Below are 72,089 nucleotides of genomic sequence, written 5' to 3'. Positions count from 1 at the left end.
ATTTAGTCGTTTTCAGCCAATATTTTGGATTTTTGAAAATTTCACTTTTTTGTGAAAATATCCACTAAATGAGGGAATAATATGTGTGAGGGTACCCCAGGAGAGTTCCAAATGTGTGTGGGTAGAATATATATCCCACGGGGGTAAAATTGAAAAAAGTTGAAAAAAAATTTTTTTTCGACTTAGTCATTTTTCCGGCGTTTATCAGACTTTCAGATAGGTGAAATGTCAGTGAGCGTTCCGATTTCAGTTCCAGAGCGATTCGCCCAATGAGTCCTTGATAATTTGTGGTTTTCAGCCAATTTTCTGGATTTTTAAAAATTTCACTTTTTTGCGAAAATATCCACTAAATGAGGGAATAATATGTGAGAGGGTACCCCAGGAGAGTTCCACATGTGTGTGGGTAGAATATATATCCCACGGGGGTAAAATTGAAAAAAGTTGAAAATTCTTTTTTTTCGACTTAGTCATTTTTCCGGCGTTTATCAGACTTTCAGATAGGGGAAATGTCAGTGAGCGTTCCGATTTCAGTTCCAGAGCGATTCGCTCAATGAGTCTTTGATATTTAGTCGTTTTCAGCCAATATTTTGGATTTTTGAAAATTTCACTTTTTTGTGAAAATATCCACTAAATGAGGGAATAATATGTATGAGGGTACCCCAGGAGAGTTCCAAATGTGTGTGGGTAGAATATATATACCACGGGGGTAAAATTGAAAAAAGTTGAAAAAATTTTTTTTTCGACTTAGTCATTTTTCTGGCGTTTATCAGACTTTCAGATAGGGGAAATGTCAGTGAGCGTTCCGATTTCAGTTCCAGAGCGATTCGACCAATGAGTCCTTGATAATTTGTGGTTTTCAGCCAATTATCTGAATTTTTAAAAATTTCACTTTTTTTGCAAAAATATCCACTAAATGAGGGAATAATATGTGTGAGGGTACCCCAGGAGAGTTCCAAATGTGTGTGGGTAGAATATATATCCCACGGTGGTAAAATTGAAAAAAGTTGAAAAAAAAAATTTTTTCGACTTAGTCATTTTTCCGGCGTTTATCAGACTTTCAGATAGGTGAAATGTCAGTGAGCGTTCCGATTTCAGTTCCAGAGCGATTCGCCCAATGAGTCCTTGATATTTTATCGTTTTCAGCCAAATTTATGGATTTTTAAAAATTTCACTTTTTTGTGAAAATATCCACTAAATGAGGGAATAATATGTGTGAGGGTACCCCAGGAGAGTTCCAAATGTGTGTGGGTAGAATATATATCCCACGGGGGTAAAATTGAAAAAAGTTGAAAAAATTTTTTTTTTCGACTTAGTCATTTTTCCGGCGTTTATCAGACTTTCAGATAGGGGAAATGTCAGTGAGCGTTCCGATTTCAGTTCCAGAGCGATTCGCTCAATGAGTCTTTGATATTTAGTCGTTTTCAGCCAATATTTTGGATTTTTGAAAATTTCACTTTTTTGTGAAAATATCCACTAAATGAGGGAATAATATGTGTGAGGGTACCCCAGGAGAGTTCCAAATGTGTGTGGGTAGAATATATATCCCACGGGGGTAAAATTGAAAAAAGTTGAAAAAATTTTTTTTTTCGACTTAGTCATTTTTCCGGCGTTTATCAGACTTTCAGATAGGGGAAATGTCAGTGAGCGTTCCGATTTCAGTTCCAGAGCGATTCGCTCAATGAGTCTTTGATATTTAGTCGTTTTCAGCCAATATTTTGGATTTTTGAAAATTTCACCTTTTTGTGAAAATATCCACTAAATGAGGGAATAATATGTGTGAGGGTACCCCAGGAGAGTTCCAAATGTGTGTGGGTAGAATATATATCCCACGGGGGTAAAATTGAAAAAAGTTGAAAAATTTTTTTTTTGACTTACTCATTTTTCCGGCGTTTATCAGACTTTCAGACAGGGGAAATGTCAGTGAGCGTTCCGATTTCAGTTCCAGAGCGATTCGCCCAATGAGTCCTTGATAATTTGTGGTTTTCAGCCAATTTTCTGGATTTTTAAAAATTTCACTTTTTTGCGAAAATATCCACTAAATGAGGAAATAATATGTGTGAGGGTACCCCAGGAGAGTTCCAAATGTGTGTGGGTAGAATATATATCCCACGGGGGTAAAATTGAAAAAAGTTGAAAATTCTTTTTTTTCGACTTAGTCATTTTTCCGGCGTTTATCAGACTTTCAGATAGGGGAAATGTCAGTGAGTGTTCCGATTTCAGTTCCAGAGCGATTCGCCCAATGAGTCCTTGATAATTTGTGGTTTTCAGCCAATTTTCTGGATTTTTAAAAATTTCACTTTTTTGCGAAAATATCCACTAAATGAGGGAATAATATGTGTGAGGGTACCCCAGGAGAGTTCCAAATGTGTGTGGGTAGAATATATATCCCACGGGGGTAAAATTGAAAAAAGTTGAAAAAATTTTTTTTTTGGACTTAGTCATTTTTCCGGCGTTTATCAGACTTTCAGATAGGGGAAATGTCAGTGACCGTTCCGATTTCAGTTCCAGAGCGATTCGCTCAATGGGTCTTTGATATTTAGTCGTTTTCAGCCAATATTTTGGATTTTTGAAAATTTCACTTTTTTGTGAAAATATCCACTAAATGAGGGAATAATATGTGTGAGGGTACCCCAGGAGAGTTCCAAATGTGTGTGGGTAGAATATATATCCCACGGGGGTAAAATTGAAAAAAGTTGAAAAAAATTTTTTTTTCGACTTAGTCATTTTTCCGGCGTTTATCAGACTTTCAGATAGGGGAAATGTCAGTGAGCATTCCGATTTAAGTTCCAGAGCGATTCGCTCAATGAGTCTTTGATATTTAGTCGTTTTCAGCCAATATTTTGGATTTTTGAAAATTTCACTTTTTTGTGAAAATATCCACTAAATGAGGGAATAATATGTGTGAGGGTACCCCAGGAGAGTTCCAAATGTGTGTGGGTAGAATATATATCCCACGGGGGTAAAATTGAAAAAAGTTGAAAAAAAAAATTTTTTCGACTTAGTCATTTTTCCGGCGTTTATCAGACTTTCAGATAGGTGAAATGTCAGTGAGCGTTCCGATTTCAGTTCCAGAGCGATTCGCCCAATGAGTCCTTGATAATTTGTGGTTTTCAGCCAATTTTCTGGATTTTTAAAAATTTCACTTTTTTGCGAAAATATCCACTAAATGAGGGAATAATATGTGAGAGGGTACCCCAGGAGAGTTCCACATGTGTGTGGGTAGAATATATATCCCACGGGGGTAAAATTGAAAAAAGTTGAAAATTCTTTTTTTTCGACTTAGTCATTTTTCCGGCGTTTATCAGACTTTCAGATAGGGGAAATGTCAGTGAGCGTTCCGATTTCAGTTCCAGAACGATTCGCTCAATGAGTCTTTGATATTTAGTCGTTTTCAGCCAATATTTTGGATTTTTGAAAATTTCACTTTTTTGTGAAAATATCCACTAAATGAGGGAATAATATGTATGAGGGTACCCCAGGAGAGTTCCAAATGTGTGTGGGTAGAATATATATACCACGGGGGTAAAATTGAAAAAAGTTGAAAAAATTTTTTTTTCGACTTAGTCATTTTTCTGGCGTTTATCAGACTTTCAGATAGGGGAAATGTCAGTGAGCGTTCCGATTTCAGTTCCAGAGCGATTCGACCAATGAGTCCTTGATAATTTGTGGTTTTCAGCCAATTATCTGAATTTTTAAAAATTTCACTTTTTTTGCAAAAATATCCACTAAATGAGGGAATAATATGTGTGAGGGTACCCCAGGAGAGTTCCAAATGTGTGTGGGTAGAATATATATCCCACGGTGGTAAAATTGAAAAAAGTTGAAAAAAAAAATTTTTTCGACTTAGTCATTTTTCCGGCGTTTATCAGACTTTCAGATAGGTGAAATGTCAGTGAGCGTTCCGATTTCAGTTCCAGAGCGATTCGCCCAATGAGTCCTTGATATTTAATCGTTTTCAGCCAAATTTCTGGATTTTTGAGAATTTCACTTTTTTTGTGAAAATATCCACTAAATGAGGGAATAATATGTGTGAGGGTACCCCAGGAGAGTTCCAAATGTGTGTGGGTAGAATATATATCCCACGGGGGTAAAATTGAAAAAAGTTGAAAAAAATTTTTTTTTGGACTTAGTCATTTTTCCGCCGTTTATCAGACTTTCAGATAGGGGAAATGTCAGTGAGCGTTCCGATTTCAGTTCCAGAGCGATTCGCCCTATGAGTCCTTGATAATTTGTGGTTTTCAGCCAATTTTCTTGATTTTTAAAAATTTCACTTTTTTGCGAAAATATCCACTAAATGAGGGAATAATATGTGTGAGGGTACCCCAGGAGAGTTCCAAATGTGTGTGGGTAGAATATATATCCCACGGGGGTAAAATTGAAAAAAGTTGAAAAAATTTTTTTTTCGACTTAGTCATTTTTCCGGCGTTTATCAGACTTTCAGATAGGGGAATTGTCAGTGAGCGTTCCGATTTCAGTTCCAGAGCGATTCGCCCAATGAGTCCTTGATATTTTATCGTTTTCAGCCAAATTTCTGGATTTTTAAAAATTTCACTTTTTTGTGAAAATATCCACTAAATGAGGGAATAATATGTGTGAGGGTACCCCAGGAGAGTTCCAAATGTGTGTGGGTAGAATATATATCCCACGGGGGTAAAATTGAAAAAAGTTGAAAAAATTTTTTTTTTCGACTTAGTCATTTTTCCGGCGTTTATCAGACTTTCAGATAGGGGAAATGTCAGTGAGCGTTCCGATTTCAGTTCCAGAGCGATTCGCTCAATGAGTCTTTGATATTTAGTCGTTTTCAGCCAATATTTTGGATTTTTGAAAATTTCACTTTTTTGTGAAAATATCCACTAAATGAGGGAATAATATGTGTGAGGGTACCCCAGGAGAGTTCCAAATGTGTGTGGGTAGAATATATATCCCACGGGGGTAAAATTGAAAAAAGTTGAAAAAATTTTTTTTTTCGACTTAGTCATTTTTCCGGCGTTTATCAGACTTTCAGATAGGGGAAATGTCAGTGAGCGTTCCGATTTCAGTTCCAGAGCGATTCGCTCAATGAGTCTTTGATATTTAGTCGTTTTCAGCCAATATTTTGGATTTTTGAAAATTTCACCTTTTTGTGAAAATATCCACTAAATGAGGGAATAATATGTGTGAGGGTACCCCAGGAGAGTTCCAAATGTGTGTGGGTAGAATATATATCCCACGGGGGTAAAATTGAAAAAAGTTGAAAAATTTTTTTTTTGACTTACTCATTTTTCCGGCGTTTATCAGACTTTCAGACAGGGGAAATGTCAGTGAGCGTTCCGATTTCAGTTCCAGAGCGATTCGCCCAATGAGTCCTTGATAATTTGTGGTTTTCAGCCAATTTTCTGGATTTTTAAAAATTTCACTTTTTTGCGAAAATATCCACTAAATGAGGAAATAATATGTGTGAGGGTACCCCAGGAGAGTTCCAAATGTGTGTGGGTAGAATATATATCCCACGGGGGTAAAATTGAAAAAAGTTGAAAATTCTTTTTTTTCGACTTAGTCATTTTTCCGGCGTTTATCAGACTTTCAGATAGGGGAAATGTCAGTGAGCGTTCCGATTTCAGTTCCAGAGCGATTCGCTCAATGAGTCTTTGATATTTAGTCGTTTTCAGCCAATATTTTGGATTTTTGAAAATTTCACTTTTTTGTGAAAATATCCACTAAATGAGGGAATAATATGTATGAGGGTACCCCAGGAGAGTTCCAAATGTGTGTGGGTAGAATATATATCCCACGGGGGTAAAATTGAAAAAAGTTGAAAATTCTTTTTTTTCGACTTAGTCATTTTTCCGGCGTTTATCAGACTTTCAGATAGGGGAAATGTCAGTGAGCGTTCCGATTTCAGTTCCAGAGCGATTCGACCAATGAGTCCATGATAATTTGTGGTTTTCAGCCAATTATCTGGATTTTTAAAAATGTCACTTTTTTTCCAAAAATATCCACTAAATGAGGGAATAATATGTGTGAGGGTACCCCAGGAGAGTTCCAAATGTGTGTGGGTAGAATATATATCCCACGGGGGTAAAATTGAAAAAAGTTGAAAAAAATTTTTTTTTGGACTTAGTCATTTTTCCGGCGTTTATCAGACTTTCAGATAGGGGAAATGTCAGTGAGCGTTCCGATTTCAGTTCCAGAGCGATTCGCCCAATAAGCCTTGATAATTTGTGGTTTTCAGCCAATTTTCTGGATTTTTAAAAATTTCACTTTTTTGCGAAAATATCCACTAAATGAGGGAATAATATGTGTGAGGGTACCCCAGGAGAGTTCCAAATGTGTGTGGGTAGAATATATATCCCACGGGGGTAAAATTGAAAAAAGTTGAAAAAAATTTTTTTTTGGACTTAGTCATTTTTCCGGCGTTTATCAGACTTTCAGATAGGTGAAATGTCAGTGAGCGTTCCGATTTCAGTTCCAGAGCGATTCGCCCAATGAGTCCTTGATAATTTGTGGTTTTCAGCCAATTTTCTGGATTTTTAAAAATTTCACTTTTTTGCGAAAATATCCACTAAATGAGGGAATAATATGTGTGAGGGTACCCCAGGAGAGTTCCACATGTGTGTGGGTAGAATATATATCCCACGGGGGTAAAATTGAAAAAAGTTGAAAATTCTTTTTTTTCGACTTAGTCATTTTTCCGGCGTTTATCAGACTTTCAGATAGGGGAAATGTCAGTGAGCGTTCCGATTTCAGTTCCAGAGCGATTCGACCAATGAGTCCATGATAATTTGTGGTTTTCAGCCAATTATCTGGATTTTTAAAAATGTCACTTTTTTTCCAAAAATATCCACTAAATGAGGGAATAATATGTGTGAGGGTACCCCAGGAGAGTTCCAAATGTGTGTGGGTAGAATATATATCCCACGGGGGTAAAATTGAAAAAAGTTGAAAAAAATTTTTTTTTGGACTTAGTCATTTTTCCGGCGTTTATCAGACTTTCAGATAGGGGAAATGTCAGTGAGCGTTCCGATTTCAGTTCCAGAGCGATTCGCCCAATAAGCCTTGATAATTTGTGGTTTTCAGCCAATTTTCTGGATTTTTAAAAATTTCACTTTTTTGCGAAAATATCCACTAAATGAGGGAATAATATGTGTGAGGGTACCCCAGGAGAGTTCCAAATGTGTGTGGGTAGAATATATATCCCACGGGGGTAAAATTGAAAAAAGTTGAAAAAAATTTTTTTTTGGACTTAGTCATTTTTCCGGCGTTTATCAGACTTTCAGATAGGTGAAATGTCAGTGAGCGTTCCGATTTCAGTTCCAGAGCGATTCGCCCAATGAGTCCTTGATAATTTGTGGTTTTCAGCCAATTTTCTGGATTTTTAAAAATTTCACTTTTTTGCGAAAATATCCACTAAATGAGGGAATAATATGTGTGAGGGTACCCCAGGAGAGTTCCACATGTGTGTGGGTAGAATATATATCCCACGGGGGTAAAATTGAAAAAAGTTGAAAATTCTTTTTTTTCGACTTAGTCATTTTTCCGGCGTTTATCAGACTTTCAGATAGGGGAAATGTCAGTGAGCATTCCGATTTCAGTTCCAGAGCGATTCGACCAATGAGTCCATGATAATTTGTGGTTTTCAGCCAATTATCTGGATTTTTAAAAATGTCACTTTTTTTGCAAAAATATCCACTAAATGAGGGAATAATATGTGTGAGGGTACCCCAGGAGAGTTCCAAATGTGTGTGGGTAGAATATATATCCCACGGGGGTAAAATTGAAAAAAGTTGAAAAAAATTTTTTTTTCGACTTAGTCATTTTTCCGGCGTTTATCAGACTTTCAGATAGGGGAAATGTCAGTGAGCGTTCCGATTTCAGTTCCAGAGCGATTCGCCCAATGAGTCCTTGATATTTAATCGTTTTCAGCCAAATTTCTGGATTTTTGACAATTTCACTTTTTTGTGAAAATATCCACTAAATGAGGGAATAATATGTGTGAGGGTACACCAGGAGAGTTCCAAATGTGTGTGGGTAGAATATATATCCCACGGGGGTAAAATTGAAAAAAGTTGAAAAAAATTTTTTTTTGGACTTAGTCATTTTTCCGGCGTTTATCAGACTTTCAGATAGGGGAAATGTCAGTGAGCGTTCCGATTTCAGTTCCAGAGCGATTCGCCCAATAAGCCTTGATAATTTGTGGTTTTCAGCCAATTTTCTGGATTTTTAAAAATTTCACTTTTTTGCGAAAATATCCACTAAATGAGGGAATAATATGTGTGAGGGTACCCCAGGAGAGTTCCACATGTGTGTGGGTAGAATATATATCCCACGGGGGTAAAATTGAAAAAAGTTGAAAATTCTTTTTTTTCGACTTAGTCATTTTTCCGGCGTTTATCAGACTTTCAGATAGGGGAAATGTCAGTGAGCGTTCCAATTTCAGTTCCAGAGCGATTCGCTCAATGAGTGTTTGATATTTAGTCGTTTTCAGCCAATATTTTGGATTTTTGAAAATTTCACTTTTTTGTGAAAATATCCACTAAATGAGGGAATAATATGTATGAGGGTACCCCAGGAGAGTTCCAAATGTGTGTGGGTAGAATATATATCCCACGGGGGTAAAATTGAAAAAAGTTGAAAATTCTTTTTTTTCGACTTAGTCATTTTTCCGGCGTTTATCAGACTTTCAGATAGGGGAAATGTCAGTGAGCGTTCCGATTTCAGTTCCAGAGCGATTCGACCAATGAGTCCATGATAATTTGTGGTTTTCAGCCAATTATCTGGATTTTTAAAAATGTCACTTTTTTTCCAAAAATATCCACTAAATGAGGGAATAATATGTGTGAGGGTACCCCAGGAGAGTTCCAAATGTGTGTGGGTAGAATATATATCCCACGGGGGTAAAATTGAAAAAAGTTGAAAAAAATTTTTTTTTGGACTTAGTCATTTTTCCGCCGTTTATCAGACTTTCAGATAGGGGAAATGTCAGTGAGCGTTCCGATTTCAGTTCCAGAGCGATTCGCCCAATAAGCCTTGATAATTTGTGGTTTTCAGCCAATTTTCTGGATTTTTTAAAATTTCACTTTTTTGCGAAAATATCCACTAAATGAGGGAATAATATGTGTGAGGGTACCCCAGGAGAGTTCCAAATGTGTGTGGGTAGAATATATATCCCACGGGGGTAAAATTGAAAAAAGTTGAAAAAAATTTTTTTTTGGACTTAGTCATTTTTCCGGCGTTTATCAGACTTTCAGATAGGTGAAATGTCAGTGAGCGTTCCGATTTCAGTTCCAGAGCGATTCGCCCAATGAGTCCTTGATAATTTGTGGTTTTCAGCCAATTTTCTGGATTTTTAAAAATTTCACTTTTTTGCGAAAATATCCACTAAATGAGGGAATAATATGTGTGAGGGTACCCCAGGAGAGTTCCACATGTGTGTGGGTAGAATATATATCCCACGGGGGTAAAATTGAAAAAAGTTGAAAATTCTTTTTTTTCGACTTAGTCATTTTTCCGGCGTTTATCAGACTTTCAGATAGGGGAAATGTCAGTGAGCGTTCCGATTTCAGTTGCAGAGCGATTCGACCAATGAGTCCATGATAATTTGTGGTTTTCAGCCAATTATCTGGATTTTTAAAAATGTCACTTTTTTTCCAAAAATATCCACTAAATGAGGGAATAATATGTGTGAGGGTACCCCAGGAGAGTTCCAAATGTGTGTGGGTAGAATATATATCCCACGGGGGTAAAATTGAAAAAAGTTGAAAAAAATTTTTTTTTGGACTTAGTCATTTTTCCGGCGTTTATCAGACTTTCAGATAGGGGAAATGTCAGTGAGCGTTCCGATTTCAGTTCCAGAGCGATTCGCCCAATAAGCCTTGATAATTTGTGGTTTTCAGCCAATTTTCTGGATTTTTAAAAATTTCACTTTTTTGCGAAAATATCCACTAAATGAGGGAATAATATGTGTGAGGGTACCCCAGGAGAGTTCCAAATGTGTGTGGGTAGAATATATATCCCACGGGGGTAAAATTGAAAAAAGTTGAAAAAAATTTTTTTTTGGACTTAGTCATTTTTCCGGCGTTTATCAGACTTTCAGATAGGTGAAATGTCAGTGAGCGTTCCGATTTCAGTTCCAGAGCGATTCGCCCAATGAGTCCTTGATAATTTGTGGTTTTCAGCCAATTTTCTGGATTTTTAAAAATTTCACTTTTTTGCGAAAATATCCACTAAATGAGGGAATAATATGTGTGAGGGTACCCCAGGAGAGTTCCACATGTGTGTGGGTAGAATATATATCCCACGGGGGTAAAATTGAAAAAAGTTGAAAATTCTTTTTTTTCGACTTAGTCATTTTTCCGGCGTTTATCAGACTTTCAGATAGGGGAAATGTCAGTGAGCGTTCCGATTTCAGTTCCAGAGCGATTCGACCAATGAGTCCATGATAATTTGTGGTTTTCAGCCAATTATCTGGATTTTTAAAAATGTCACTTTTTTTCCAAAAATATCCACTAAATGAGGGAATAATATGTGTGAGGGTACCCCAGGAGAGTTCCAAATGTGTGTGGGTAGAATATATATCCCACGGGGGTAAAATTGAAAAAAGTTGAAAAAAATTTTTTTTTGGACTTAGTCATTTTTCCGGCGTTTATCAGACTTTCAGATAGGGGAAATGTCAGTGAGCGTTCCGATTTCAGTTCCAGAGCGATTCGCCCAATAAGCCTTGATAATTTGTGGTTTTCAGCCAATTTTCTGGATTTTTAAAAATTTCACTTTTTTGCGAAAATATCCACTAAATGAGGGAATAATATGTGTGAGGGTACCCCAGGAGAGTTCCAAATGTGTGTGGGTAGAATATATATCCCACGGGGGTAAAATTGAAAAAAGTTGAAAAAAATTTTTTTTTGGACTTAGTCATTTTTCCGGCGTTTATCAGACTTTCAGATAGGTGAAATGTCAGTGAGCGTTCCGATTTCAGTTCCAGAGCGATTCGCCCAATGAGTCCTTGATAATTTGTGGTTTTCAGCCAATTTTCTGGATTTTTAAAAATTTCACTTTTTTGCGAAAATATCCACTAAATGAGGGAATAATATGTGTGAGGGTACCCCAGGAGAGTTCCACATGTGTGTGGGTAGAATATATATCCCACGGGGGTAAAATTGAAAAAAGTTGAAAATTCTTTTTTTTCGACTTAGTCATTTTTCCGGCGTTTATCAGACTTTCAGATAGGGGAAATGTCAGTTAGCATTCCGATTTCAGTTCCAGAGCGATTCGACCAATGAGTCCATGATAATTTGTGGTTTTCAGCCAATTATCTGGATTTTTAAAAATGTCACTTTTTTTGCAAAAATATCCACTAAATGAGGGAATAATATGTGTGAGGGTACCCCAGGAGAGTTCCAAATGTGTGTGGGTAGAATATATATCCCACGGGGGTAAAATTGAAAAAAGTTGAAAAAAATTTTTTTTTCGACTTAGTCATTTTTCCGGCGTTTATCAGACTTTCAGATAGGGGAAATGTCAGTGAGCGTTCCGATTTCAGTTCCAGAGCGATTCGCCCAATGAGTCCTTGATATTTAATCGTTTTCAGCCAAATTTCTGGATTTTTGACAATTTCACTTTTTTGTGAAAATATCCACTAAATGAGGGAATAATATGTGTGAGGGTACACCAGGAGAGTTCCAAATGTGTGTGGGTAGAATATATATCCCACGGGGGTAAAATTGAAAAAAGTTGAAAAAAATTTTTTTTTGGACTTAGTCATTTTTCCGGCGTTTATCAGACTTTCAGATAGGGGAAATGTCAGTGAGCGTTCCGATTTCAGTTCCAGAGCGATTCGCCCAATAAGCCTTGATAATTTGTGGTTTTCAGCCAATTTTCTGGATTTTTAAAAATTTCACTTTTTTGCGAAAATATCCACTAAATGAGGGAATAATATGTGTGAGGGTACCCCAGGAGAGTTCCACATGTGTGTGGGTAGAATATATATCCCACGGGGGTAAAATTGAAAAAAGTTGAAAATTCTTTTTTTTCGACTTAGTCATTTTTCCGGCGTTTATCAGACTTTCAGATAGGGGAAATGTCAGTGAGCGTTCCAATTTCAGTTCCAGAGCGATTCGCTCAATGAGTCTTTGATATTTAGTCGTTTTCAGCCAATATTTTGGATTTTTGAAAATTTCACTTTTTTGTGAAAATATCCACTAAATGAGGGAATAATATGTATGAGGGTACCCCAGGAGAGTTCCAAATGTGTGTGGGTAGAATATATATACCACGGGGGTAAAATTGAAAAAAGTTGAAAAATTTTTTTTTTCGACTTAGTCATTTTTCCGGCGTTTATCAGACTTTCAGATAGGGGAAATGTCAGTGAGCGCTCCGATTTCAGTTCCATAGTGATTCGCCCAATGAGTCCTTGATATTTAATCGTTTTCAGCCAAATTTCTGGATTTTTAAGAATTTCACTTTTTTTGTGAAAATATCCACTAAATGAGGGAATAATATGTGTGAGGGTACCCCAGGAGAGTTCCAAATGTGTGTGGGTAGAATATATATCCCACGGGGGTAAAATTGAAAAAAGTTGAAAAAAAATTTTTTTTCGACTTAGTCATTTTTCCGGCGTTTATCAGACTTTCAGATAGGGGAAATGTTAGTGAGCGTTCCGATTTCAGTTCCAGAGCGATTCGCTCAATGAGTCTTTGATATTTAGTCGTTTTCAGCCAATATTTTGGATTTTTGAAAATTTCACTTTTTTGTGAAAATATCCACTAAATGAGGGAATAATATGTGTGAGGGTACCCCAGGAGAGTTCCAAATGTGTGTGGGTAGAATATATATCCCACGGGGGTAAAATTGAAAAAAGTTGAAAAAATTTTTTTTTGACTTACTCATTTTTCCGGCGTTTATCAGACTTTCAGACAGGGGAAATGTCAGTGAGCGTTCCGATTTCAGTTCCAGAGCGATTCGCCCAATGAGTCCTTGATAATTTGTGGTTTTCAGCCAATTTTCTGGATTTTTAAAAATTTCACTTTTTTGCGAAAATATCCACTACATGAGGAAATAATATGTGTTAGGGTACCCCAGGAGAGTTCCAAATGTGTGTGGGTAGAATATATATCCCACGGGGGTAAAATTGAAAAAAGTTGAAAATTCTTTTTTTTCGACTTAGTCATTTTTCCGGCGTTTATCAGACTTTCAGATAGGGGAAATGTCAGTGAGCATTCCGATTTCAGTTCCAGAGCGATTCGCCCAATGAGTCCTTGATATTTAATCGTTTTCAGCCAAATTTCTGGATTTTTGACAATTTCACTTTTTTGTGAAAATATCCACTAAATGAGGGAATAATATGTGTGAGGGTACCCCAGGAGAGTTCCAAATGTGTGTGGGTAGAATATATATCCCACGGGGGTAAAATTGAAAAAAGTTGAAAAAAATTTTTTTTTGGACTTAGTCATTTTTCCGGCGTTTATCAGACTTTCAGATAGGGTAAATGTCAGTGAGCGTTCCGATTTCAGTTCCAGAGCGATTCGCTCAATGAGTCTTTGATATTTAGTCGTTTTCAGCCAATATTTTGGATTTTTGAAAATTTCACTTTTTTGTGAAAATATCCACTAAATGAGGGAATAATATGTATGAGGGTACCCCAGGAGAGTTCCAAATGTGTGTGGGTAGAATATATATCCCACGGGGGTAAAATTGAAAAAAGTTGAAAATTCTTTTTTTTCGACTTAGTCATTTTTCCGGCGTTTATCAGACTTTCAGATAGGGGAAATGTCAGTGAGCGTTCCGATTTCAGTTCCAGAGCGATTCGACCAATGAGTCCATGATAATTTGTGGTTTTCAGCCAATTATCTGGATTTTTAAAAATGTCACTTTTTTTCCAAAAATATCCACTAAATGAGGGAATAATATGTGTGAGGGTACCCCAGGAGAGTTCCAAATGTGTGTGGGTAGAATATATATCCCACGGGGGTAAAATTGAAAAAAGTTGAAAAAAATTTTTTTTTCGACTTAGTCATTTTTCCGGCGTTTATCAGACTTTCAGATAGGGGAATTGTCAGTGAGCGTACCGATTTCAGTTCCAGAGCGATTCGCCCAATGAGTCCTTGATATTTTATCGTTTTCAGCCAAATTTCTGGATTTTTAAAAATTTCACTTTTTTGTGAAAATATCCACTAAATGAGGGAATAATATGTGTGAGGGTACCCCAGGAGAGTTCCAAATGTGTGTGGGTAGAATATATATCCCACGGGGGTAAAATTGAAAAAAGTTGAAAAAATTTTTTTTTTCGACTTAGTCATTTTTCCGGCGTTTATCAGACTTTCAGATAGGGGAAATGTCAGTGAGCGTTCCGATTTCAGTTCCAGAGCGATTCGCTCAATGAGTCTTTGATATTTAGTCGTTTTCAGCCAATATTTTGGATTTTTGAAAATTTCACTTTTTTGTGAAAATATCCACTAAATGAGGGAATAATATGTGTGAGGGTACCCCAGGAGAGTTCCAAATGTGTGTGGGTAGAATATATATCCCACGGGGGTAAAATTGAAAAAAGTTGAAAAAATTTTTTTTTTCGACTTAGTCATTTTTCCGGCGTTTATCAGACTTTCAGATAGGGGAAATGTCAGTGAGCGTTCCGATTTCAGTTCCAGAGCGATTCGCTCAATGAGTCTTTGATATTTAGTCGTTTTCAGCCAATATTTTGGATTTTTGAAAATTTCACCTTTTTGTGAAAATATCCACTAAATGAGGGAATAATATGTGTGAGGGTACCCCAGGAGAGTTCCAAATGTGTGTGGGTAGAATATATATCCCACGGGGGTAAAATTGAAAAAAGTTGAAAAATTTTTTTTTTGACTTACTCATTTTTCCGGCGTTTATCAGACTTTCAGACAGGGGAAATGTCAGTGAGCGTTCCGATTTCAGTTCCAGAGCGATTCGCCCAATGAGTCCTTGATAATTTGTGGTTTTCAGCCAATTATCTGGATTTTTAAAAATGTCACTTTTTTTCCAAAAATATCCACTAAATGAGGGAATAATATGTGTGAGGGTACCCCAGGAGAGTTCCAAATGTGTGTGGGTAGAATATATATCCCACGGGGGTAAAATTGAAAAAAGTTGAAAAAAATTTTTTTTTGGACTTAGTCATTTTTCCGGCGTTTATCAGACTTTCAGATAGGGGAAATGTCAGTGAGCGTTCCGATTTCAGTTCCAGAGCGATTCGCCCAATAAGCCTTGATAATTTGTGGTTTTCAGCCAATTTTCTGGATTTTTAAAAATTTCACTTTTTTGCGAAAATATCCACTAAATGAGGGAATAATATGTGTGAGGGTACCCCAGGAGAGTTCCACATGTGTGTGGGTAGAATATATATCCCACGGGGGTAAAATTGAAAAAAGTTGAAAATTCTTTTTTTTCGACTTAGTCATTTTTCCGGCGTTTATCAGACTTTCAGATAGGGGAAATGTCAGTGAGCGTTCCAATTTCAGTTCCAGAGCGATTCGCTCAATGAGTCTTTGATATTTAGTCGTTTTCAGCCAATATTTTGGATTTTTGAAAATTTCACTTTTTTGTGAAAATATCCACTAAATGAGGGAATAATATGTATGAGGGTACCCCAGGAGAGTTCCAAATGTGTGTGGGTAGAATATATATACCACGGGGGTAAAATTGAAAAAAGTTGAAAAATTTTTTTTTTCGACTTAGTCATTTTTCCGGCGTTTATCAGACTTTCAGATAGGGGAAATGTCAGTGAGCGTTCCGATTTCAGTTCCATAGTGATTCGCCCAATGAGTCCTTGATATTTAATCGTTTTCAGCCAAATTTCTGGATTTTTGAGAATTTCACTTTTTTTGTGAAAATATCCACTAAATGAGGGAATAATATGTGTGAGGGTACCCCAGGAGAGTTCCAAATGTGTGTGGGTAGAATATATATCCCACGGGGGTAAAATTGAAAAAAGTTGAAAAAAAATTTTTTTTCGACTTAGTCATTTTTCCGGCGTTTATCAGACTTTCAGATAGGGGAAATGTTAGTGAGCGTTCCGATTTCAGTTCCAGAGCGATTCGCTCAATGAGTCTTTGATATTTAGTCGTTTTCAGCCAATATTTTGGATTTTTGAAAATTTCACTTTTTTGTGAAAATATCCACTAAATGAGGGAATAATATGTGTGAGGGTACCCCAGGAGAGTTCCAAATGTGTGTGGGTAGAATATATATCCCACGGGGGTAAAATTGAAAAAAGTTGAAAAAATTTTTTTTTGACTTACTCATTTTTCCGGCGTTTATCAGACTTTCAGACAGGGGAAATGTCAGTGAGCGTTCCGATTTCAGTTCCAGAGCGATTCGCCCAATGAGTCCTTGATAATTTGTGGTTTTCAGCCAATTTTCTGGATTTTTAAAAATTTCACTTTTTTGCGAAAATATCCACTACATGAGGAAATAATATGTGTTAGGGTACCCCAGGAGAGTTCCAAATGTGTGTGGGTAGAATATATATCCCACGGGGGTAAAATTGAAAAAAGTTGAAAATTCTTTTTTTTCGACTTAGTCATTTTTCCGGCGTTTATCAGACTTTCAGATAGGGGAAATGTCAGTGAGCGTTCCGATTTCAGTTCCAGAGCGATTCGCCCAATGAGTCCTTGATATTTAATCGTTTTCAGCCAAATTTCTGGATTTTTGACAATTTCACTTTTTTGTGAAAATATCCACTAAATGAGGGAATAATATGTGTGAGGGTACCCCAGGAGAGTTCCAAATGTGTGTGGGTAGAATATATATCCCACGGGGGTAAAATTGAAAAAAGTTGAAAAAAATTTTTTTTTGGACTTAGTCATTTTTCCGGCGTTTATCAGACTTTCAGATAGGGTAAATGTCAGTGAGCGTTCCGATTTCAGTTCCAGAGCGATTCGCTCAATGAGTCTTTGATATTTAGTCGTTTTCAGCCAATATTTTGGATTTTTGAAAATTTCACTTTTTTGTGAAAATATCCACTAAATGAGGGAATAATATGTATGAGGGTACCCCAGGAGAGTTCCAAATGTGTGTGGGTAGAATATATATCCCACGGGGGTAAAATTGAAAAAAGTTGAAAATTCTTTTTTTTCGACTTAGTTATTTTTCCGGCGTTTATCAGACTTTCAGATAGGGGAAATGTCAGTGAGCGTTCCGATTTCAGTTCCAGAGCGATTCGACCAATGAGTCCATGATAATTTGTGGTTTTCAGCCAATTATCTGGATTTTTAAAAATGTCACTTTTTTTCCAAAAATATCCACTAAATGAGGGAATAATATGTGTGAGGGTACCCCAGGAGAGTTCCAAATGTGTGTGGGTAGAATATATATCCCACGGGGGTAAAATTGAAAAAAGTTGAAAAAAATTTTTTTTTCGACTTAGTCATTTTTCCGGCGTTTATCAGACTTTCAGATAGGGGAATTGTCAGTGAGCGTACCGATTTCAGTTCCAGAGCGATTCGCCCAATGAGTCCTTGATATTTTATCGTTTTCAGCCAAATTTCTGGATTTTTAAAAATTTCACTTTTTTGTGAAAATATCCACTAAATGAGGGAATAATATGTGTGAGGGTACCCCAGGAGAGTTCCAAATGTGTGTGGGTAGAATATATATCCCACGGGGGTAAAATTGAAAAAAGTTGAAAAAATTTTTTTTTTCGACTTAGTCATTTTTCCGGCGTTTATCAGACTTTCAGATAGGGGAAATGTCAGTGAGCGTTCCGATTTCAGTTCCAGAGCGATTCGCTCAATGAGTCTTTGATATTTAGTCGTTTTCAGCCAATATTTTGGATTTTTGAAAATTTCACTTTTTTGTGAAAATATCCACTAAATGAGGGAATAATATGTGTGAGGGTACCCCAGGAGAGTTCCAAATGTGTGTGGGTAGAATATATATCCCACGGGGGTAAAATTGAAAAAAGTTGAAAAAATTTTTTTTTTCGACTTAGTCATTTTTCCGGCGTTTATCAGACTTTCAGATAGGGGAAATGTCAGTGAGCGTTCCGATTTCAGTTCCAGAGCGATTCGCTCAATGAGTCTTTGATATTTAGTCGTTTTCAGCCAATATTTTGGATTTTTGAAAATTTCACTTTTTTGTGAAAATATCCACTAAATGAGGGAATAATATGTATGAGGGTACCCCAGGAGAGTTCCAAATGTGTGTGGGTAGAATATATATCCCACGGGGGTAAAATTGAAAAAAGTTGAAAATTCTTTTTTTTCGACTTAGTCATTTTTCCGGCGTTTATCAGACTTTCAGATAGGGGAAATGTCAGTGAGCGTTCCGATTTCAGTTCCAGAGCGATTCGACCAATGAGTCCATGATAATTTGTGGTTTTCAGCCAATTATCTGGATTTTTAAAAATGTCACTTTTTTTCCAAAAATATCCACTAAATGAGGGAATAATATGTGTGAGGGTACCCCAGGAGAGTTCCAAATGTGTGTGGGTAGAATATATATCCCACGGGGGTAAAATTGAAAAAAGTTGAAAAAAATTTTTTTTTGGACTTAGTCATTTTTCCGGCGTTTATCAGACTTTCAGATAGGGGAAATGTCAGTGAGCGTTCCGATTTCAGTTCCAGAGCGATTCGCCCAATAAGCCTTGATAATTTGTGGTTTTCAGCCAATTTTCTGGATTTTTAAAAATTTCACTTTTTTGCGAAAATATCCACTAAATGAGGGAATAATATGTGTGAGGGTACCCCAGGAGAGTTCCACATGTGTGTGGGTAGAATATATATCCCACGGGGGTAAAATTGAAAAAAGTTGAAAATTCTTTTTTTTCGACTTAGTCATTTTTCCGGCGTTTATCAGACTTTCAGATAGGGGAAATGTCAGTGAGCGTTCCGATTTCAGTTCCAGAGCGATTCGCTCAATGAGTCTTTGATATTTAGTCGTTTTCAGCCAATATTTTGGATTTTTGAAAATTTCACTTTTTTGTGAAAATATCCACTAAATGAGGGAATAATATGTATGAGGGTACCCCAGGAGAGTTCCAAATGTGTGTGGGTAGAATATATATCCCACGGGGGTAAAATTGAAAAAAGTTGAAAATTCTTTTTTTTCGACTTAGTCATTTTTCCGGCGTTTATCAGACTTTCAGATAGGGGAAATGTCAGTGAGCGTTCCGATTTCAGTTCCAGAGCGATTCGACCAATGAGTCCATGATAATTTGTGGTTTTCAGCCAATTATCTGGATTTTTAAAAATGTCACTTTTTTTCCAAAAATATCCACTAAATGAGGGAATAATATGTGTGAGGGTACCCCAGGAGAGTTCCAAATGTGTGTGGGTAGAATATATATCCCACGGGGGTAAAATTGAAAAAAGTTGAAAAAAATTTTTTTTTGGACTTAGTCATTTTTCCGGCGTTTATCAGACTTTCAGATAGGGGAAATGTCAGTGAGCGTTCCGATTTCAGTTCCAGAGCGATTCGCCCAATAAGCCTTGATAATTTGTGGTTTTCAGCCAATTTTCTGGATTTTTAAAAATTTCACTTTTTTGCGAAAATATCCACTAAATGAGGGAATAATATGTGTGAGGGTACCCCAGGAGAGTTCCACATGTGTGTGGGTAGAATATATATCCCACGGGGGTAAAATTGAAAAAAGTTGAAAATTCTTTTTTTTCGACTTAGTCATTTTTCCGGCGTTTATCAGACTTTCAGATAGGGGAAATGTCAGTGAGCGTTCCAATTTCAGTTCCAGAGCGGTTCGCTCAATGAGTCTTTGATATTTAGTCGTTTTCAGCCAATATTTTGGATTTTTGAAAATTTCACTTTTTTGTGAAAATATCCACTAAATGAGGGAATAATATGTATGAGGGTACCCCAGGAGAGTTCCAAATGTGTGTGGGTAGAATATATATCCCACGGGGGTAAAATTGAAAAAAGTTGAAAAAATTTTTTTTTCGCCTTAGTCATTTTTCCGGCGTTTATCAGACTTTCAGATAGGGGAATTGTCAGTGAGCGTTCCGATTTCAGTTCCAGAGCGATTCGCCCAATGAGTCCTTGATATTTAATCGTTTTCAGCCAAATTTCTGGATTTTTAAAAATTTCACTTTTTTGTGAAAATATCCACTAAATGAGGGAATAATATGTGTGAGGGTACCCCAGGAGAGTTCCAAATGTGTGTGGGTAGAATATATATCCCACGGGGGTAAAATTGAAAAAAGTTGAAAAAAATTTTTTTTTCGACTTAGTCATTTTTCCGGCGTTTATCAGACTTTCAGATAGGGGAAATGTCAGTGAGCGTTCCGATTTCAGTTCCAGAGCGATTCGCTCAATGAGTCTTTGATATTTAGTCGTTTTCAGCCAATATTTTGGATTTTTGAAAATTTCACTTTTTTGTGAAAATATCCACTAAATGAGGGAATAATATGTGTGAGGGTACCCCAGGAGAGTTCCAAATGTGTGTGGGTAGAATATATATCCCACGGGGGTAAAATTGAAAAAAGTTGAAAAAATTTTTTTTTTACTTACTCATTTTTCCGGCGTTTATCAGACTTTCAGACAGGGGAAATGTCAGTGAGCGTTCCGATTTCAGTTCCAGAGCGATTCGCCCAATGAGTCCTTGATAATTTGTGGTTTTCAGCCAATTTTCTGGATTTTTAAAAATTTCACTTTTTTGCGAAAATATCCACTACATGAGGAAATAATATGTGTGAGGGTACCCCAGGAGAGTTCCAAATGTGTGTGGGTAGAATATATATCCCACGGGGGTAAAATTGAAAAAAGTTGAAAATTCTTTTTTTTCGACTTAGTCATTTTTCCGGCGTTTATCAGACTTTCAGATAGGGGAAATGTCAGTGAGCGTTCCGATTTCAGTTCCAGAGCGATTCGACCAATGAGTCCATGATAATTTGTGGTTTTCAGCCAATTATCTGGATTTTTAAAAATGTCACTTTTTTTGCAAAAATATCCACTAAATGAGGGAATAATATGTGTGAGGGTACCCCAGGAGAGTTCCAAATGTGTGTGGGTAGAATATATATCCCACGGGGGTAAAATTGAAAAAAGTTGAAAAAAATTTTTTTTTCGACTTAGTCATTTTTCCGGCGTTTATCAGACTTTCAGATAGGGGAAATGTCAGTGAGCGTTCCGATTTCAGTTCCAGAGCGATTCGCCCAATGAGTCCTTGATATTTAATCGTTTTCAGCCAAATTTCTGGATTTTTGACAATTTCACTTTTTTGTGAAAATATCCACTAAATGAGGGAATAATATGTGTGAGGGTACCCCAGGAGAGTTCCAAATGTGTGTGGGTAGAATATATATCCCACGGGGGTAAAATTGAAAAAAGTTGAAAAAAATTTTTTTTTCACTTAGTCATTTTTCCGGCGTTTATCAGACTTTCAGATAGGGGAAATGTCAGTGAGCGTTCCGATTTCAGTTCCAGAGCGATTCGCCCAATAAGCCTTGATAATTTGTGGTTTTCAGCCAATTTTCTGGATTTTTAAAAATTTCACTTTTTTGCGAAAATATCCACTAAATGAGGGAATAATATGTGTGAGGGTACCCCAGGAGAGTTCCAAATGTGTGTGGGTAGAATATATATCCCACGGGGGTAAAATTGAAAAAAGTTGAAAAAAATTTTTTTTTGGACTTAGTCATTTTTCCGGCGTTTATCAGACTTTCAGATAGGTGAAATGTCAGTGAGCGTTCCGATTTCAGTTCCAGAGCGATTCGCCCAATGATTCCTTGATAATTTGTGGTTTTCAGCTTATTTTCTGGATTTTTAAAAATTTCACTTTTTTGCGAAAATATCCACTAAATGAGGGAATAATATGTGTGAGGGTACCCCAGGAGAGTTCCACATGTGTGTGGGTAGAATATATATCCCACGGGGGTAAAATTGAAAAAAGTTGAAAATTCTTTTTTTTCGACTTAGTCATTTTTCCGGCGTTTATCAAACTTTCAGATACGGGAAATGTCAGTGAGCGTTCCGATTTCAGTTCCAGAGCGATTCGCTCAATGAGTCTTTGATATTTAGTCGTTTTCAGACAATATTTTGGATTTTTGAAAATTTCACTTTTTTGTGAAAATATCCACTAAATGAGGGAATAATATGTATGAGGGTACCCCAGGAGAGTTCCAAATGTGTGTGGGTAGAATATATATACCACGGGGGTAAAATTGAAAAAAGTTGAAAAATTTTTTTTTTCGACTTAGTCATTTTTCCGGCGTTTATCAGACTTTCAGATAGGGGAAATGTCAGTGAGCGTTCCGATTTCAGTTCCAGAGCGATTCGCCCAATGAGTCCTTGATATTTAATCGTTTTCAGCCAAATTTCTGGATTTTTAAAAATTTCACTTTTTTGTGAAAATATCCACTAAATGAGGGAATAATAGGTGTGAGGGTACCCCAGGAGAGTTCCAAATGTGTGTGGGTAGAATATATATCCCACGGGGGTAAAATTGAAAAAAGTTGAAAAATTTTTTTTTTTCGACTTAGTCATTTTTCCGGCGTTTATCAGACTTTCAGATAGGGGAAATGTCAGTGAGCGTTCCGATTTCAGTTCCAGAGCGATTCGCCCAATGAGTCCTTGATATTTAATCGTTTTCAGCCAAATTTCTGGATTTTTGACAATTTCACTTTTTTGTGAAAATATCCGCTAAATGAGGGAATAATATGTGTGAGGGTACCCCAGGAGAGTTCCAAATGTGTGTGGGAAGAATATATATCCCACGGGGGTAAAATTGAAAAAAGTTGAAAAAAATTTTTTTTTGGGCTTAGTCATTTTTCCGGCGTTTATCAGACTTTCAGATAGGGGAAATGTCAGTGAGCGTTCCGATTTCAGTTCCAGAGCGATTCGCCCAATGAGTCCTTGATATTTAATCGTTTTCAGCCAAATTTCTGGATTTTTAAAAATTTCACTTTTTTGTGAAAATATCCACTAAATGAGGGAATAATATGTGTGAGGGTACCCCAGGAGAGTTCCAAATGTGTGTGGGTAGAATATATATCCCACGGGGGTAAAATTGAAAAAAGTTGAAAAAAATTTTTTTTTCGACTTAGTCATTTTTCCGGCGTTTATCAGATTTTCAGATAGGGGAAATGTCAGTGAGCGTTCCGATTTCAGTTCCAGTGCGATTCGCTCAATGAGTCTTTGATATTTAGTCGTTTTCAGCCAATATTTTGGATTTTTGAAAATTTCACTTTTTTGTGAAAATATCCACTAAATGAGGGAATAATATGTGTGAGGGTACCCCAGGAGAGTTCCAAATGTGTGTGGGTAGAATATATATCCCACGGGGGTAAAATTGAAAAAAGTTGAAAAAATTTTTTTTTTCGACTTAGTCATTTTTCTGGCGTTTATCAGACTTTCAGATAGGGGAAATGTCAGTGAGTGTTCCGATTTCAGTTCCAGAGCGATTCGCTCAATCAGTCTTTGATATTTAGTCGTTTTCAGCCAATATTTTGGATTTTTGAAAATTTCACTTTTTTGTGAAAATATCCACTAAATGAGGGAATAATATGTATGAGGGTACCCCAGGAGAGTTCCAAATGTGTGTGGGTAGAATATATATCCCACGGGGGTAAAATTGAAAAAAGTTGAAAATTCTTTTTTTTCGACTTAGTCATTTTTCCGGCGTTTATCAGACTTTCAGATAGGGGAAATGTCAGTGAGCGTTCCGATTTCAGTTCCAGAGCGATTCGACCAATGAGTCCATGATAATTTGTGGTTTTCAGCCAATTATCTGGATTTTTAAAAATGTCACTTTTTTTGCAAAAATATCCACTAAATGAGGGAATAATATGTGTGAGGGTACCCCAGGAGAGTTCCAAATGTGTGTGGGTAGAATATATATCCCACGGGGGTAAAATTGAAAAAAGTTGAAAATTCTTTTTTTTCGACTTAGTCATTTTTCCGGCGTTTATCAGACTTTCAGATAGGGGAAATGTCATTGAGCGTTCCGATTTCAGTTCCAGAGCGATTCGCTCAATGAGTCTTTGATATTTAGTCGTTTTCAGCCAATATTTTGGATTTTTGAAAATTTCACTTTTTTGTGAAAATATCCACTAAATGAGGGAATAATATGTATGAGGGTACCCTAGGATAGTTCCAAATGTGTGTGGGTAGAATATATATCCCACGGGGGTAAAATTGAAAAAAGTTGAAAATTCTTTTTTTTCGACTTAGTCATTTTTCCGGCGTTTATCAGACTTTCAGATAGGGGAAATGTCAGTGAGCGTTCCGATTTCAGTTCCAGAGCGATTCGACCAATGAGTCCATGATAATTTGTGGTTTTCAGCCAATTATCTGGATTTTTAAAAATGTCACTTTTTTTGCAAAAATATCCACTAAATGAGGGAATAATATGTGTGAGGGTACCCCAGGAGAGTTCCAAATGTGTGTGGGTAGAATATATATCCCACGGGGGTAAAATTGAAAAAAGTTGAAAAATTTTTTTTTTTCGACTTAGTCATTTTTCCGGCGTTTATCAGACTTTCAGATAGGGGAAATGTCAGTGAGCGTTCCGATTTCAGTTCCAGAGCGATTCGCCCTATGAGTCCTTGATAATTTGTGGTTTTCAGCCAATTTTCTGGATTTTTAAAAATTTCACTTTTTTGTGAAAATATCCACTAAATGAGGGAATAATATGTGTGAGGGTACCCCAGGAGAGTTCCAAATGTGTGTGGGTAGAATATATATCCCACGGGGGTAAAATTGAAAAAAGTTGAAAAAAATTTTTTTTTCGACTTAGTCATTTTTCCGGCGTTTATCAGACTTTCAGATAGGGGAAATGTCAGTGAGCGTTCCGATTTCAGTTCCAGAGCGATTCGCTCAATGAGTCTTTGATATTTAGTCGTTTTCAGCCAATATTTTGGATTTTTGAAAATTTCACTTTTTTGTGAAAATATCCACTAAATGAGGGAATAATATGTATGAGGGTACCCCAGGAGAGTTCCAAATGTGTGTGGGTAGAATATATATCCCACGGGGGTAAAATTGAAAAAAGTTGAAAATTCTTTTTTTTCGACTTAGTCATTTTTCCGGCGTTTATCAGACTTTCAGATAGGGGAAATGTCAGTGAGCGTTCCGATTTCAGTTCCAGAGCGATTCGACCAATGAGTCCATGATAATTTGTGGTTTTCAGCCAATTATCTGGATTTTTAAAAATGTCACTTTTTTTGCAAAAATATCCACTAAATGAGGGAATAATATGTGTGAGGGTACCCCAGGAGAGTTCCAAATGTGTGTGGGTAGAATATATATCCCACGGGGGTAAAATTGAAAAAAGTTGAAAATTCTTTTTTTTCGACTTAGTCATTTTTCCGGCGTTTATCAGACTTTCAGATAGGGGAAATGTCATTGAGCGTTCCGATTTCAGTTCCAGAGCGATTCGCTCAATGAGTCTTTGATATTTAGTCGTTTTCAGCCAATATTTTGGATTTTTGAAAATTTCACTTTTTTGTGAAAATATCCACTAAATGAGGGAATAATATGTATGAGGGTACCCTAGGATAGTTCCAAATGTGTGTGGGTAGAATATATATCCCACGGGGGTAAAATTGAAAAAAGTTGAAAATTCTTTTTTTTCGACTTAGTCATTTTTCCGGCGTTTATCAGACTTTCAGATAGGGGAAATGTCAGTGAGCGTTCCGATTTCAGTTCCAGAGCGATTCGACCAATGAGTCCATGATAATTTGTGGTTTTCAGCCAATTATCTGGATTTTTAAAAATGTCACTTTTTTTGCAAAAATATCCACTAAATGAGGGAATAATATGTGTGAGGGTACCCCAGGAGAGTTCCAAATGTGTGTGGGTAGAATATATATCCCACGGGGGTAAAATTGAAAAAAGTTGAAAAATTTTTTTTTTTCGACTTAGTCATTTTTCCGGCGTTTATCAGACTTTCAGATAGGGGAAATGTCAGTGAGCGTTCCGATTTCAGTTCCAGAGCGATTCGCCCTATGAGTCCTTGATAATTTGTGGTTTTCAGCCAATTTTCTGGATTTTTAAAAATTTCACTTTTTTGTGAAAATATCCACTAAATGAGGGAATAATATGTGTGAGGGTACCCCAGGAGAGTTCCAAATGTGTGTGGGTAGAATATATATCCCACGGGGGTAAAATTGAAAAAAGTTGAAAAAAATTTTTTTTTCGACTTAGTCATTTTTCCGGCGTTTATCAGACTTTCAGATAGGGGAAATGTCAGTGAGCGTTCCGATTTCAGTTCCAGAGCGATTCGCTCAATGAGTCTTTGATATTTTGTCGTTTTCAGCCAATATTTTGGATTTTTGAAAATTTCACTTTTTTGTGAAAATATCCACTAAATGAGGGAATAATATGTGTGAGGGTACCCCAGGAGAGTTCCAAATGTGTGTGGGTAGAATATATATCCCACGGGGGTAAAATTGAAAAAAGTTGAAAATTCTTTTTTTTCGACTTAGTCATTTTTCCGGCGTTTATCAGACTTTCAGATAGGGGAAATGTCAGTGAGCGTTCCGATTTCAGTTCCAGTGCGATTCGCTCAATGAGTCTTTGATATTTAGTCGTTTTCAGCCAATATTTTGGATTTTTGAAAATTTCACTTTTTTGTGAAAATATCCACTAAATGAGGGAATAATATGTGTGAGGGTACCCCAGGAGAGTTCCAAATGTGTGTGGGTAGAATATATATCCCACGGGGGTAAAATTGAAAAAAGTTGAAAAAAATTTTTTTTTCGACTTAGTCATTTTTCCGGCGTTTATCAGACTTTCAGATAGGGGAAATGTCAGTGAGCATTCCGATTTCAGTTCCACAGCGATTCGCTCAATGAGTCTTTGATATTTAGTCGTTTTCAGCCAATATTTTGGATTTTTGAAAATTTCACTTTTTTGTGAAAATATCCACTAAATGAGGGAATAATATGTGTGAGGGTACCCCAGGAGAGTTCCAAATGTGTGTGGGTAGAATATATATCCCACGGGGGTAAAATTGAAAAAAGTTGAAAAATTTTTTTTTTTGACTTACTCATTTTTCCGGCGTTTATCAGACTTTCAGACAGGGGAAATGTCAGTGAGCGTTCCGATTTCAGTTCCAGAGCGATTCGCCCAATGAGTCCTTGATAATTTGTGGTTTTCAGCCAATTTTCTGGATTTTTAAAAATTTCACTTTTTTGCGAAAATATCCACTAAATGAGGGAATAATATGTGTGAGGGTACCCCAGGAGAGTTCCAAATGTGTGTGGGTAGAATATATATCCCACGGGGGTAAAATTAAAAAAGTTGAAAAATTTTTTTTTTTCGACTTAGTCATTTTTCCGGCGTTTATCAGACTTTCAGATAGGGGAAATGTCAGTGAGCGTTCCGATTTCAGTTCCAGAGCGATTCGCTCAATGAGTCTTTGATATTTAGTCGTTTTCAGCCAATATTTTGGATTTTTGAAAATTTCACTTTTTTGTGAAAATATCCACTAAATGAGGGAATAATATGTGTGAGGGTACCCCAGGAGAGTTCCAAATGTGTGTGGGTAGAATATATATCCCACGGGGGTAAAATTGAAAAAAGTTGAAAAATTTTTTTTTTTGACTTACTCATTTTTCCGGCGTTTATCAGACTTTCAGACAGGGGAAATGTCAGTGAGCGTTCCGATTTCAGTTCCAGAGCGATTCGCCCAATGAGTCCTTGATAATTTGTGGTTTTCAGCCAATTTTCTGGATTTTTAAAAATTTCACTTTTTTGCGAAAATATCCACTAAATGAGGGAACAATATGTGTGAGGGTACCCCAGGAGAGTTCCAAATGTGTGTGGGTAGAATTTATATCCCACGGGGGTAAAATTGAAAAAAGTTGAAAATTCTTTTTTTTCGACTTAGTCATTTTTCCGGCGTTTATCAGACTTTCAGATAGGGGAAATGTCAGTGAGCGTTCCGATATCAGTTCCAGAGCGATTCGCTCAATGAGTCTTTGATATTTAGTCGTTTTCAGCCAATATTTTGGATTTTTGAAAATTTCACTTTTTTGTGAAAATATCAACTAAATGAGGGAATAATATGTATGAGGGTACCCCAGGAGAGTTCCAAATGTGTGTGGGTAGAATATATATCCCACGGGGGTAAAATTGAAAAAAGTTGAAAATTCTTTTTTTTCGACTTAGTCATTTTTCCGGCGTTTATCAGACTTTCAGATAGGGGAAATGTCAGTGAGCGTTCCGATTTCAGTTCCAGAGCGATTCGACCAATGAGTCCATGATAATTTGTGGTTTTCAGCCAATTATCTGGATTTTTAAAAATGTCACTTTTTTTGCAAAAATATCCACTAAATGAGGGAAAAATATGTGTGAGGGTACCCCAGGAGAGTTCCAAATGTGTGTGGGTAGAATATATATCCCACGGGGGTAAAATTGAAAAAAGTTGAAAAAAAATTTTTTTTCGACTTAGTCATTTTTCCGGCGTTTATCAGACTTTCAGATAGGGGAAATGTCAGTGAGCGTTCCGATTTCAGTTCCAGAGTGATTCGCCCAATGAGTCCTTGATATTTAATCGTTTTCAGCCAAATTTCTGGATTTTTGACAATTTCACTTTTTTGTGAAAATATCCACTAAATGAGGGAATAATATGTGTGAGGGTACCCCAGGAGAGTTCCAAATGTGTGTGGGTAGAATATATATCCCACGGGGGTAAAATTGAAAAAAGTTGAAAAAAATTTTTTTTTGGACTTAGTCATTTTTCCGGCGTTTATCAGACTTTCAGATAGGGGAAATGTCAGTGAGCGTTCCGATTTCAGTTCCAGAGCGATTCGCCCAATAAGCCTTGATAATTTGTGGTTTTCAGCCAATTTTCTGGATTTTTAAAAATTTCACTTTTTTGTGAAAATATCCACTAAATGAGGGAATAATATGTGTGAGGGTACCCCAGGAGAGTTCCAAATGTGTGTGGGTAGAATATATATCCCACGGTGGTAAAATTGAAAAAAGTTGAAAAAATTTTTTTTTTCGACTTAGTCATTTTTCCGGCGTTTATCAGACTTTCAGATAGGTGAAATGTCAGTGAGCGTTCCGATTTCAGTTCCAGAGCGATTCGCCCAATGAGTCCTTGATATTTAATCGTTTTCAGCCAAATTTCTGGATTTTGAGAATTTCACTTTTTTTGTGAAAATATCCACTAAATGAGGGAATAATATGTGTGAGGGTACCCCAGGAGAGTTCCAAATGTGTGTGGGTAGAATATATATCCCAAGGGGGTAAAATTGAAAAAAGTTGAAAAAAATTTTTTTTTCGACTTAGTCATTTTTCCGGCGTTTATCAGACTTTCAGATAGGGGAAATGTCAGTGAGCGTTCCGATTTCAGTTCCAGAGCGATTCGCTCAATGAGTCTTTGATATTTTGTCGTTTTCAGCCAATATTTTGGATTTTTGAAAATTTCACTTTTTTGTGAAAATATCCACTAAATGAGGGAATAATATGTGTGAGGGTACCCCAGGAGAGTTCCAAATGTGTGTGGGTAGAATATATATCCCACGGGGGTAAAATTGAAAAAAGTTGAAAATTCTTTTTTTTCGACTTAGTCATTTTTCCGGCGTTTATCAGACTTTCAGATAGGGGAAATGTCAGTGAGCGTTCCGATTTCAGTTCCAGTGCGATTCGCTCAATGAGTCTTTGATATTTAGTCGTTTTCAGCCAATATTTTGGATTTTTGAAAATTTCACTTTTTTGTGAAAATATCCACTAAATGAGGGAATAATATGTGTGAGGGTACCCCAGGAGAGTTCCAAATGTGTGTGGGTAGAATATATATCCCACGGGGGTAAAATTGAAAAAAGTTGAAAAATTTTTTTTTTTGACTTACTCATTTTTCCGGCGTTTATCAGACTTTCAGACAGGGGAAATGTCAGTGAGCGTTCCGATTTCAGTTCCAGAGCGATTCGCCCAATGAGTCCTTGATAATTTGTGATTTTCAGCCAATTTTCTGGATTTTTAAAAATTTCACTTTTTTGCGAAAATATCCACTAAATGAGGGAATAATATGTGTGAGGGTACCCCAGGAGAGTTCCAAATGTGTGTGGGTAGAATATATATCCCACGGGGGTAAAATTAAAAAAGTTGAAAAATTTTTTTTTTTCGACTTAGTCATTTTTCCGGCGTTTATCAGACTTTCAGATAGGGGAAATGTCAGTGAGCGTTCCGATTTCAGTTCCAGAGCGATTCGCTCAATGAGTCTTTGATATTTAGTCGTTTTCAGCCAATATTTTGGATTTTTGAAAATTTCACTTTTTTGTGAAAATATCCACTAAATGAGGGAATAATATGTGTGAGGGTACCCCAGGAGAGTTCCAAATGTGTGTGGGTAGAATATATATCCCACGGTGGTAAAATTGAAAAAAGTTGAAAAAAATTTTTTTTTCGACTTAGTCATTTTTCCGGCGTTTATCAGACTTTCAGATAGGGGAAATGTCAGTTAGCGTTCCGATTTCAGTTCCAGAGCGATTCGACCAATGAGTCCATGATAATTTGTGGTTTTCAGCCAATTATCTGGATTTTTAAAAATGTCACTTTTTTTGCAAAAATATCCACTAAATGAGGGAAAAATATGTGTGAGGGTACCCCAGGAGAGTTCCAAATGTGTGTGGGTAGAATATATATCCCACGGGGGTAAAATTGAAAAAAGTTGAAAAAAATTTTTTTTTCGACTTAGTCATTTTTCCGGCGTTTATCAGACTTTCAGATAGGGGAAATGTCAGTGAGCGTTCCGATTTCAGTTCCAGAGTGATTCGCCCAATGAGTCCTTGATATTTAATCGTTTTCAGCCAAATTTCTGGATTTTTGACAATTTCACTTTTTTGTGAAAATATCCACTAAATGAGGGAATAATATGTGTGAGGGTACCCCAGGAGAGTTCCAAATGTGTGTGGGTAGAATATATATCCCACGGGGGTAAAATTGAAAAAAGTTGAAAAAAATTTTTTTTTGGACTTAGTCATTTTTCCGGCGTTTATCAGACTTTCAGATAGGGGAAATGTCAGTGAGCGTTCCGATTTCAGTTCCAGAGCGATTCGCCCTATGAGTCCTTGATAATTTGTGGTTTTCAGCCAATTTTCTGGATTTTTAAAAATTTCACTTTTTTGCGAAAATATCCACTAAATGAGGGAATAATATGTGTGAGGGTACCCCAGGAGAGTTCCACATGTGTGTGGGTAGAATATATATCCCACGGGGGTAAAATTGAAAAAAGTTGAAAATTCTTTTTTTTCGACTTAGTCATTTTTCCGGCGTTTATCAGACTTTCAGATAGGGGAAATGTCAGTGAGCGTTCCGATTTCAGTTCCAGAGCGAGTCGCTCAATGAGTCTTTGATATTTAGTCGTTTTCAGCCAATATTTTGGATTTTTGAAAATTTCACTTTTTTGTGAAAATATCCACTAAATGAGGGAATAATATGTATGAGGGTACCCCAGGAGAGTTCCAAATGTGTGTGGGTAGAATATATATACCACGGGGGTAAAATTGAAAAAAGTTGAAAAATTTTTTTTTTCGACTTAGTCATTTTTCCGGCGTTTATCAGACTTTCAGATAGGGGAAATGTCAGTGAGCGTTCCGATTTCAGTTCCAGAGCGATTCGACCAATGAGTCCTTGATAATTTGTGGTTTTCAGCCAATTATCTGAATTTTTAAAAATTTCACTTTTTTTGCAAAAATATCCACTAAATGAGGGAATAATATGTGTGAGGGTACCCCAGGAGAGTTCCAAATGTGTGTGGGTAGAATATATATCCCACGGGGGTAAAATTGAACAAAGTTGAAAAAAATTTTTTTTTGGACTTAGTCATTTTTCCGCCGTTTATCAGACTTTCAGATAGGGGAAATGTCAGTGAGCGTTCCGATTTCAGTTCCAGAGCGATTCGCCCTATGAGTCCTTGATAATTTGTGGTTTTCAGCCAATTTTCTGGATTTTTAAAAATTTCACTTTTTTGCGAAAATATCCACTAAATGAGGGAATAATATGTGTGAGGGTACCCCAGGAGAGTTCCAAATGTGTGTGGGTAGAATATATATCCCACGGGGGTAAAATTGAAAAAAGTTGAAAATTCTTTTTTTTCGACTTAGTCATTTTTCCGGCGTTTATCAGACTTTCAGATAGGGGAAATGTCAGTGAGCGTTCCGATTTCAGTTCCAGAGCGATTCGACCAATGAGTCCATGATAATTTGTGGTTTTCAGCCAATTATCTGGATTTTTAAAAATGTCACTTTTTTTGCAAAAATATCCACTAAATGAGGGAATAATATGTGTGAGGGTACCCCAGGAGAGTTCCAAATGTGTGTGGGTAGAATATATATCCCACGGTGGTAAAATTGAAAAAAGTTGAAAAAAATTTTTTTTTCGACTTAGTCATTTTTCCGGCGTTTATCAGACTTTCAGATAGGGGAAATGTCAGTGAGCGTTCCGATTTCAGTTCCAGAGCGATTCGCCCAATGAGTCCTTGATATTTAATCGTTTTCAGCCAAATTTCTGGATTTTTGACAATTTCACTTTTTTGTGAAAATATCCACTAAATGAGGGAATAATATGTGTGAGGGTACCCCAGGAGAGTTCCAAATGTGTGTGGGTAGAATATATATCCCACGGGGGTAAAATTGAAAAAAGTTGAAAAAAATTTTTTTTTGGACTTAGTCATTTTTCCGGCGTTTATCAGACTTTCAGATAGGGGAAATGTCAGTGAGCGTTCCGATTTCAGTTCCAGAGCGATTCGCCCTATGAGTCCTTGATAATTTGTGGTTTTCAGCCAATTTTCTGGATTTTTAAAAATTTCACTTTTTTGCGAAAATATCCACTAAATGAGGGAATAATATGTGTGAGGGTACCCCAGGAGAGTTCCACATGTGTGTGGGTAGAATATATATCCCACGGGGGTAAAATTGAAAAAAGTTGAAAATTCTTTTTTTTCGACTTAGTCATTTTTCCGGCGTTTATCAGACTTTCAGATAGGGGAAATGTCAGTGAGCGTTCCGATTTCAGTTCCAGAGCGAGTCGCTCAATGAGTCTTTGATATTTAGTCGTTTTCAGCCAATATTTTGGATTTTTGAAAATTTCACTTTTTTGTGAAAATATCCACTAAATGAGGGAATAATATGTATGAGGGTACCCCAGGAGAGTTCCAAATGTGTGTGGGTAGAATATATATACCACGGGGGTAAAATTGAAAAAAGTTGAAAAATTTTTTTTTTCGACTTAGTCATTTTTCCGGCGTTTATCAGACTTTCAGATAGGGGAAATGTCAGTGAGCGTTCCGATTTCAGTTCCAGAGCGATTCGACCAATGAGTCCTTGATAATTTGTGGTTTTCAGCCAATTATCTGAATTTTTAAAAATTTCACTTTTTTTGCAAAAATATCCACTAAATGAGGGAATAATATGTGTGAGGGTACCCCAGGAGAGTTCCAAATGTGTGTGGGTAGAATATATATCCCACGGGGGTAAAATTGAACAAAGTTGAAAAAAATTTTTTTTTGGACTTAGTCATTTTTCCGCCGTTTATCAGACTTTCAGATAGGGGAAATGTCAGTGAGCGTTCCGATTTCAGTTCCAGAGCGATTCGCCCTATGAGTCCTTGATAATTTGTGGTTTTCAGCCAATTTTCTGGATTTTTTAAAATTTCACTTTTTTGCGAAAATATCCACTAAATGAGGGAATAATATGTGTGAGGGTACCCCAGGAGAGTTCCAAATGTGTGTGGGTAGAATATATATCCCACGGGGGTAAAATTGAAAAAAGTTGAAAAAATTTTTTTTTCGACTTAGTCATTTTTCCGGCGTTTATCAGACTTTCAGATAGGGGAAATGTCAGTGAGCGTTCCGATTTCAGTTCCAGAGCGATTCGCCCAATCAGTCCTTGATATTTAATGGTTTTCAGCCAAATTTCTGGATTTTTGACAATTTCACTTTTTTGTGAAAATATCCACTAAATGAGGGAATAATATGTGTGAGGGTACCCCAGGAGAGTTCCAAATGTGTGTGGGTAGAATATATATCCCACGGGGGTAAAATTGAAAAAAGTTGAAAAAAAATTTTTTTTGGACTTAGTCATTTTTCCGCCGTTTATCAGACTTTCAGATAGGGGAAATGTCAGTGAGCGTTCCGATTTCAGTTCCAGAGCGATTCGCCCTATGAGTCCTTGATAATTTGTGGTTTTCAGCCAATTTTCTGGATTTTTAAAAATTTCACTTTTTTGCGAAAATATCCACTAAATGAGGGAATAATATGTGTGAGGGTACCCCAGGAGAGTTCCAAATGTGTGTGGGTAGAATATATATCCCACGGGGGTAAAATTGAAAAAAGTTGAAAAAATTTTTTTTTTGACTTACTCATTTTTCTGGCGTTTATCAGACTTTCAGATAGGGGAAATGTCAGTGAGCATTCCGATTTCAGTTCCAGAGCGATTCGACCAATGAGTCCTTGATAATTTGTGGTTTTCAGCCAATTATCTGGATTTTTAAAAATTTCACTTTTTTTGCAAAAATATCCACTAAATGAGGGAATAATATGTGTGAGGGTACCCCAGGAGAGTTCCAAATGTGTGTGGGTAGAATATATATCCCAGGGGGTAAAATTGAAAAAAGTTGAAAAAAAAATTTTTTTTTGGACTGTCATTTTTCCGGCGTTTATCAGACTTTCAGATAGGGGAAATGTCAGTGAGTGTTCCGATTTCAGTTCCAGAGCGATTCGCCCAATGAGTCCTTGATAATTTGTGGTTTTCAGCCAATTTTCTGGATTTTTAAAAATTTCACTTTTTTGCGAAAATATCCACTAAATGAGGGAATAATATGTGTGAGGGTACCCCAGGAGAGATCCAAATGTGTGTGGGTAGAATATATATATCACGGGGGTAAAATTGAAAAAAGTTGAAAAAAATTTTTTTTTGGACTTAGTCATTTTTCCGCCGTTTATCAGACTTTCAGATAGAGGAAATGTCAGTGAGCGTTCCGATTTCAGTTCCAGAGTGATTCAATCAATGATTCTTTGATATTTAGTCGTTTTCAGCCAGTATTTTGGATTTTTGAAAATTTCACTTTTTTGGGAAAATATCCATTAAATGAGGGAATAATATGTGTGATGGTACCCCAGGAGAGTTCCAAATGTGTGTGGGTAGAATATATATCCCACGGGGGTAAAATTGAAAAAAGTTTAAAAAATTTTTTTTTCGACTTAGTCATTTTTCCGGCGTTTATCAGACTTTCAGATAGGGGAAATGTCAGTGAGCGTTCCGATTTCAGTTCCAGAGTGATTCGCCCAATGAGTCCTTGATAATTTGTGGTTTTCAGCCAATTTTCTGGATTTTTAAAAATTTCACTTTTTTGGGAAAATATCCACTAAATGAGGGAATAATATGTGTGAGGGTACCCCAGGAGAGTTCCAAATGTTTGTGGGTAGAATATATATCACACAGGGTAAAATTGTAAAAAGTTGAAAAAAAATTTTTTTTGGACTTAGTCATTTTTCCGGCGTTTATCAGACTTTCAGATAGGGGAAATGTCAGTGAGCGTTCCGATTTCAGTTCCAGAGCAATTCGCTCAATGAGTCTTTGATATTTAGTCGTTTTCAGCCAATATTTAGGATTTTTGAAAATTTCACTTTTTTGTGAAAACATCCTCTAAATGAGGGAATAATATGTATGAGGGTACCCCAGGAGAGTTCCAAATGTGTGTGGGTAGAATATATATACCACGGGGGTAAAATTGAAAAAAGTTGAAAAATTTTTTTTTTCGACTTAGTCATTTTTCCGGCGTTTATCAGACTTTCAGATAGGGGAAATGTCAGTGAGCGTTCCGATTTCAGTTCCAGAGCGATTCGACCAATGAGTCCTTGATAATTTGTGGTTTTCAGCCAATTATCTGAATTTTTAAAAATTTCACTTTTTTTGCAAAAATATCCACTAAATGAGGGAATAATATGTGTGAGGGTACCCCAGGAGAGTTCCAAATGTGTGTGGGTAGAATATATATCCCACGGGGGTAAAATTGAACAAAGTTGAAAAAAATTTTTTTTTGGACTTAGTCATTTTTCCGCCGTTTATCAAACTTTCAGATAGGGGAAATGTCAGTGAGCGTTCCGATTTCAGTTCCAGAGCGATTCGCCCTATGAGTCCTTGATAATTTGTGGTTTTCAGCCAATTTTCTGGATTTTTAAAAATTTCACTTTTTTGCGAAAATATCCACTAAATGAGGGAATAATATGTGTGAGGGTACCCCAGGAGAGTTCCAAATGTGTGTGGGTAGAATATATATCCCACGGGGGTAAAATTGAAAAAAGTTGAAAATTCTTTTTTTTCGACTTAGTCATTTTTCCGGCGTTTATCAGACTTTCAGATAGGGGAAATGTCAGTGAGCGTTCCGATTTCAGTTCCAGAGCGATTCGACCAATGAGTCCATGATAATTTGTGGTTTTCAGCCAATTATCTGGATTTTTAAAAATGTCACTTTTTTTGCAAAAATATCCACTAAATGAGGGAATAATATGTGTGAGGGTACCCCAGGAGAGTTCCAAATGTGTGTGGGTAGAATATATATCCCACGGTGGTAAAATTGAAAAAAGTTGAAAAAAAAATTTTTTTCGACTTAGTCATTTTTCCGGCGTTTATCAGACTTTCAGATAGGGGAAATGTCAGTGAGCGTTCCGATTTCAGTTCCAGAGCGATTCGCCCAATGAGTCCTTGATATTTAATCGTTTTCAGCCAAATTTCTGGATTTTTGACAATTTCACTTTTTTGTGAAAATATCCACTAAATGAGGGAATAATATGTGTGAGGGTACCCCAGGAGAGTTCCAAATGTGTGTGGGTAGAATATATATCCCACGGGGGTAAAATTGAAAAAAGTTGAAAAAAATTTTTTTTTGGACTTAGTCATTTTTCCGCCGTTTATCAGACTTTCAGATAGGGGAAATGTCAGTGAGCGTTCCGATTTCAGTTCCAGAGCGATTCGCCCTGAGTCCTTGATAATTTGTGGTTTTCAGCCAATTTTCTGGATTTTTAAAAATTTCACTTTTTTGCGAAAATATCCACTAAATGAGGGAATAATATGTGTGATGGTACCCCAGGAGAGTTCCAAATGTGTGTGGGTAGAATATATAATCCACGGGGGTAAAATTGAAAAAAGTTTAAAAAATTTTTTTTTCGACTTAGTCATTTTTCCGGCGTTTATCAGACTTTCAGATAGGGGAAATGTCAGTGAGCGTTTCAATTTCAGTTCCAGAGCGATTCGCCCAATGAGTCCTTGATATTTAATCGTTTTCAGCCAATTTTCTGGATTTTTGAAAATTTCACTTTTTTGTGAAAATATCCACTAAATGAGGGAATAATATGTATGAGGGTACCCCAGGAGAGTTCCAAATGTGTGTGGGTAGAATATATATCCCACGGGGGTAAAATTGAAAAAAGTTGAAAATTCTTTTTTTTCGACTTAGTCATTTTTCCGGCGTTTATCAGACTTTCAGATAGAGGAAATGTCAGTGAGCGTTCCGATTTCAGTTCCAGAGCGATTCGACCAATGAGTCCTTGATAATTTGTGGTTTTCAGCCAATTATCTGGATTTTTAAAAATGTCACTTTTTTTGCAAAAATATCCACTAAATGAGGGAATAATATGTGTGAGGGTACCCCAGGAGAGTTCCAAATGTGTGTGGGTAGAATATATATCCCACGGTGGTAAAATTGAAAAAAGTTGAAAAAATTTTTTTTTTCGACTTAGTCATTTTTCCGGCGTTTATCAGACTTTCAGACAGGGGAAATGTCAGTGAGCGTTCCGATTTCAGTTCCAGAGCGATTCGCCCAATGAGTCCTTGATAATTTGTGGTTTTCAGCCAATTTTCTGGATTTTTAAAAATTTCACTTTTTTGCGAAAATATCCACTAAATGAGGGAATAATATGTGTGAGGGTACCCCAGGAGAGTTCCAAATGTGTGTGGGTAGAATATATATCCCACGGGGGTAAAATTGAAAAAAGTTGAAAATTCTTTTTTTTCGACTTAGTCATTTTTCCGGCGTTTATCAGACTTTCAGATAGGGGAAATGTCAGTGAGCGTTCCGATTTCAGTTCCAGAGCAATTCGCTCAATGAGTCTTTGATATTTAGTCGTTTTCAGCCAATATTTTGGATTTTTGAAAATTTCACTTTTTTGTGAAAATATCCACTAAATGAGGGAGTAATATGTATGAGGGTACCCCAGGAGAGTTCCAAATGTGTGTGGGTAGAATATATATCCCACGGGGGTAAAATTGAAAAAAGTTGAAAAAAATTTTTTTTTGGACTTAGTCATTTTTCCGCCGTTTATCAGACTTTCAGATAGGGGAAATGTCAGTGAGCGTTCCGATTTCAGTTCCAGAGCGATTCGCCCTGAGTCCTTGATAATTTGTGGTTTTCAGCCAATTTTCTGGATTTTTTAAAATTTCACTTTTTTGCGAAAATATCCACTAAATGAGGGAATAATATGTGTGAGGGTACCCCAGGAGAGTTCCAAATGTGTGTGGGTAGAATATATATCCCACGGGGGTAAAATTGAAAAAAGTTGAAAAAATTTTTTTTTCGACTTAGTCATTTTTCCGGCGTTTATCAGACTTTCAGATAGGGGAAATGTCAGTGAGCGTTCCGATTTCAGTTCCAGAGCGATTCGCCCAATCAGTCCTTGATATTTAATGGTTTTCAGCCAAATTTCTGGATTTTTGACAATTTCACTTTTTTGTGAAAATATCCACTAAATGAGGGAATAATATGTGTGAGGGTACCCCAGGAGATTTCCAAATGTGTGTGGGTAGAATATATATCCCACGGGGGTAAAATTGAAAAAAGTTGAAAAAAAATTTTTTTTGGACTTAGTCATTTTTCCGCCGTTTATCAGACTTTCAGATAGGGGAAATGTCAGTGAGCGTTCCGATTTCAGTTCCAGAGCGATTCGCCCTATGAGTCCTTGATAATTTGTGGTTTTCAGCCAATTTTCTGGATTTTTAAAAATTTCACTTTTTTGCGAAAATATCCACTAAATGAGGGAATAATATGTGTGAGGGTACCCCAGGAGAGTTCCAAATGTGTGTGGGTAGAATATATATCCCACGGGGGTAAAATTGAAAAAAGTTGAAAAAATTTTTTTTTTGACTTACTCATTTTTCTGGCGTTTATCAGACTTTCAGATAGGGGAAATGTCAGTGAGCATTCCGATTTCAGTTCCAGAGCGATTCGACCAATGAGTCCTTGATAATTTGTGGTTTTCAGCCAATTATCTGGATTTTTAAAAATTTCACTTTTTTTGCAAAAATATCCACTAAATGAGGGAATAATATGTGTGAGGGTACCCCAGGAGAGTTCCAAATGTGTGTGGGTAGAATATATATCCCAGGGGGTAAAATTGAAAAAAGTTGAAAAAAAAATTTTTTTTTGGACTGTCATTTTTCCGGCGTTTATCAGACTTTCAGATAGGGGAAATGTCAGTGAGTGTTCCGATTTCAGTTCCAGAGCGATTCGCCCAATGAGTCCTTGATAATTTGTGGTTTTCAGCCAATTTTCTGGATTTTTAAAAATTTCACTTTTTTGCGAAAATATCCACTAAATGAGGGAATAATATGTGTGAGGGTACCCCAGGAGAGATCCAAATGTGTGTGGGTAGAATATATATCCCACGGGGGTAAAATTGAAAAAAGTTGAAAAAAATTTTTTTTTGGACTTAGTCATTTTTCCGCCGTTTATCAGACTTTCAGATAGGGGAAATGTCAGTGAGCGTTCCGATTTCAGTTCCAGAGTGATTCAATCAATGATTCTTTGATATTTAGTCGTTTTCAGCCAGTATTTTGGATTTTTGAAAATTTCACTTTTTTGTGAAAATATCCACTAAATGAGGGAATAATATGTGTGATGGTACCCCAGGAGAGTTCCAAATGTGTGTGGGTAGAATATATATCACACAGGGTAAAATTGTAAAAAGTTGAAAAAAAATTTTTTTTGGACTTAGTCATTTTTCCGGCGTTTATCAGACTTTCAGATAGAGGAATTGTCAGTGAGCGTTCCGATTTCAGTTCCAGAGCGATTCGCCCAATGAGTCCTTGATAATTTGTGGTTTTCAGCCAATTTTCTGGATTTTTAAAAATTTCACTTTTTTGCGAAAATATCCACTAAATGAGGGAATAATATGTGTGAGGGTACCCCAGGAGAGTTCCAAATGTTTGTGGGTAGAATATATATCCCACGGGGGTAAAATTGAAAAAAGTTGAAAAAAAAATTTTTTACGACTTAGTCATTTTTCCGGCGTTTATCAGACTTTCAGATAGGGGAAATGTCAGTGAGCGTTCCGATTTCAGTTCCAGAGCAATTCGCTCAATGAGTCTTTGATATTTAGTCGTTTTCAGCCAATATTTAGGATTTTTGAAAATTTCACTTTTTTGTGAAAACATCCTCTAAATGAGGGAATAATATGTGTGAGGGTACCCCATGAGACTTCCAAATGTGTGTGGGTAGAATATATATCCCACGGGGGTAAAATTGAAAAAAGTTTAAAAAAAAATTTTTTTGGACTTAGTCATTTTTCCGGCGTTTATCAGACTTTCAGATAGGGGAAATGTCAGTGAGCATTCCGATTTCAGTTCCAGAGCGATTCGCCCAATGAGTCCTTCATAATTTGTGGATTTCAGCCAATTTTCTGGATTTTTAAAAATTTCAATTTTTTGCGAAAATTTCCACTAAATGAGGGAATAATATGTGTGAGGGTACCCCAGGAGAGATCCAAATGTGTGTGGGTAGAATATATATCCCACGGGGGTAAAATTGAAAAAAGTTGAAAAAAATTTTTTTTTGGACTTAGTCATTTTTCCGGCGTTTATCAGACTTTCAGATAGGGGAAATGTCAGTGAGCGTTCCGATTTCAGTTCCAGAGCGATTCGCCCAATGAGTCCTTGATAATTTGTGGTTTTCAGCCAATTTTCTGGATTTTTAAAATTTCACTTTTTTGCGAAAATATCCACTAAATGAGGGAATAATATGTGTGAGGGTACCCCAGGAGAGTTCCAAATGTTTGTGGGTAGAATATATATCCCACGGGGGTAAAATTGAAAAAAGTTGAAAAAAATTTTTTTTACGACTTAGTCATTTTTCCGGCGTTTATCAGACTTTCAGATAGGGGAAATGTCAGTGAGCGTTCCGATTTCAGTTCCAGAGCGATTCGCTCAATGAGTCTTTGATATTTAGTCGTTTTCAGCCAATATTTTGGATTTTTGAAAATTTCACTTTTTTGTGAAAATATCCACTAAATGAGGGAATAATATGTGTGAGGGTACCCCAGGAGAGTTCCAAATGTGTGTGGGTAGAATATATATCCCACGGGGGTAAAATTGAAAAAAGTTGAAAAAAATTTTTTTTTCGACTTAGTCATTTTTCCGGCGTTTATCAGACTTTCAGATAGGGGAAATGTCAGTGAGCGTTCCGATTTCAGTTCCAGAGCGATTCGCTCAATGAGTCTTTGATATTTAGTCGTTTTCAGCCAATATTTAAGATTTTTGAAAATTTCACTTTTTTGTGAAAACATCCTCTAAATGAGGGAATAATATGTGTGAGGGTACCCCAGGAGACTTCCAAATGTGTGTGGGTAGAATATATATCCCACGGGGGTAAAATTGAAAAAAGTTGAAAAAAAATTTTTTTTGGACTTAGTCATTTTTCCGGCGTTTATCAGACTTTCAGATAGGGGAAACGTCAGTGAGCGTTCCGACTTCAGTTCCAGAGCGATTCGCCCAATGAGTCCTTGATAATTTGTGGTTTTCAGCCAATTTTCTGGATTTTTAAAAATTTCACTTTTTTGCGAAAATATCCACTAAATGAGGGAATATTATGTGTGAGGGTACCCCAGGAGAGTTCCAAATGTGTGTGGGTAGAATATATATCCCACGGGGGTAAAATTGATAAAAGTTGAAAAAATTTTTTTTTTCGACTTAGTCATTTTTCCGGCGTTTATCAGACTTTCAGATAGGGGAAATGTCAGTGAGGGTTCCGATTTCAGTTCCAGAGTGATTCGACCAATGAGTACTTGATAATTTGTGGTTTTCAGCCAATTTTCTGGATTTTTAAAAATTTCACTTTTTTGCAAAAATATCCACTAAATGAGGGAATAATATGTGTGAGGGTACCCCAGGAGAGTTCCAAATGTGTGTGGGTAGAATATATATCCCACGAGGTAAAATTGAAAAAAGTTGAAAAATTAATTTTTTTTTGGACTTATTAATTTTTCCGGCGTTTATCAGACTTTCAGATAGGGGAAATGTCAGTGAGCGTTCCGATTTCAGTTCCAGAGCGATTCGCTCAATGAGTCTTTGATATTTAGTCGTTTTCAGCCAATATTTAGGATTTTTGAAAATTTCACTTTTTTGTGAAAACATCCTCTAAATGAGGGAATAATATGTGTGAGGGTACCCCAGGAGAGTTCCAAATGTGTGTGGGTAGAATATATATCCCAAGGGGTAAAATTGAAAAAAGTTGAAAAATTTTTTTTTTTCGACTTAGTCATTTTTCCGGCGTTTATCAGACTTTCAGATAGGGGAAATGTCAGTGAGCATTCCGATTTCAGTTCCAGAGCGATTCGCTCAATGAGTCCTTGATATTTAGTCGTTTTCAGCCAATATTTTGGATTTTTGAAAATTTCACTTTTTTGTGAAAATATCCTCTAAATGAGGGAATAATATGTGTGAGGGTACCCTACGAGAGTTCCAAATGTGTGTGGGTAGAATATATATCCCACGGGGGTAAAATTGAAAAAAGTTGAAAAATTTTTTTTTTTCGACTTAGTAATTTTTCCGGCGTTTATCATTCTTTCAGATAGGGGAAATGTCAGAGAGCATTCCGATTATAGTTCCAGAGCGATTCGACCAATGAGTCCTTGATAATTCAGCCAATTATCTGGATTTTTAAAAATTTCACTTTTTTTTCCAAAATATCCACTAAATTAGGGAATAATATGTGTGAGGGTACCCCAGGAGAGTTCCAAATGTGTGTGGGTAGAATATATATCCCACGGGGGTAAAATTGAAAAAAGTTGAAAAAAAAATTTTTTTTTGGACTGTCATTTTTCCGGCGTTTATCAGACTTTCAGATAGGGGAAATGTCAGTGAGTGTTCCGATTTCAGTTCCAGAGCGATTCGCCCAATGAGTCCTTGATATTTAATCGTTTTCAGCCAATTTTCTGGATTTTTGACAATTTCACTTTTTTGTGAAAATATCCACTAAATGAGGGAATAATATGTGTGAGGGTACCCCAGGAGAGTTCCAAATTTGTGTGGGTAGAATATACATCCCACGGGGTAAAATTGAAAAAAGTTGAAAAAAAAATTTTTTTTGGACTGTCATTTTTCCGGCGTTTATCAGACTTTCAGATAGGGGAAATGTCAGTGAGCATTCCGATTTCAGTTCCAGAGCGATTCAATCAATGATTCTTTGATATTTAGTCGTTTTCAGCCAATATTTTGGATTTTTGAAAATTTCACTTTTTTGTGAAAATATCCACTAAATGAGGGAATAATATGTTTGAGGGTACCCCAGGAGACTTCCAAATGTGTGTGGGTAGAATATATATCCAACAGGGTTAAATTTGAAAAAATTAGAAAAACATTTTTTTTTTGTACTTAGTCATTTTTCCGGCGTTTATCAGACTTTCAGATAGGGGAAATGTCAGTGAGCGTTCCGATTTCAGTTCCAGAGCGATTCGCCCAATGAGTCCTTGATAATTTGTGGTTTTCAGCCAATTTTCTGGATTTTTAAAAATTTCACTTTTTTGCGAAAATATCCACTAAATGAGGGAATAATATGTGTGAGGGTACCCCAGGAGAGTTCCAAATGTGTGTGGGTAGAATATATATCCCACGGGGGTAAAATTGAAAAAAGTTGAAAAAAATTGTTTTTTCGACTTAGTCATTTTTCCGGCGTTTATCAGACTTTCAGATAGGGCAAATGTCAGTGAGCATTCCGATTTCAGTTCCAGAGCGATTCGCTCAATGAGTCCTTGATATTTAGTCGTTTTCAGCCAATATTTTGGATTTTTGAAAATTTCGCTTTTTTGTGAAAATATCCACTAAATGAGGGAATAATATGTGTGAGGGTACCCCAGGAGAGTTCCAAATGTGTGTGGGTAGAATATATATTCCACGGGGGTAAAATTGAAAATAGTTGAAAAATTATTTTTTTTGACTTACTCATTTTTCCGGAGTTTATCAGACTTTCAGATAGGGGAAATGACAGTGAGCGTTCCGATTTCAGTTCCAGAGCGATTCTTCCAATGAGTCCTTGATAATTTGTGGTTTTCAGCCAATTTTCTGGATTTTTAAAAAATTCACTTTTTTGCGAAAATATCCACTAAATGAGGGAATAATATGTGTGAGGGTACCCCAGGAGAGTTCCAAATGTGTGTGGGTAGAATATATATCCCACGGGGGTAAAATTGAAAAAAGTTGAAAAATTTTTTTTTTCGACTTAGTCATTTTTCCGGCGTTTATCAGACTTTCAGATAGGGGAAATGTCAGTGAGCGTTCCGATTTCAGTTCCAGAGCGATTCGCCCAATGAGTCCTTGATAATTTGTGGTTTTCAGCCAATTTTCTGGATTTTTAAAAATTTCACTTTTTTGCGAAAATATCCACTAAATGAGGGAATAATATGTGTGAGGGAACCCCAGGAGAGATCCAAATGTGTGTGGGTAGAATATATAACCCACGGGGGTAAAATTGAAAAAAGTTGAATATAAAAATTTTTTTTGGACTTAGTAATTTTTCCGGCGTTTATCATTCTTTCAGATAGGGGAAATGTCAGAGAGCATTCCGATTTCAGTTCCAGAGCGATTCGACCAATGAGTCCTTGATAATTTGTGGTTTTCAGCCAATTATCTGGATTTTTAAAAATTTCACTTTTTTTGCAAAAATATCCACTAAATGAGGGAATAATATGTGTGAGGGTACCCCAGGAGAGTTCCAAATGTGTGTGGGTAGAATATATATCCCACGGGGGTAAAATTGAAAAAAGTTGAAAAAAAATTTTTTTTGGACTTAGTCATTTTTCCGGCGTTTATCAGACTTTCAGATAGAGGAAATGTCAGTGAGCGTTCCGATTTCAGTTCCAGAGCGATTCGCCCAATGAGTCCTTGATAATTTGTGGTTTTCAGACAATTTTCTGGATTTTTAAAAATTTCACTTTTTTGCGAAAATATCCACTAAATGAGGGAATAATATGTGTGAGGGTACCCCAGGAGAGTTCCAAATGTGTGTGGGTAGAATATATATCCCACGGGGGGAAATTGAAAAAAGTTTAAAAAATTTTTTTTTCGACTTTGTCATTTTTCCGGGGTTTATCAGACTTTCAGATAGGGGAAATGTCAGTGAGCGTTCCAATTTCAGTTCCAGAGCGATTCGCCCAATGATTCCTTGATATTTAATCGTTTTCAGCCAATTTTCTGGATTTTTGAAAATTTCACTTTTTTGTGAAAATATCCACTAAATGAGGGAATAATATGTTTGAGGGTACCCCAGGAGACTTCCAAATGTGTGTGGGTAGAATATATATCCAACAGGGTTAAAATTGAAAAAATTAGAAAAACATTTTTTTTTTGTACTTAGTCATTTTTCCGGCGTTTATCAGACTTTCAGATAGGGGAAATGTCAGTGAGCGTTCCGATTTCAGTTCCAGAGCGATTCGCCCAATGAGTCCTTGATAATTTGTGGTTTTCAGCCAATTTTCTGGATTTTTAAAAATTTCACTTTTTTGCAAAAATATCCACTAAATGAGGGAATAATATGTGTGAGGGTACCCCAGGAGAGTTCCAAATGTGTGTGGGTAGAATATATATCCCACGGGGGTAAAATTGAAAAAAGTTGAAAAAAAAATTTTTTTTTGGACTGTCATTTTTCCGGCGTTTATCAGACTTTCAGATAGGGGAAATGTCAGTGAGTGTTCCGATTTCAGTTCCAGAGCGATTCGCCCAATGAGTCCTTGATAATTTGTGGTTTTCAGCCAATTTTCTGGATTTTTAAAAATTTCACTTTTTTGTGAAAATATCCACTAAATGAGGGAATAATATGTGTGAGGGTACCCCAGGAGAGTTCCAAATGTGTGTGGGTAGAATATATATCCCACGGGGGTAAAATTGAAAAAAGTTTAAAATTTTTTTTTTTCGACTTAGTCATTTTTCCGGCGTTTATCAGACTTTCAGATACGGGAAATGTCAGTGAGCGTTCCGATTTCAGTTCCAGAGCGATTCAATCAATGATTCTTTGATATTTAGTCGTTTTCAGCCAATATTTTGGATTTTTGAAAATTTCACTTTTTTGTGAAAATATCCACTAAATGAGGGAATAATATGTTTGAGGGTACCCCAGGAGACTTCCAAATGTGTGTGGGTAGAATATATGTCCAACAGGGTTAAAATTGAAAAAATTAGAAAAACATTTTTTTTTGTACTTAGTCATTTTTCCGGCGTTTATCAGATTTTCAGATAGGGGAAATGTCAGTGAGCGTTCCGATTTCAGTTCCAGAGCGATTCGCCCAATGAGTCCTTGATAATTTGTGGTTTTCAGCCAATTTTCTGGATTTTTAAAAATTACACTTTTTTGTGAAAATATCCACTAAATGAGGGAATAATATGTGTGAGGGTACCCCAGGAGAGTTCCAAATGTGTGTGGGTAGAATATATATCCCACGGGGGGAAAATTGAAAAAAGTTTAAAAATTTTTTTTTTCGACTTAGTCATTTTTCCTGGGTTTATCAGACTTTCAGATAGGGGAAATGTCAGTGAGCGTTCCAATTTCAGTTCCAGAGCGATTCGCCCAATGAGTCCTTGATATTTAATCGTTTTCAGCCAATTTTCTGGATTTTTGACAATTTCACTTTTTTGTGAAAATATCCACTAAATGAGGGAAAAATATGTGTGAGGGTACCCCAGGAGAGTTCCAAATTTGTGTGGGTAGAATATATATCCCACGGGGTAAAATTGAAAAAAGTTGAAAAAAAATTTTTTTTTGGACTTAGTCATTTTTCCGGCGTTTATCAGACTTTCAGATAGGGGAAATGTCAGTGAGCATTCCGATTTCAGTTCCAGAGCGATTCAATCAATGATTCTTTGATATTTAGTCGTTTTCAGCCAATATTTTGGATTTTTGAAAATTTCACTTTTTTGTGAAAATATCCACTAAATGAGGGAATAATATGTTTGAGGGTACCCCAGGAGACTTCCAAATGCGTGTGGGTAGAATATATATCCAACAGGGTTAAAATTGAAAAAATTAGAAAAACATTTTTTTTTGTACTTAGTCATTTTTCTGGCGTTTATCAGACTTTCAGATAGGGGAAATGTCAGTGAGCGTTCCGATTTCAGTTCCAGAGCGATTCGCAAAATGAGTCTTTGATAATTTGTGGTTTTCAGCCAATTTTCTGGATTTTTAAAAATTTCACTTTTTTGCAAAAATATCCACTAAATGAGGGAATAATATGTGTGAGGGTACCCCAGGAGAGTTCCAAATGTGTGTGGGTAGAATATATATCCCACGGGGGTAAAATTGAAAAAAGTTGAAAAAAATTATTTTTTCGACTTAGTCATTTTTCAGGCGTTTATCAGACTTTCAGATAGGGCAAATGTCAGTGAGCATTCCGATTTCAGTTCCAGAGCGATTCGCTCAATGAGTCCTTGATATTTAGTAGTTTTCAGCCAATATTTTGGATTTTTGAAAATTTCGCTTTTTTGTGAAAATATCCACTAAATGAGGGAATAATATGTGTGAGGGTACCCCAGGAGAGTTCCAAATGTGTGTGGGTAGAATATATATTCCACGGGGGTAAAATTGAAAAAAGTTGAAAAATTATTTTTTTTGACTTACTCATTTTTCTGGAGTCTATCAGACTTTCAGATAGGGGAAATGTCAGTGAGCGTTCCGATTTCAGTTCCAGAGCGATTCTTCCAATGAGTCTTTGATATTTAGTCGTTTTCAGCCAATATTTAGGATTTTTGAAAATTTCACTTTTTTTGTGAAAACATCCTCTAAATGAGGGAATAATATGTGTGAGGGTACCCCAGGAGACTTCCAAATGTGTGTGGGTGGAATATATATCCCACGGGGGTAAAATTGAAAAAAGTTGAAAAAAATTTTTTTTTGGACTTAGTCATTTTTCCGGCGTTTATCAGACTTTCAGATAGGGGAAATGTCAGTGAGCGTTCCAATTTCAGTTCCAGAGCGATTCTTCCAATGAGTCCTTGATAATTTGTGGTTTTCAGCCAATTTTCTGGATTTTTAAAAATTTCACTTTTTTGCGAAAATATCCACTAAATTAGGGAATAATATGTGTGAGGGTACCCCAGGAGAGTTCCAAATGTGTGTGGGTAGAATATATATCCCACGGGGGTAAAATTGAAAAAAGTTGAAAAAATTTTTTTTCGACTTAGTCATTTTTCCGGCGTTTATCAGACTTTCAGATAGAGGAAATGTCAGTGAGCGTTCCGATTTCAGTTCCAGAGCGATTCGCCCAATGAGTCCTTGATAATTTGTGGTTTTCAGACAATTTTCTGGATTTTTAAAAATTTCACTTTTTTGCGAAAATATCCACCAAATGAGGGAATAATATGTGTGAGGGTACCCCAGGAGAGTTCCAAATGTTTGTAGGTAGAATATATATCCCACGGGGGTAAAATTGAAAAAAGTTGAAAAAAATTTTTTTTACGACTTAGTCATTTTTCCGGCGTTTATCAGACTTTCAGATAGGTGAAATGACAGTGAGCGTTCCGATTTCAGTTCCAGAGCGATTCGCTCAATGAGTCTTTGATATTTAGTCGTTTTCAGCCAATATTTTGGATTTTTGAAAATTTCGCTTTTTTGTGAAAATATCCACTAAATGAGGGAATAATATGTGTGAGGGTACCCCAGGAGAGTTCCAAATGTGTGTGGGTAGAATATATATTCCACGGGGGTAAAATTGAAAAAAGTTGAAAAATTATTTTTTTTGACTTACTCATTTTTCTGGAGTTTATCAGACTTTCAGATAGGGGAAATGTCAGTGAGCGTTCCAATTTCAGTTCCAGAGCGATTCTTCCAATGAGTCCTTGATAATTTGTGGTTTTCAGCCAATTTTCTGGATTTTTAAAAATTTCACTTTTTTGCGAAAATAACCACTAAATGAGGGAATAATATGTGTGAGGGTACCCCAGGAGAGATCCAAATGTGTGTGGGTAGAATATATATCCCACGGGGGTAAAATTAAAAAAAGTTGAAAAAAAATTTTTTTTGGACTTAGTCATTTTTCCGGCGTTTATCAGACTTTCAGATAGAGGAAATGTCAGTGAGCGTTCCGATTTCAGTTCCAGAGCGATTCGCCCAATGAGTCCTTGATAATTTGTGGTTTTCAGACAATTTTCTGGATTTTTAAAAATTTCACTTTTTTGCGAAAATATCCACTAAATGAGGGAATAATATGTGTGAGGGTACCCCAGGAGAGTTCCAAATGTTTGTAGGTAGAATATATATCCCACGGGGGTAAAATTGAAAAAAGTTGAAAAAAATTTTTTTTACGACTTAGTCATTTTTCCGGCGTTTGTCAGACTTTCAGATAGGGGAAATGTCAGTGAGCGTTCCGATTTCAGTTCCAGAGCGATTCGCTCAATGAGTCTTTGATATTTAGTCGTTTTCAGCCAATATTTTGGATTTTTGAAAATTTCACTTTTTTGTGAAAATATCCACTAAATGACGGAATAATATGTTTGAGGGTACCCCAGGAGACTTCCAAATGTGTGTGGGTAGAATATATATCCAACAGGGTTAAAATTGAAAAAATTAGAAAAACATTTTTTTTTTGTACTTAGTCATTTTTCCGGCGTTTATCAGACTTTCAGATAGGGGAAATGTCAGTGAGCGTTCCGATTTCAGTTCCAGAGCGATTCGCCCAATGAGTCCTTGATAATTTGTGGTTTTCAGCCAATTTTCTGGATTTTTAAAAATTTCACTTTTTTGTGAAAATATCCACTAAATGAGGGAATAATATGTGTGAGTGTACCCCAGGAGAGTTCCAAATGTGTGTGGGTAGAATATATATCCCACGGGGGGAAAATTGAAAAAAGTTTAAAAATTTTTTTTTTCGACTTAGTCATTTTTCTGGCGTTTATCAGACTTTCAGATAGGGGAAATGTCAGTGAGCGTTCCGATTTCAGTTCCAGAGCGATTCGCTCAATGAGTCTTTGATATTTAGTCGTTTTCAGCCAATATTTAGGATTTTTGAAAATTTCACTTTTTTTGTGAAAACATCCTCTAAATGAGGGAATAATATGTATGAGGGTACCCCAGGAGACTTCCAAATGTGTGTGGGTGGAATATATATCCCACGGGGGTAAAATTGAAAAAAGTTGAAAAAAATTTTTTTTTGGACTTAGTCATTTTTCCGGCGTTTATCAGACTTTCAGATAGGGGAAATGTCAGTGAGCGTTCCAATTTCAGTTCCAGAGCGATTCTTCCAATGAGTCCTTGATAATTTGTGGTTTTCAGCCTATTTTCTGGATTTTTAAAAATTTCACTTTTTTGCGAAAATATCCACTAAATGAGGGAATAATATGTGTGAGGGTACCCCAGGAGAGTTCCAAATGTTTGTAGGTAGAATATATATCCCACGGGGGTAAAATTGAAAAAAGTTGAAAAAAATTTTTTTTACGACTTAGTCATTTTTCCGGCGTTTATCAGACTTTCAGATAGGTGAAATGACAGTGAGCGTTCCGATTTCAGTTCCAGAGCGATTCGCTCAATGAGTCTTTGATATTTAGTCGTTTTCAGCCAATATTTTGGATTTTTGAAAATTTCGCTTTTTTGTGAAAATATCCACTAAATGAGGGAATAATATGTGTGAGGGTACCCCAGGAGAGTTCCAAATGTGTGTGGGTAGAATATATATTCCACGGGGGTAAAATTGAAAAAAGTTGAAAAATTATTTTTTTTGACTTACTCATTTTTCCGGAGTTTATCAGACTTTCAGATAGGGGAAATGTCAGTGAGCGTTCCGATTTCAGTTCCAGAGCGATTCGCCCAATGAGTCCTTGAGAATTTGTGGTTTTCAGACAATTTTCTGGATTTTTAAAAATTTCACTTTTTTGCGAAAATATCCACTAAATGAGTGAATATTATGTGTGAGGGTACCCCAGGAGAGTTCCAAATGTGTGTGGGTAGAATATATATCCCAAGGGGTAAAATTGAAAAAAGTTGAAAAATTTTTTTTTTTCGACTTAGTCATTTTTCCGGCGTTTATCAGACTTTCAGATAGGGGAAATGTCAGTGAGCGTTCCGATTTCAGTTCCAGAGCGATTCAATCAATGATTCTTTGATATTTAGTCGTTTTCAGCCAATATTTTGGATTTTTGAAAATTTCACTTTTTTGTGAAAATATCCACTAAATGAGGGAATAATATGTTTGAGGGTACCCCAGGAGACTTCCAAATGTGTGTGGGTAGAATATATATCCAACAGGGTTAAAATTGAAAAAATTAGAAAAACATTTTTTTTTTGTACTTAGTCATTTTTCCGGCGTTTATCAGACTTTCAGATAGGGGAAATGTCAGTGAGCGTTCCGATTTCAGTTCCAGAGCGATTCGCCCAATGAGTCCTTGATAATTTGTGGTTTTCAGCCAATTTTCTGGATTTTTAAAAATTTCACTTTTTTGTGAAAATATCCACTAAATGAGGGAATAATATGTGTGAGTGTACCCCAGGAGAGTTCCAAATGTGTGTGGGTAGAATATATATCCCACGGGGGGAAAATTGAAAAAAGTTTAAAAATTTTTTTTTTCGACTTAGTCATTTTTCCGGAGTTTATCAGACTTTCAGATAGGGGAAATGTCAGTGAGCGTTCCGATTTCAGTTCCAGAGCGATTCGCCCAATGAGTCCTTGATATTTAATCGTTTTCAGCCAATTTTCTGGATTTTTGACAATTTCAATTTTTTGTGAAAATATCCACTAAATGAGGGAATAATATGTGTGAGGGTACCCCAGGAGAGTTCCAAATTTGTGTGGGTAGAATATATATCCCACGGGGTAAAATTGAAAAAAGTTGAAAAAAAATTTTTTTTTGGACCTAGTCATTTTTCCGGCGTTTATCAGACTTTCAGATAGGGGAAATGTCAGTGAGCATTCCGATTTCAGTTCCAGAGCGATTCAATCAATGATTCATTGATATTTAGTCGTTTTCAGCCAATATTTTGGATTTTTGAAAATTTCGCTTTTTTGTGAAAATATCCACTAAATGAGGGAATAATATGTGTGAGGGTACCCCAGGAGAGTTCCAAATGTGTGTGGGTAGAATACATATTCCACGGGGGTAAAATTGAAAAAAGTTGAAAAATTATTTTTTTTGACTTACTCATTTTTCCGGAGTTTATCAGACTTTCAGATAGGGGAAATGTCAGTGAGCGTTCCGATTTCAGTTCCAGAGCGATTCTTCCAATGAGTCCTTGATAATTTTTGGTTTTCAGCCAATTTTCTGGATTTTTAAAAATTTCACTTTTTTGTGAAAATGTCCACTAAATGAGGGAATAATATGTGTGAGGGTACCCCAGGAGAGTTCCAAATGTGTGTGGGTAGAATATATATCCCAAGGGGTAAAATTGAAAAAAGTTGAAAAATTTTTTTTTTTCGACTTAGTCATTTTTCCGGCGTTTATCAGACTTTCAGATAGGGGAAATGTCAGTGAGCGTTCCGATTTCAGTTACAGAGCGATTCTTCCATTGAGTCCTTGATAATATGTGGTTTTCAGCCAATTTTCTGGATTTTTAAAAATTTCACTTTTTTGCGAAAATATCCACTAAATGAGGGAATAATATGTGTGAGGGTACCCCAGGAGAGTTCCAAATGTTTGTAGGTAGAATATATATCCCACGGGGGTAAAATTGAAAAAAGTTTAAAAAAAATTTTTTTACGACTTAGTCATTTTTCCGGCGTTTATCAGACTTTCAGATAGGGGAAATGTCAGTGAGCGTTCCGATTTCAGTTCCAAAGCGATTCGCTCAATGAGTCTTTGATATTTTGTCGTTTTAAGCCAATATTTTGGATTTTTGAAAATTTCACTTTTTTGTGAAAATATCCACTAAATGAGGGAATAATATGTGTGAGGGTACCCCAGGAGAGTTCCAAATGTGTGTGGGTAGAATATATATCCCACGGGGGTAAAATTGAAAAAAGTTGAAAAAAATTTTTTTTTCGACTTAGTCATTTTTCCGGCGTTTATCAGACTTTCAGATAGGGGAAATGTCAGTGAGCGTTCCGATTTCAGTTCCAGAGCGATTCGCTCAATGAGTCTTTGATATTTAGACGTTTTCAGCCAATATTTAAGATTTTTGAAAATTTCACTTTTTTGTGAAAACATCCTCTAAATGAGGGAATAATATGTGTGAGGGTACCCCAGGAGACTTCCAAATGTGTGTGGGTGGAATATATATCCCACGGGGGTAAAATTGAAAAAAGTTGAAAAAAATTTTTTTTTTGGACTTAGTCATTTTTCCGGCGTTTATCAGACTTTCAGATAGGGGAAATGTCAGTGAGCGTTCCGATTTCAGTTCCAGAGCGATTCGCCCAATGAGTCCTTGATAATTTGTGGTTTTCAGCCAATTTTCTGGATTTTTAAAAATTTCACTTTTTTGCGAAAATATCCACTAAATGAGTGAATATTATGTGTGAGGGTACCCCAGGAGAGTTCCAAATGTGTGTGGGTAGAATATATATACCACGGGGGTAAAATTGATAAAAGTTGAAAAAATTTTTTTTTTCGACTTAGTCATTTTTCCGGCGTTTATCAGACTTTCAGATAGGGGAAATGTCAGTGAGCGTTCCGATTTCAGTTCCAGAGCGATTCGCCCAATGAGTCCTTGATATTTAATCGTTTTCAGCCAAATTTCTGGATTTTTGACAATTTCACTTTTTTGTGAAAATATCCACTAAATGAGGGAATAATATGTGTGAGGGTACCCCAGGAGAGTTCCAAATGTGTGTGGGTAGAATATATATCCCACGGGGGTAAAATTGAAAAAAGTTGAAAAAAATTTTTTTTTGGACTTAGTCATTTTTCCGGCGTTTATCAGACTTTCAGATAGGGGAAATGTCAGTGAGCATTCAGATTTCAGTTCCAGAGCGATTCGACCAATGAGTCCTTGATAATATGTGGTTTTCAGCCAATTATCTGGATTTTTAAAAATTTCACTTTTTTTGCAAAAATATCCACTAAATGAGGGAATAATATGTGTGAGGGTACCCCAGGAGAGTTCCAAATGTGTGTGGGTAGAATATATATCCCACGGGGGTAAAATTGAAAAAAGTTGAAAAAAAAATTTTTTTTTGGACTTAGTCATTTTTCCGGCGTTTATCAGACTTTCAGATAGGGGAAATGTCAGTGAGTGTTCCGATTTCAGTTCCAGAGCGATTCGCTCAATGAGTCTTTGATAATTAGTCGTTTTCAGCCAATATTTTGGATTTTTGAAAATTTCACTTTTTTGTGAAAATATCCACTAAATGAGGGAATAATATGTGTGAGGATACCCCAGGAGAGTTCCAAATGTGTGTGGGTAGAATATATATCCCACGGGGGTAAAATTGAAAAAAGTTGAAAAAATTTTTTATTTCGACTTAATCATTTTTCCGGCGTTTATCAGACTTTCAGATAGGGGAAATGTCAGTGAGCATTCCGATTTCAGTTCCAGAGCGATTCGACCAATGAGTCCTTGATAATTTGTGGTTTTCAGCCAATTTTCTGGATTTTTAAAAATTTCACTTTTTTGTGAAAATATCCACTAAATGAGGGAATAATATGTGTGAGGGTACCCCAGGAGAGTTCCAAATGTGTGTGGGTAGAATATATATCCCACGGGGGTAAAATTGAAAAAAGTTGACAATTCTTTTTTTTCGACTTAGTCATTTTTCCGGCGTTTATCAGACTTTCAGATAGTTGAAATGTCAGTGAGCGTTCCGATTTCAGTTCCAGAGCGATTCGCTCAATGAGTCTTTGATATTTAGTCGTTTTCAGCCAATATTTTGGATTTTTGAAAATTTCACTTTTTTGTGAAAATATCCACTAAATGAGGGAATAATATGTATGAGGGTACCCCAGGAGAGTTCCAAATGTGTGTGGGTAGAATATATATCCCACGGGGGTAAAATTGAAAAAAGTTGAAAAATTTTTTTTTTCGACTTAGTCATTTTTCCGGCGTTTATCAGACTTTCAGATAGGGGAAATGTCAGTGAGCGTTCCGATTTCAGTTCCAGAGCGATTCGACCAATGAGTCCTTGATAATTTGTGGTTTTCAGCCAATTATCTGGATTTTTAAAAATTTCACTTTTTTTGCAAAAATATCCACTAAATGAGGGAATAATATGTGTGAGGGTACCCCAGGAGAGTTCCAAATGTGTGTGGGTAGAATATATATCCCACGGTGGTAAAATTGAACAAAGTTGAAAAAAATTTTTTTTTCGACTTAGTCATTTTTCCGGCGTTTATCAGACTTTCAGATAGGGGAAATGTCAGTGAGCGTTCCGATTTCAGTTCCAGAGCGATTCGCCCAATGAGTCCTTGATATTTAATCGTTTTCAGCCAAATTTCTGGATTTTTGAGAATTTCACTTTTATGTGAAAATATCCACTAAATGAGGGAATAATATGTGTGAGGGTACCCCAGGAGAGTTCCAAATGTGTGTGGGTAGAATATATATCCCACGGGGGTAAAATTGAAAAAAGTTGAAAAATTTTTTTTTTCGACTTAGTCATTTTTCCGGCGTTTATCAGACTTTCAGATAGGGGAAATGTCAGTGAGCGTTCCGATTTCAGTTCCAGAGCGATTCGCCCAATGAGTCCTTGATAATTTGTGGTTTTCAGCCAATTTTCTGGATTTTTAAAAATTTCACTTTTTTGCGAAAATATCCACTAAATGAGTGAATATTATGTGTGAGGGTACCCCAGGAGAGTTCCAAATGTGTGTGGGTAGAATATATATACCACGGGGGTAAAATTGATAAAAGTTGAAAAAATTTTTTTTTTCGACTTAGTCATTTTTCCGGCGTTTATCAGACTTTCAGATAGGGGAAATGTCAGTGAGCGTTCCGATTTCAGTTCCAGAGCGATTCGCCCAATGAGTCCTTGATATTTAATCGTTTTCAGCCAAATTTCTGGATTTTTGACAATTTCACTTTTTTGTGAAAATATCCACTAAATGAGGGAATAATATGTGTGAGGGTACCCCAGGAGAGTTCCAAATGTGTGTGGGTAGAATATATATCCCACGGGGGTAAAATTGAAAAAAGTTGAAAAAAATTTTTTTTTGGACTTAGTCATTTTTCCGGCGTTTATCAGACTTTCAGATAGGGGAAATGTCAGTGAGCATTCAGATTTCAGTTCCAGAGCGATTCGACCAATGAGTCCTTGATAATTTGTGGTTTTCAGCCAATTATCTGGATTTTTAAAAATTTCACTTTTTTTGCAAAAATATCCACTAAATGAGGGAATAATATGTGTGAGGGTACCCCAGGAGAGTTCCAAATGTGTGTGGGTAGAATATATATCCCACGGGGGTAAAATTGAAAAAAGTTGAAAAAAAAATTTTTTTTTGGACTTAGTCATTTTTCCGGCGTTTATCAGACTTTCAGATAGGGGAAATGTCAGTGAGTGTTCCGATTTCAGTTCCAGAGCGATTCGCTCAATGAGTCTTTGATAATTAGTCGTTTTCAGCCAATATTTTGGATTTTTGAAAATTTCACTTTTTTGTGAAAATATCCACTAAATGAGGGAATAATATGTGTGAGGATACCCCAGGAGAGTTCCAAATGTGTGTGGGTAGAATATATATCCCACGGGGGTAAAATTGAAAAAAGTTGAAAAAATTTTTTATTTCGACTTAATCATTTTTCCGGCGTTTATCAGACTTTCAGATAGGGGAAATGTCAGTGAGCGTTCCGATTTCAGTTCCAGAGCGATTCGCTCAATGAGTCTTTGATATTTAGTCGTTTTCAGCCAATATTTTGGATTTTTGAAAATTTCACTTTTTTTGTGAAAATATCCAATAAATGAGGGAATAATATGTGTGAGGGTACCTCAGGAGAGTTCCAAATGTGTGTGGGTAGAATATATATCCCACGGGGGTAAAATTGAAAAAAGTTGAAAAAAATTTTTTTTTGACTTACTCATTTTTCCGGCGTTTATCAGACTTTCAGATAGGGGAAATGTCAGTGAGTGTTCCGATTTCAGTTCCAGAGCGATACGCCCAATGAGTCCTTGATAATTTGTGGTTTTCAGCCAATTTTCTGGATTTTTAAAAATTTCACTTTTTTGCGAAAATATCCACTAAATGAGGGAATAATATGTGTGAGGATACCCCAGGAGAGTTCCAAATGTGTGTGGGTAGAATATATATCCCACGGGGGTAAAATTGAAAAAAGTTGAAAAAATTTTTTATTTCGACTTAATCATTTTTTCGGCGTTTATCAGACTTTCAGATAGGGGAAATGTCAGTGAGCATTCCGATTTCAGTTCCAGAGCGATTCGACCAATGAGTCCTTGATAATTTGTGGTTTTCAGCCAATTTTCTGGATTTTTAAAAATTTCACTTTTTTGTGAAAATATCCACTAAATGAGGGAATAATATGTGTGAGGGTACCCCAGGAGAGTTCCAAATGTGTGTGGGTAGAATATATATCCCACGGGGGTAAAATTGAAAAAAGTTGACAATTCTTTTTTTTCGACTTAGTCATTTTTCCGGCGTTTATCAGACTTTCAGATAGTTGAAATGTCAGTGAGCGTTCCGATTTCAGTTCCAGAGCGATTCGCTCAATGAGTCTTTGATATTTAGTCGTTTTCAGCCAATATTTTGGATTTTTGAAAATTTCACTTTTTTGTGAAAATATCCACTAAATGAGGGAATAATATGTATGAGGGTACCCCAGGAGAGTTCCAAATGTGTGTGGGTAGAATATATATCCCACGGGGGTAAAATTGAAAAAAGTTGAAAAATTTTTTTTTTCGACTTAGTCATTTTTCCGGCGTTTATCAGACTTTCAGATAGGGGAAATGTCAGTGAGCGTTCCGATTTCAGTTCCAGAGCGATTCGACCAATGAGTCCTTGATAATTTGTGGTTTTCAGCCAATTATCTGGATTTTTAAAAATTTCACTTTTTTTGCAAAAATATCCACTAAATGAGGGAATAATATGTGTGAGGGTACCCCAGGAGAGTTCCAAATGTGTGTGGGTAGAATATATATCCCACGGTGGTAAAATTGAACAAAGTTGAAAAAAATTTTTTTTTCGACTTAGTCATTTTTCCGGCGTTTATCAGACTTTCAGATAGGGGAAATGTCAGTGAGCGTTCCGATTTCAGTTCCAGAGCGATTCGCCCAATGAGTCCTTGATATTTAATCGTTTTCAGCCAAATTTCTGGATTTTTGAGAATTTCACTTTTATGTGAAAATATCCACTAAATGAGGGAATAATATGTGTGAGGGTACCCCAGGAGAGTTCCAAATGTGTGTGGGTAGAATATATATCCCACGGGGGTAAAATTGAAAAAAGTTGAAAAAATTTTTTTTTGGACTTAGTCATTTTTCCGCCGTTTATCAGACTTTCAGATAGGGGAAATGTCAGTGAGCGTTTCGATTTCAGTTCCAGAGCGATTCGCCCTATGAGTCCTTGATAATTTGTGGTTTTCAGCCAATTTTCTGGATTTTTAAAAATGTCACTTTTTTGCGTAAATATCCATTAAATGAGGGAATAATATGTGTGAGGGTACCCCAGGAGAGTTCCAAATGTGTGTGGGTAGAATATATATCCCACGGGGGTAAAATTGAAAAAAGTTGAAAAAATTTTTTTTTCGACTTAGTCATTTTTCCGGCGTTTATCAGACTTTCAGATAGGGGAAATGTCAGTGAGCGTTCCGATTTCAGTTCCAGAGCGATTCGCCCAATGAGTCCTTGATATTTAATTGTTTTCAGCCAAATTTCTGGATTTTTGAAAATTTCACTTTTTTGTGAAAATATCCACTAAATGAGGGAATAATATGTATGAGGGTACCCCAGGAGAGTTCCAAATGTGTGTGGGTAGAATATATATCCCACGGGGGTAAAATTGAAAAAAGTTGAAAAATTTTTTTTTTCGACTTAGTCATTTTTCCGGCGTTTATCAGACTTTCAGATAGGGGAAATGTCAGTGAGCGTTCCGATTTCAGTTCCAGAGCGATTCGACCAATGAGTCCTTGATAATTTGTGGTTTTCAGCCAATTTTCTGGATTTTAAAAAATTTCACTTTTTTGTGAAAATATCCACTAAATGAGGGAATAATATGTGTGAGGGTACCCCAGGAGAGTTCCAAATGTGTGTGGGTAGAATATATATCCCACGGTGGTAAAATTGAAAAAAGTTGAAAATTCTTTTTTTTCGACTTAGTCATTTTTCCGGCGTTTATCAGACTTTCAGATAGGGGAAATGTCAGTGAGCATTCCGATTTCAGTTCCAGAGCGATTCGACCAATGAGTCCTTGATAATTTGTGGTTTTCAGCCAATTATCTGGATTTTTAAAAATTTCACTTTTTTTGCAAAAATATCCACTAAATGAGGGAATAATATGTGTGAGGGTACCCCAGGAGAGTTCCAAATGTGTGTGGGTAGAATATATATCCCACGGGGGTAAAATTGAAAAAAGTTGAAAAAATTTTTTTTTCGACTTAGTCATTTTTCCGGCGTTTATCAGACTTTCAGATAGGGGAAATGTCAGTGAGCGTTCCGATTTCAGTTCCAGAGCGATTCGCCCAATGAGTCCTAGATATTTAATTGTTTTCAGCCAAATTTCTGGATTTTTGAGAATTTCACTTTTATGTGAAAATATCCACTAAATGAGGGAATAATATGTGTGAGGGTACCCCAGGAGAGTTCCAAATGTGTGTGGGTAGAATATATATCCCACGGGGGTAAAATTGAAAAAAGTTGAAAAAATTTTTTTTTGGACTTAGTCATTTTTCCGCCGTTTATCAGACTTTCAGATAGGGGAAATGTCAGTGAGCGTTTCGATTTCAGTTCCAGAGCGATTCGCCCTATGAGTCCTTGATAATTTGTGGTTTTCAGCCAATTTTCTGGATTTTTAAAAATGTCACTTTTTTGCGTAAATATCCATTAAATGAGGGAATAATATGTGTGAGGGTACCCCAGGAGAGTTCCAAATGTGTGTGGGTAGAATATATATCCCACGGGGGTAAAATTGAAAAAAGTTGAAAAAATTTTTTTTTCGACTTAGTCATTTTTCCGGTGTTTATCAGACTTTCAGATAGGGGAAATGTCAGTGAGCGTTCCGATTTCAGTTCCAGAGCGATTCGCCCAATGAGTCCTTGATATTTAATTGTTTTCAGCCAAATTTCTGGATTTTTGAAAATTTCACTTTTTTGTGAAAATATCCACTAAATGAGGGAATAATATGTATGAGGGTACCCCAGGAGAGTTCCAAATGTGTGTGGGTAGAATATATATCCCACGGGGGTAAAATTGAAAAAAGTTGAAAAATTTTTTTTTTCGACTTAGTCATTTTTCCGGCGTTTATCAGACTTTCAGATAGGGGAAATGTCAGTGAGCGTTCCGATTTCAGTTCCAGAGCGATTCGACCAATGAGTCCTTGATAATTTGTGGTTTTCAGCCAATTTTCTGGATTTTAAAAAATTTCACTTTTTTGTGAAAATATCCACTAAATGAGGGAATAATATGTGTGAGGGTACCCCAGGAGAGTTCCAAATGTGTGTGGGTAGAATATATATCCCACGGGGGTAAAATTGAAAAAAGTTGAAAATTCTTTTTTTTCGACTTAGTCATTTTTCCGGCGTTTATCAGACTTTCAGATAGGGGAAATGTCAGTGAGCATTCCGATTTCAGTTCCAGAGCGATTCGACCAATGAGTCCTTGATAATTTGTGGTTTTCAGCCAATTATCTGGATTTTTAAAAATTTCACTTTTTTTGCAAAAATATCCACTAAATGAGGGAATAATATGTGTGAGGGTACCCCAGGAGAGTTCCAAATGTGTGTGGGTAGAATATATATCCCACGGGGGTAAAATTGAAAAAAGTTGAAAAAATTTTTTTTTCGACTTAGTCATTTTTCCGGCGTTTATCAGACTTTCAGATAGGGGAAATGTCAGTGAGCGTTCCGATTTCAGTTCCAGAGCGATTCGCCCAATGAGTCCTAGATATTTAATTGTTTTCAGCCAAATTTCTGGATTTTTGACAATTTCACTTTTTTGTGAAAATATCCACTAAATGAGGGAATAATATGTGTGAGGGTACCCCAGGAGAGTTCCAAATGTGTGTGGGTAGAATATATATCCCACGGGGGTAAAATTGAAAAAAGTTGAAAAAAATTTTTTTTTGGACTTAGTCATTTTTCCGCCGTTTATCAGACTTTCAGATAGGGAAAATGTCAGTGAGCGTTCCGATTTCAGTTCCAGAGCGATTCGCCCAATGAGTCCTTGATAATTTGTGGTTTTCAGCCAATTTTCTGGATTTTTAAAAATTTCACTTTTTTGCGAAAATATCCATTAAATGAGGGAATAATATGTGTGAGGGTACCCCAGGAGAGTTCCAAATGTGTGTGGGTAGAATATATATCCCACGGGGGTAAAATTGAAAAAAGTTGAAAATTCTTTTTTTTCGACTTAGTCATTTTTCCGGCGTTTATCAGACTTTCAGATAGGGGAAATGTCAGTGAGCGTTCCGATTTCAGTTCCAGAGCCATTCGCTCAATGAGTCTTTGATATTTAGTCGTTTTCAGCCAATATTTTGGATTTTTGAAAATTTCACTTTTTTGTGAAAATATCCACTAAATGAGGGAATAATATGTATGAGGGTACCCCAGGAGAGTTCCAAATGTGTGTGGGTAGAATATATATCCCACGGGGGTAAAATTGAAAAAAGTTGAAAAATTTTTTTTTTCGACTTACTCATTTTTCCGGCGTTTATCAGACTTTAAGATAGGGGAAATGTCAGTGAGCGTTTCGATTTCAGTTCCAGAGCGATTCGACCAATGAGTCCTTGATAATTTTTGGTTTTCAGCCAATTATCTGGATTTTTAAAAATTTCACTTTTTTTGCAAAAATATCCACTAAATGAGGGAATAATATGTGTGAGGGTACCCCAGGAGAGTTCCAAATGTGTGTGGGTAGAATATATATCCCACGGTGGTAAAATTGAACAAAGTTGAAAAATTTTTTTTTTTCGACTTAGTCATTTTTCCGGCGTTTATCAGACTTTCAGATAGGGGAAATGTCAGTGAGCGTTCCGATTTCAGTTCCAGAGCGATTCGCCCAATGAGTCCTTGATATTTAATTGTTTTCAGCCAAATTTCTTTATTTTTGACAATTTCACTTTTTTGTGAAAATATCCACTAAATGAGGGAATAATATGTGTGAGGGTACCCCAGGAGAGTTCCAAATGTGTGTGGGTAGAATATATATCCCACGGGGGTAAAATTGAAAAAAGTTGAAAAAATTTTTTTTTTCGACTTAGTCATTTTTCCGGCGTTTATCAGACTTTCAGATAGGGGAAATGTCAGTGAGCGTTCCGATTTCAGTTCCAGAGCGATTCGCCCAATGAGTCCTTGATATTTAATCGTTTTCAGCCAAATTTCTGGATTTTTGAGAATTTCACTTTTTTGTGAAAATATCCACTAAATGAGGGAATAATATGTGTGAGGGTACCCCAGGAGAGTTCCAAATGTGTGTGGGTAGAATATATATCCCACGGGGGTAAAATTGAAAATAGTTGAAAAAATTTTTTTTTCGACATAGTCATTTTTCCGGCGTTTATCTGACTTTCAGATAGGGGAAATGTCAGTGAGCGTTCCGATTTCAGTTCCAGAGCGATTCGCCCAATGAGTCCTTGATAATTTGTGGTTTTCAGCCAATTTTCTGGATTTTTAAAAATTTCACTTTTTTGTGAAAATATCCACTAAATGAGGGAATAATATGTGTGAGGGTACCCCAGGAGAGTTCCAAATGTGTGTGGGTAGAATATATATCCCACGGGGGTAAAATTGAAAAAAGTTGAAAATTCTTTTTTTTCGACTTAGTCATTTTTCCGGCGTTTATCAGACTTTCAGATAGGGGAAATGTCAGTGAGCATTCCGATTTCAGTTCCAGAGCGATTCGACCAATGAGTCCTTGATAATTTGTGGTTTTCAGCCAATTATCTGGATTTTTAAAAATTTCACTTTTTTTGCAAAAATATCCACTAAATGAGGGAATAATATGTGTGAGGGTACCCCAGGAGAGTTCCAAATGTGTGTGGGTAGAATATATATCCCACGGGGGTAAAATTGAAAAAAGTTGAAAAAATTTTTTTTTCGACTTAGTCATTTTTCCGGCGTTTATCAGACTTTCAGATAGGGGAAATGTCAGTGAGCGTTCCGATTTCAGTTCCAGAGCGATTCGCCCAATGAGTCCTAGATATTTAATTGTTTTCAGCCAAATTTCTGGATTTTTGACAATTTCACTTTTTTGTGAAAATATCCACTAAATGAGGGAATAATATGTGTGAGGGTACCCCAGGAGAGTTCCAAATGTGTGTGGGTAGAATATATATCCCACGGGGGTAAAATTGAAAAAAGTTGAAAAAAATTTTTTTTTGGACTTAGTCATTTTTCCGCCGTTTATCAGACTTTCAGATAGGGAAAATGTCAGTGAGCGTTCCGATTTCAGTTCCAGAGCGATTCGCCCAATGAGTCCTTGATAATTTGTGGTTTTCAGCCAATTTTCTGGATTTTTAAAAATTTCACTTTTTTGCGAAAATATCCACTAAATGAGGGAATAATATGTGTGAGGGTACCCCAGGAGAGTTCCAAATGTGTGTGGGTAGAATATATATCCCACGGGGGTAAAATTGAAAAAAGTTGAAAATTCTTTTTTTTCGACTTAGTCATTTTTCCGGCGTTTATCAGACTTTCAGATAGGGGAAATGTCAGTGAGCGTTCCGATTTCAGTTCCAGAGCCATTCGCTCAATGAGTCTTTGATATTTAGTCGTTTTCAGCCAATATTTTGGATTTTTGAAAATTTCACTTTTTTGTGAAAATATCCACTAAATGAGGGAATAATATGTATGAGGGTACCCCAGGAGAGTTCCAAATGTGTGTGGGTAGAATATATATCCCACGGGGGTAAAATTGAAAAAAGTTGAAAATTCTTTTTTTTCGACTTAGTCATTTTTCCGGCGTTTATCAGACTTTCAGATAGGGGAAATGTCAGTGAGCGTTCCGATTTCAGTTCCAGAGCGATTCGCTCAATGAGTCTTTGATATTTAGTCGTTTTCAGCCAATATTTTGGATTTTTGAAAATTTCACTTTTTTGTGAAAATATCCACTAAATGAGGGAATAATATGTATGAGGGTACCCCAGGAGAGTTCCAAATGTGTGTGGGTAGAATATATATCCCACGGGGGTAAAATTGAAAAAAGTTGAAAAATTTATTTTTTCGACTTAGTCATTTTTCCGGCGTTTATCAGACTTTAAGATAGGGGAAATGTCAGTGAGCGTTTCGATTTCAGTTCCAGAGCGATTCGACCAATGAGTCCTTGATAATTTTTGGTTTTCAGCCAATTATCTGGATTTTTAAAAATTTCACTTTTTTTGCAAAAATATCCACTAAATGAGGGAATAATATGTGTGAGGGTACCCCAGGAGAGTTCCAAATGTGTGTGGGTAGAATATATATCCCACGGTGGTAAAATTGAAGAAAGTTGAAAAAATTTTTTTTTTCGACTTAGTCATTTTTCCGGCGTTTATCAGACTTTCAGATAGGGGAAATGTCAGTGAGCGTTCCGATTTCAGTTCCAGAGCGATTCGCCCAATGAGTCCTTGAAATTTAATCGTTTTCAGCCAAATTTCTGGATTTTTGAGAATTTCACTTTTTTGTGAAAATATCCACTAAATGAGGGAATACTATGTGTGAGGGTACCCCAGGAGAGTTCCAAATGTGTGTGGGTAGAATATATATCCCACGGGGGTAAAATTGAAAAAAGTTGAAAAAAAATTTTTTTTGGACTTAGTCATTTTTCCGCCGTTTATCAGACTTTCAGATAGGGGAAATGTCAGTGAGCGTTCCGATTTCAGTTCCAGAGCGATTCGCCCTATGAGTCCTTGATAATTTGTGGTTTTCAGAGAATTTTCTGGATTTTTGAGAATTTCACTTTTTTGTGAAAATATCCACTAAATGAGGGAATAATATGTGTGAGGGTACCCCAGGAGAGTTCCAAATGTGTGTGGGTAGAATATATATCCCACGGGGGTAAAATTGAAAAAAGTTGAAAAAAATTTTTTTTTGGACTTAGTCATTTTTCCGCCGTTTATCAGACTTTCAGATAGGGGAAATGTCAGTGAGCGTTCCGATTTCAGTTCCAGAGCGATTCGCCCTATGAGTCCTTGATAATTTGTGGTTTTCAGCCAATTTTCTGGATTTTTAAAAATTTCACTTTTTTGCGTAAATATCCATTAAATGAGGGAATAATATGTGTGAGGGTACCCCAGGAGAGTTCCAAATGTGTGTGGGTAGAATATATATCCCACGGGGGTAAAATTGAAAAAAGTTGAAAATTCTTTTTTTTCGACTTAGTCATTTTTCCGGCGTTTATCAGACTTTCAGATAGGGGAAATGTCAGTGAGCGTTCCGATTTCAGTTCCAGAGCGATTCGCTCAATGAGTCTTTGGTATTTAGTCGTTTTCAGCCAATATTTTGGATTTTTGAAAATTTCACTTTTTTGTGAAAATATCCACTAAATGAGGGAATAATATGTATGAGGGTACCCCAGGAGAGTTCCAAATGTGTGTGGGTAGAATATATATCCCACGGGGGTAAAATTGAAAAAAGTTGAAAAATTTTTTTTTTCGACTTAGTCATTTTTCCGGCGTTTATCAGACTTTCAGATAGGGGAAATGTCAGTGAGCGTTCCGATTTCAGTTCCAGAGCGATTCGACCAATGAGTCCTTGATAATTTGTGGTTTTCAGCCAATTATCTGGATTTTTAAAAATTTCACTTTTTTTGCAAAAATATCCACTAAATGAGGCAATAATATGTGTGAGGGTACCCCAGGAGAGTTCCAAATGTGTGTGGGTAGAATATATATCCCACGGTGGTAAAATTGAACAAAGTTGAAAAAAATTTTTTTTTGGACTTAGTCATTTTTCCGCCGTTTATCAGACTTTCAGATAGGGGAAATGTCAGTGAGCGTTCCGATTTCAGTTCCAGAGCGATTCACCCTATGAGTCCTTGATAATTTGTGGTTTTCAGCCAATTTTCTGGATTTTTAAAAATTTCACTTTTTTGCGTAAATATCCATTAAATGAGGGAATAATATGTGTGAGGGTACCCCAGGAGAGTTCCAAATGTGTGTGGGTAGAATATATATCCCACGGGGGTAAAATTGAAAAAAGTTGAAAAAATTTTTTTTTCGACTTAGTCATTTTTCCGGCGTTTATCAGACTTTCAGATAGGGGAAATGTCAGTGAGCGTTCCGATTTCAGTTCCAGAGCGATTCGCCCAATGAGTCCTTGATATTTAATTGTTTTCAGCCAAATTTCTGGATTTTTGACAATTTCACTTTTTTGTGAAAATATCCACTAAATGAGGGAATAATATGTGTGAGGGTACCCCAGGAGAGTTCCAAATGTGTGTGGGTAGAATATATATCCCACGGGAGTAAAATTGAAAAAAGTTGAAAATTCTTTTTTTTCGACTTAGTCATTTTTCCGGCGTTTATCAGACTTTCAGATAGGGGAAATGTCAGTGAGCGTTCCGATTTCAGTTCCAGAGCGATTCGCCCAATGAGTCCTTGATAATTTGTGGTTTTCAGCCAATTTTCTGGATTTTTAAAAATTTCACTTTTTTGTGAAAATATCCACTAAATGAGGGAATAATATGTGTGAGGGTACCCCAGGAGAGTTCCAAATGTGTGTGGGTAGAATATATATCCCACGGGGGTAAAATTGAAAAAAGTTGAAAATTCTTTTTTTTCGACTTAGTCATTTTTCCGGCGTTTATCAGACTTTCAGATAGGGGAAATGTCAGTGAGCGTTCCGATTTCAGTTCCAGAGCGATTCGACCAATGAGTCCTTGATAATTTGTGGTTTTCAGCCAATTATCTGGATTTTTAAAAATTTCACTTTTTTTGCAAAAATATCCACTAAATGAGGGAATAATATGTGTGAGGGTACCCCAGGAGAGTTCCAAATGTGTGTGGGTAGAATATATATCCCACGGTGGTAAAATTGAACAAAGTTGAAAAAATTTTTTTTTTCGACTTAGTCATTTTTCCGGCGTTTATCAGACTTTCAGATAGGGGAAATGTCAGTGAGCGTTCCGATTTCAGTTCCAGAGCGATTCACCCTATGAGTCCTTGATAATTTGTGGTTTTCAGCCAATTTTCTGGATTTTTAAAAATTTCACTTTTTTGCGTAAATATCCATTAAATGAGGGAATAATATGTGTGAGGGTACCCCAGGAGAGTTCCAAATGTGTGTGGGTAGAATATATATCCCACGGGGGTAAAATTGAAAAAAGTTGAAAAAAATTTTTTTTCGACTAAGTCATTTTTCCGGCGTTTATCAGACTTTCAGATAGGGGAAATGTCAGTGAGCGTTCCGATTTCAGTTCCAGAGCGATTCGCCCAATGAGTCCTTGATATTTAATTGTTTTCAGCCAAATTTCTGGATTTTTGACAATTTCACTTTTTTGTGAAAATATCCACTAAATGAGGGAATAATATGTGTGAGGGTACCCCAGGAGAGTTCCAAATGTGTGTGGGTAGAATATATATCCCACGGGGGTAAAATTGAAAAAAGTTGAAAAAAATTTTTTTTTGGACTTAGTCATTTTTCCGCCGTTTATCAGACTTTCAGATAGGGGAAATGTCAGTGAGCATTCCGATTTCAGTTCCAGAGCGATTCGCTCAATGATTCTTTGATATTTAGTCGTTTTCAGCCAATATTTTGGATTTTTGAAAATTTCACTTTTTTGTGAAAATATCCACTAAATGAGGGAATAATATGTATGAGGGTACCCCAGGAGAGTTCCAAATGTGTGTGGGTAGAATATATATCCCACGGGGGTAAAATTGAAAAAAGTTGAAAAATTTTTTTTTTCGACTTAGTCATTTTTCCGGCGTTTATCAGACTTTCAGATAGGGGAAATGTCAGTGAGCGTTCCGATTTCAGTTCCAGAGCGATTCACCCTATGAGTCCTTGATAATTTGTGGTTTTCAGCCAATTTTCTGGATTTTTAAAAATTTCACTTTTTTGCGTAAATATCCATTAAATGAGGGAATAATATGTGTGAGGGTACCCCAGGAGAGTTCCAAATGTGTGTGGGTAGAATATATATCCCACGGGGGTAAAATTGAAAAAAGTTGAAAAAATTTTTTTTTCGACTTAGTCATTTTTCCGGCGTTTATCAGACTTTCAGATAGGGGAAATGTCAGTGAGCGTTCCGATTTCAGTTCCAGAGCGATTCGCCCAATGAGTCCTTGATAATTTGTGGTTTTCAGCCAATTATCTGGATTTTTAAAAATTTCACTTTTTTTGCAAAAATATCCACTAAATGAGGGAATAATATGTGTGAGGGTACCCCAGGAGAGTTCCAAATGTGTGTGGGTAGAATATATATCCCACGGTGGTAAAATTGAAAATAGTTGAAAAATTTTTTTTTTCGACATAGTCATTTTTCCGGCGTTTATCAGACTTTCAGATAGGGGAAATGTCAGTGAGCGTTCCGATTTCAGTTCCAGAGCGATTCGCCCAATGAGTCCTTGATATTTAATTGTTTTCAGCCAAATTTCTGGATTTTTGACAATTTCACTTTTTTGTGAAAATATCCACTAAATGAGGGAATAATATGTGTGAGGGTACCCCAGGAGAGTTCCAAATGTGTGTGGGTAGAATATATATCCCACGGGGGTAAAATTGAAAAAAGTTGAAAATTCTTTTTTTTCGACTTAGTCATTTTTCCGGCGTTTATCAGACTTTCAGATAGGGGAAATGTCAGTGAGCGTTCCGATTTCAGTTCCAGAGCCATTCGCTCAATGAGTCTTTGATATTTAGTCGTTTTCAGCCAATATTTTGGATTTTTGAAAATTTCACTTTTTTGTGAAAATATCCACTAAATGAGGGAATAATATGTATGAGGGTACCCCAGGAGAGTTCCAAATGTGTGTGGGTAGAATATATATCCCACGGGGGTAAAATTGAAAAAAGTTGAAAATTCTTTTTTTTCGACTTAGTCATTTTTCCGGCGTTTATCAGACTTTCAGATAGGGGAAATGTCAGTGAGCGTTCCGATTTCAGTTCCAGAGCGATTCGCTCAATGATTCTTTGATATTTAGTCGTTTTCAGCCAATATTTTGGATTTTTGAAAATTTCACTTTTTTGTGAAAATATCCACTAAATGAGGGAATAATATGTATGAGGGTACCCCAGGAGAGTTCCAAATGTGTGTGGGTAGAATATATATCCCACGGGGGTAAAATTGAAAAAAGTTGAAAAATTTTTTTTTTCGACTTAGTCATTTTTCCGGCGTTTATCAGACTTTCAGATAGGGGAAATGTCAGTGAGCGTTCCGATTTCAGTTCCAGAGCGATTCGACCAATGAGTCCTTGATAATTTGTGGTTTTCAGCCAATTATCTGGATTTTTAAAAATTTCACTTTTTTTGCAAAAATATCCACTAAATGAGGGAATAATATGTGTGAGGGTACCCCAGGAGAGTTCCAAATGTGTGTGGGTAGAATATATATCCCACGGTGGTAAAATTGAACAAAGTTGAAAAAATTTTTTTTTTCGACTTAGTCATTTTTCCGGCGTTTATCAGACTTTCAGATAGGGGAAATGTCAGTGAGCGTTCCGATTTCAGTTCCAGAGCGATTCACCCTATGAGTCCTTGATAATTTGTGGTTTTCAGCCAATTTTCTGGATTTTTAAAAATTTCACTTTTTTGCGTAAATATCCATTAAATGAGGGAATAATATGTGTGAGGGTACCCCAGGAGAGTTCCAAATGTGTGTGGGTAGAATATATATCCCACGGGGGTAAAATTGAAAAAAGTTGAAAAAAATTTTTTTTCGACTAAGTCATTTTTCCGGCGTTTATCAGACTTTCAGATAGGGGAAATGTCAGTGAGCGTTCCGATTTCAGTTCCAGAGCGATTCGCCCAATGAGTCCTTGATATTTAATTGTTTTCAGCCAAATTTCTGGATTTTTGACAATTTCACTTTTTTGTGAAAATATCCACTAAATGAGGGAATAATATGTGTGAGGGTACCCCAGGAGAGTTCCAAATGTGTGTGGGTAGAATATATATCCCACGGGGGTAAAATTGAAAAAAGTTGAAAAAAATTTTTTTTTGGACTTAGTCATTTTTCCGCCGTTTATCAGACTTTCAGATAGGGGAAATGTCAGTGAGCGTTCCGATTTCAGTTCCAGAGCGATTCGCTCAATGATTCTTTGATATTTAGTCGTTTTCAGCCAATATTTTGGATTTTTGAAAATTTCACTTTTTTGTGAAAATATCCACTAAATGAGGGAATAATATGTATGAGGGTACCCCAGGAGAGTTCCAAATGTGTGTGGGTAGAATATATATCCCACGGGGGTAAAATTGAAAAAAGTTGAAAAATTTTTTTTTTCGACTTAGTCATTTTTCCGGCGTTTATCAGACTTTCAGATAGGGGAAATGTCAGTGAGCGTTCCGATTTCAGTTCCAGAGCGATTCACCCTATGAGTCCTTGATAATTTGTGGTTTTCAGCCAATTTTCTGGATTTTTAAAAATTTCACTTTTTTGCGTAAATATCCATTAAATGAGGGAATAATATGTGTGAGGGTACCCCAGGAGAGTTCCAAATGTGTGTGGGTAGAATATATATCCCACGGGGGTAAAATTGAAAAAAGTTGAAAAAATTTTTTTTTCGACTTAGTCATTTTTCCGGCGTTTATCAGACTTTCAGATAGGGGAAATGTCAGTGAGCGTTCCGATTTCAGTTCCAGAGCGATTCGCCCAATGAGTCCTTGATAATTTGTGGTTTTCAGCCAATTATCTGGATTTTTAAAAATTTCACTTTTTTTGCAAAAATATCCACTAAATGAGGGAATAATATGTGTGAGGGTACCCCAGGAGAGTTCCAAATGTGTGTGGGTAGAATATATATCCCACGGTGGTAAAATTGAAAATAGTTGAAAAATTTTTTTTTTCGACATAGTCATTTTTCTGGCGTTTATCTGACTTTCAGATAGGGGAAATGTCAGTGAGCGTTCCGATTTCAGTTCCAGAGCGCTTCGCCCAATGAGTCCTTGATAATTTGTGGTTTTCAGCCAATTTTCTGGATTTTTAAAAATTTCACTTTTTTGTGAAAATATCCACTAAATGAGGGAATAATATGTGTGAGGGTACCCCAGGAGAGTTCCAAATGTGTGTGGGTAGAATATATATCCCACGGGGGTAAAATTGAAAAAAGTTGAAAATTCTTTTTTTTCGACTTAGTCATTTTTCCGGCGTTTATCAGACTTTCAGATAGGGGAAATGTCAGTGAGCGTTCCGATTTCAGTTCCAGAGCGATTCGACCAATGAGTCCTTGATAATTTGTGGTTTTCAGCCAATTATCTGGATTTTTAAAAATTTCACTTTTTTTGCAAAAATATCCACTAAATGAGGGAATAATATGTGTGAGGGTACCCCAGGAGAGTTCCAAATGTGTGTGGGTAGAATATATATCCCACGGTGGTAAAATTGAACAAAGTTGAAAAAATTTTTTTTTTCGACTTAGTCATTTTTCCGGCGTTTATCAGACTTTCAGATAGGGGAAATGTCAGTGATCGTTCCGATTTCAGTTCCAGAGCGATTCGCCCAATGAGTCCTTGATAATTTGTGGTTTTCAGCCAATTTTCTGGATTTTTAAAAATTTCACTTTTTTGTGAAAATATCCACTAAATGAGGGAATAATATGTGTGAGGGTACCCCAGGAGAGTTCCAAATGTGTGTGGGTAGAATATATATCCCACGGGGGTAAAATTGAAAAAAGTTGAAAATTCTTTTTTTTCGACTTAGTCATTTTTCCGGCGTTTATCAGACTTTCAGATAGGGGAAATGTCAGTGAGCGTTCCGATTTCAGTTCCAGAGCGATTCGACCAATGAGTCCTTG

Source organism: Phyllobates terribilis, unplaced genomic scaffold, assembly GCF_046119375.1.
Source record: "Phyllobates terribilis strain yellow unplaced genomic scaffold, ASM4611937v1 Scaffold_24__1_contigs__length_18792416, whole genome shotgun sequence".
Taxonomy (NCBI): Eukaryota; Metazoa; Chordata; class Amphibia; order Anura; family Dendrobatidae; genus Phyllobates; species Phyllobates terribilis.
This window is presented reverse-complemented; position numbering follows the sequence as displayed.